The 66,731-nt window shown below is 44.1% G+C and overlaps 5 protein-coding genes and 2 long non-coding RNA genes across 8 annotated transcripts; 4 read left to right on the top strand and 3 right to left on the bottom strand.

Moving 5' to 3' along the window:
* The first annotated feature begins 19,525 nt into the window (after positions 1-19,525).
* LOC129599110 (transmembrane protein 151B-like) lies at positions 19,526-21,868 on the top strand. The gene is made up of 3 exons (XM_055497249.1): positions 19,526-19,680; positions 19,920-20,496; positions 20,906-21,868. Exons 2-3 carry the CDS (start codon positions 19,929-19,931, stop codon positions 21,430-21,432), a joined length of 1,095 nt encoding a protein of 364 aa, XP_055353224.1. The 5' UTR covers positions 19,526-19,680; positions 19,920-19,928; the 3' UTR covers positions 21,433-21,868.
* Positions 21,869-23,895: 2,027 nt separating this feature from the next.
* Positions 23,896-25,874, top strand: LOC129599134 (uncharacterized). The gene is made up of 2 exons (XM_055497275.1): positions 23,896-24,142; positions 25,051-25,874. Exons 1-2 carry the CDS (start codon positions 24,028-24,030, stop codon positions 25,545-25,547), a joined length of 612 nt encoding a protein of 203 aa, XP_055353250.1. The 5' UTR covers positions 23,896-24,027; the 3' UTR covers positions 25,548-25,874.
* Positions 25,875-30,402: 4,528 nt separating this feature from the next.
* On the top strand, positions 30,403-32,137 carry LOC129599130 (uncharacterized). Its single transcript, XM_055497271.1, has 4 exons — positions 30,403-30,707; positions 31,089-31,219; positions 31,321-31,405; positions 31,832-32,137. The coding sequence occupies exons 1-4, from the start codon at positions 30,403-30,405 to the stop codon at positions 32,100-32,102; spliced, it is 792 nt and encodes a 263-aa protein (XP_055353246.1). The 3' UTR covers positions 32,103-32,137.
* Positions 32,138-41,056: 8,919 nt separating this feature from the next.
* LOC129599138 (uncharacterized) lies at positions 41,057-41,770 on the bottom strand. The gene is made up of 3 exons (XR_008691881.1): positions 41,693-41,770; positions 41,357-41,452; positions 41,057-41,290 (listed from the first exon to the last, which is right to left on the bottom strand). It is a non-coding gene; the product is annotated as an uncharacterized LOC129599138 (long non-coding RNA).
* A 7,530-nt stretch (positions 41,771-49,300) lies between these two features.
* Positions 49,301-50,259, bottom strand: LOC129599135 (uncharacterized). 2 transcript variants are annotated; one of them, XR_008691880.1, is made up of 4 exons: positions 50,170-50,259; positions 49,730-49,888; positions 49,594-49,650; positions 49,301-49,511 (listed from the first exon to the last, which is right to left on the bottom strand). It is a non-coding gene; the product is annotated as an uncharacterized LOC129599135 (long non-coding RNA). The 2 variants fall into 2 exon arrangements; XR_008691879.1 differs by lacking the exon at positions 50,170-50,259 and having other exon boundaries at positions 49,730-49,929.
* A 57-nt stretch (positions 50,260-50,316) lies between these two features.
* On the bottom strand, positions 50,317-52,270 carry LOC129599131 (uncharacterized). The gene is made up of 5 exons (XM_055497272.1): positions 52,105-52,270; positions 51,546-51,939; positions 51,186-51,462; positions 50,897-51,112; positions 50,317-50,628 (listed from the first exon to the last, which is right to left on the bottom strand). Exons 1-5 carry the CDS (start codon positions 52,268-52,270, stop codon positions 50,317-50,319), a joined length of 1,365 nt encoding a protein of 454 aa, XP_055353247.1.
* A 2,895-nt stretch (positions 52,271-55,165) lies between these two features.
* On the top strand, positions 55,166-57,861 carry LOC129599132 (uncharacterized). Its single transcript, XM_055497273.1, is given in 8 exon segments — positions 55,166-55,453; positions 55,562-55,786; positions 55,981-56,189; positions 56,342-56,409; positions 56,468-56,656; positions 57,239-57,329; positions 57,400-57,536; positions 57,539-57,861. Coding segments are annotated over 8 exon segments (1,374 nt in total). The 5' UTR covers positions 55,166-55,321.
* Positions 57,862-66,731: the final 8,870 nt, after the last annotated feature.

Consider the following 66,731-nt stretch of genomic DNA (forward strand, 5'->3'; position numbering starts at 1 on the left):
TTCCATTTAATACGATGCGAATAAAGAGATCCAATTTATAAAAATACTATCATAGAACAGATCAACAGTTAAAAAGATCAACAAAAGTATTAATCAAAATGTAGACTAGGATCCTCCATTTCTGACTCGTAAAGGTCACAGGTCCTGTCCACCGTTTTCCGCACATTGGCCCATTCCGCTCCATTGAGCAATTCTGCGCATCCATAGTGCGACTTCATCACAATCCGCTTGAGAATCAGGTGCGTATCAAGTACGACTTAAGAATACTGCTTCATCTTTGGAATAAGGTGCGTATCAATTGTACGACTTCAAAATGAGATCCAATAAAGGTCATGGAGGGACGTCTTTAAGACAAGCATGATTTGCTTCCTCCCTGGTAAGGTCATCCTGTATGAAGATGATCTGTTGAGATGTGCGACTCGTTTCGGGTTAATGGTCCCAAAGGTCATGCAACTTGAATTCCATTCCGGTGACTCTTTTGGGCAATTGATGATCCCAAAGGTCATCCCACTCTTCAAAACTTCCATTAAAGGTCATGGAGGGACTTAGCCAATTTTCTGCGGCTTTCAAGCACTTCTTTGCTTGCCTCCCTGGTAAAGACTTGATTTGACCTTTCCGTCGCACATCCAACTTCAACATGCCTCGAGCGGCCAGAGTGCCGGCAAGTTTACCGTAGCATCTCTGATGGGGCCGGCTAGTTACCGCATTGAATTTACCCCATGAAATTTCCACCTCTAATCTTTTACTCTTGTTCGCCGCCTGTGGCCCATGTTAATACGAGAAATCCGGCTCGATTACCGTAGTTTTTCTCGTTCCGCTTTTGACACTGAATCGCTCAAAAAGAGTGCCGGCACAGTTTACCGTAACAACTCTAATGAGGCCGGCTAGTTGCCGCATTAATTTCAACCCTAATAGGTATTCCACATGATTTCTTTATCCCTTCGATTCTGTGCTATAAACGCTGAAAACAACAAGTACACGAACGCGGTTTCAGTAATATGTTACGTGACCTTTATACTTTACCATTGCGCTTAGTTAGGCTATACCGTACTGAACTGAGACTTTCGCATTCAATTCTTATTCCGATGACCTTTCGTTACTTTAACGTGATGACCTTTCCCGTGCCATTTTTCAGTTCAATCGTCTCATTCTAACACGGTGACCTTTCACGCTTTTGACGTTTTCACCAGTTCTCCAGCGATAACTAACATTCAACTGTTTCTGATCTGTTCGCCATTATTCGAGTACAAAGTTCTTCCAGTTCTAAGTTCACAGCCTTGTAATTCGAAAGGTCATGTCGTTCCATTTGTTCGACATATATTATCCAATGTCGCATCCGTTATGACCACGGTTTCTCCGTCGCTGAAGCCTCTTTCAACAGTGTAAACAACGATTTTTTTGAACCACCTGTCGCGCGGAGTCCGCTTCTGCATCTACTGCCGCTCTTTCCATGGGTGCACGACCTTTTCTTTCAAAGTCTCGTAACCTTTCGGTTGTTCCGTAGACACGAAACTCTCTTGACCTTTAGGTTGCGCTTCCTTCTCCACGGTTCCAGACGTCTGTTGACCTTTAGGCTGTTCGTCTTTTTCTGTGAAAGTCCCGTGACCTTGAGTCGGTCTGTCGCTTGACCTTTCACTTTGACACCTTATGGTTTTCGGTAATCCGGCTTCACAACCTCGTCTGATGACCTTTCATTTTTGCTGATCCAGATCTTTCGTAACCTTTTGGCTGTTCCATTTGGATTTCTGCCGGAGTCTCTTACCAATTCGATTGACCTTTCACTTCTCTCGTCTGATTCAGTCCGTGTCTGATGACCTTTCGACTGGAGGACCTTCCTGTTGACTTTTCATCCATGATGACCTTTCTGGTGTCCGTTTCGATGACCTTTTGACCTTTTAACAATTTTGAATGACTTTTCGTCAGAGTTTGGTGACCTTTACACTATCAACGAAAACGATAACGATTGGCTGGTGTACTTTGTATGACCTTTACACCTTCCGAACTTCTATTTTTAGTGCCATTGATCCCATTAATCATGTTTATGTGGGTTATTTGTTTTCGCGTCCTTTAGTTATCCGATCAAGGAGTTCTTTCTCGGCTGCATCCTCAGGTTCGCCTCTTTGAGTTAGCAGTTCCGTAGGAGTTGGTTTCTTCTTCTTCTGCTTGACCTTTCGCTCGTTGATTGCTTTCGCTATATCGCGGCCCAATTGTTCAGCTTTTGATTTGACCATCTCTATTTCCTCTTTTCTCTTCTCTATGAGGTCATTCTCATTATCAGTAGCAGTGCGTGGTTCGAAAAAGGGTTGTTGCAAATCCTTTTTGGAATTACGCTCTGGTACATTAGAGCCAGTAGCAGTGCGTGGTTCGAAAAAATTCGAGTCGCGCTCTGATATCTCTGCGCCAGTTCGCTTTTTCGAAAGGTCTTTTTTGTTCAGTTCAAAATCGTTTTGCGAAGTGCGTTGTGTTACTTCGGTTTCATCTCCGTTTGCTAGTGACCTTTCTGCCAAATTCCCAGCTTCTGCGTTCAACTTGATTGTAACTGCTGTTTCGAAATCCTTATCCTCTTTCCGCTTCCTTCCTTTCTTCTTCTTCGTTTTATCTCCGTTTAACCCATTCGTTTGACCTTCTCCCATTTCAGGTAGCGGAGGTGGTTCGAAAAATGGCTTCTGTTGTGTAACTGAGTCATTTTTCAGACCCCGCTCTGTCGTCATCTTTTCCGTTAGCTTTCTCAGTTTCGGATAGCAGAAATGGTTCGAAAAAAGATTTTTCCAAATCTTTTTGAGTACGCTCTGTTGCCTTTTCCTCATCTGGTAATGGAGGGTGCCATGGTTTCAACCGGTCGATCGAAACCACCTTTAAGTCTGCTTCCTTCTTCGGGTTCTGCTCAATGACCTCGGCTTCGTTTGGTCGCGGGAAACTGAGAATTTTCCACACTTTATCGTATTTCGACTTAAAGTCCGATTGGTTTTCTTTTTTCCCTTGTTTCGTATCCTTTGGTAGCCGTATCAATACGAAATCTCCCACTTTAAAGTTCGGCTCAGACTTCTTCTTGTTGTAAATCTCCGCGTTCTTCTCATAAGCGTCTTTAATATTACACCGTGCCACTTCTTCTGCAAAGGTCAAGTTCTTCTTCATGGTCTCCACCCATTCGTCTGGAGTCCCATAATCATCGGGTATATTCGTTTTTGTAACCACATCTTCCGGCATTGTCATTTCTCTGCCGTGTAGCATATAGTATGCTGAATATCCCGTTGTGGCGTGTACGACTCTGTTCATCGCTGAAATAACATATGGGAGGTACTTGTTAAACTTTCTTTCATTTCCCGCTTTCAGGTATTGCGCCAAGCCATCCGCAATTGTCTGCATCTGCCTTTCAACTTGGCCTTGACCTTCTGGGTGATATGCGGTTCCAAATGTGTGCTTAATCTTAAACACATTGGTGACCTTTGCCAATACTTCAGCTGTAAAGTGTCGTCCGCGATCCGTATGCAGGATGTGCGGTGCTCCGTGTACCAATATCACGTGCTTCACGAACACTTTAGCGAATTCTTTAGCCGTTGCTGTTTTCATCGGTACCGCGATCACGTATTTCGTCAGTTGGTCGATAAATACCGCTATGTACTTGTATCCACGTTTCTTCGTCGGTAGCAACGGTCCTTTCAGATCAGCGTACACTCGGAAGAACGGATGTCCGACCTTTATCTCTTGTAATTTTCCTGGCGGGCATTTCCTCGGTGTTTTACGAAACTGACATCCTTGGCAGGCGAGAATGTAATTCTTCACATCTGTACTCATCCTGTCCCAGTAATATCGTAGTCGAATTGCAGATAATGTCTTTTCGAATCCCAGATGTCCTGCCGCCTTCTCGTCGTGCAATGCGTGAATTATCGCTCTTCGCATGGACAACGGTACCACATATGACCTTTCTAGTTTGCCATTTTTATCCTTTACTCGGTATAATATACCGTTCCACAACTGGTAATGTACTTCAAATTTAGATCTTGTCTCCGCGTCTGGTAGATGTTCCAATTCATCTATGATCATTGCCAGATGGGGATCTTTTAACTGTTTATTCCGCAATTGCAAGTTTGAGTCATCAACCTCTTCTTCGTCACCTTGCAGGTTGACAATGCGGACTGTCGCTGTACTGAGTTCATTCCAGTCTTTGATGACCTTGCAGCGTGGTAACGGTTTGTACCTCTTTTCATTTGTTTTGGGAATCTCAGCAACTTAATCGGACACTCGTTCAACGCTTGTGTAACTTTGTCCGTTTCCCAAAGGTCATCTCCCTTTTCCGCTGCTTTATCAAGTCCAGTGACCTTTCCATTTTGCATTTTAGGTTCCGTGTCAAGTCCGGTGACCTTTAAGTCACTGACAGCGGGCAACCAGCTTTTCACTCGGTTCACTTGTGCTTCGTTTTCAGCCGACTCATTCGCCGTAGCTGAAGTGACCTTTAATCGTTTTTCTCGTTGTTCCACCATCTGTAGGAACAGCTGACCGATTTCGATTGCTGGTTCTTTCGTGTCAAATTCCTTCTTGTAATCCTCGAAGTTTGGAATCTCATCAAATTCTTCTTCTTGACACGTCGGGCCTTCGATCGGCGCTCTTGATAATGCATCCGCGTTGTCGCAGTATTTTCCCGGTTTGTATTCGATTTTGAACTGGTGACCTTGTAATGCCATTGCCCATCTCGTCAGACGCGGGTTCATCCCAACTTTATTCGTCTCTGACCTCAGCAAGTTTGTCAGCGCCTGATGATCCGTCCTTACGGTAAATTCGGCATAATCGATGTACGGCTTGAATTTCCTGACAGCGAACACTACTGCCAGACATTCCCATTCCGTTACGCCGTAATTTTTCTCGGCTCCATGCAAGACGCGGCTCGCATATGCGATTGGGTGTCCATCTTGTGACAGTACAGCTCCAATTCCTTCTTTGCTCGCGTCGCATTCGATGACGGTCGGTTTTGCTGGGTCAAATTTTGCCAATACTGGACCTTCACACAACAACTTTTTCAAGCTATTGAACTCTTCCTCATGTACTGCTGTCCAGTCTTTTTTTACGTGTTTATCTTGTCTCAGCAACTCATACAAGTGGCAAGTCTTCTGTGCGTATCCCATTATGAACTTGCGATAATAATTTGCCAGTCCAAGGAATGACCTTAACTGCCTTTCCGTTTGAGGTCGTTTGAATTCTGAGACCGCGGTGACCTTTTCCGGATCCATTCTGATTCCATCTTCGCTGAGTATGTGACCCAGGAATCCCATTTGTCTCATTCCAAATTCACACTTGGTTGGTTTAATCGTGAATCCCGCTTCAACCAGACTCATTAAGACATTTCGCAGATTCTGCATGAAGATCGCCCAAGTCTTTCCGGCGAAGATAACATCATCAATGTACCCGAAAACACATCCTTTTCTTTTCGCTTTTGAGAGTACTTTGTCCATGCACAACTGGAATGTTGCTGGTCCGTTGCACACTCCGAATGGCATTCGTTTAAACCGGTACATTCCATCTTGCGTTACAAAGGTCGTCTTGTTGATAGACGCCGGATCCATTGGGATCTGCCAGAATCCACTTTGTAAATCCATTTTTCCATAATATTTGTTGCCCGCACACGCATCGAGCAATTCATCTGGGTTCGGTAGCGGATAATTGTTCTTTCTCGTTAACTTATTAAGCATGATGTAATTGACACAAAATCTTGTTCCCATTGTTCCATCACCGTTTTTCTTTACTGCCAGCACGACTGGGAAACTCCACTCGGCGTCTGACGGCTCAATTACATCTTGTGCCAACATTTCTTCGATATGCTTCGTTATAAACTCACGGCCTGTCCAACTCGTTCTGGCCGGGTTACACTTAACTGGCTTTGCATCTCCCGTGTCAATTACGTGAGTGACCCCTTTTACATCTCCATACGGTTTCTTTGATGTGGGTAAGACTTTCCAGAATTCCCAAAACGCGTTGTACACGTCGTTTTTCTGCTCTTGGGTAAGGTCAGGCCCCAATTTCAAGTTTTCGATTATCTTTTTCAGTTCAGCTTTTGTTGTATCGTCCACCTCAGGGTCTTCGAGTACGTTTTTTACTGTCCCTGCGTTGACCTTTACATTCTCCATATGTTCATACGGTTCGACGTATCCGAGAAGCTGATTTTTCTTCACGATCCGATATTTGCTACTGTGATTCGCAATAACGATCTCGAAGTACTTTCCTCTGTGATCCGTCACTCCTGCCAACGGTTGCACCTCAGTTTCCACTTGTGGGACCGGTGTAAACATCAACTTGTTTTGAGCCGGTGCATATTTTCCCATCTTGACCTTTACACGTGTGCAGTTTGACGGTTTCAATTTGATTCGTTGGTCGCTGTAGACTTTGATCACGTCTTTCGACATTCTGGCTTTTTCCACTTTCAATCTTCTGACTTTAATATCCTTTTCTTTTTCTTCATCTACTTCGTCATCCTCATCCAAGTCCATTAAATCCTCTTGCTCCGAAAGGTCACTTACACCTGAATCTTCCGAAGTCGTTGAATTATCACTTGAACTCGTCCACTCGGAGTCGGAGTTACTGCTCTCATATTCTTGTGCAGTGGCTTGACCTTTGTCAGCCTTTTCGAGTGGACGCTCATCAACTCCTTCATCTTCTGATGAAAGGTCACTTTCGTTTTCTCGCGAATCGCTAAGTTTTTTCGTTTTCGAATTTTTGAGCAGGGGTTTGTCCCCTTCTTTTGCCTTTCGCCCATTTCGTGCGGCTACTCTCGGGTGACTCCTCGCTACTCGAATTCTCGTTGGTGACCTTTCTGATTGATCGGAGTTTGACCTTTCTTCGTCCGATTTTGACTTTTCCGATTCATTTATTTCTTCGGGGCTCGTTAATGGTTTTTCGGTCAACTCGACCGGCGGACATTCCTCACCGTTATCGAGTGACCTATCCCCGTTTTTTGCCTCAGTTACTGGGTTTTGCTGTTCCTTCGATATTCGTTCAACTTCTTCTTTAAACTTCTTCCACATTTCGCCTCTGTCCGTTAACATCTGTGCAATGTCGAAAGCCGATTTTGAACTTTCTTCTGTTTCATTCGATTGTCCTTCGGCTATCTCTTGAACTGGTTCCTCTTTCTCTGCTTCTTTGACAGTCCCTTTATTGGCTTCATCCTGTTGAACTGTTTCGTAACCTTTAGGTCGTTTAGGACCAACAAAGTTGCAGTTTGCCATCAGCTCTTCGGTGACCCATTCATCATTTGGAATCGTTTCATACATGCACCATGTATCACCGCCTCGTTCGGGGTAGTCCACTCCATCTGGATCTGGTGCAAAGGTCACCTTTTTCTTTTGCATTAATCCCGGTAACCTTCTTTTCCGGGTTACCTGTAGTTCTCGCATTTCTTTTACGTCAAATTTGGGGATTTCTTCCTCGAATTTCTTCCAGTATTTCTCAAATGCTTTTTCGTTTCCCTCTTTTAACGCGTTGTAGTACACTTCAAGTGATTCGTAGACAGGTGTACCAAGTCCTGCCGGAAGATGATCGTTCTCCTTCGCCTTTATACATGTGGTTCGCACGGAAGTCCCAGAAAAGGTCAACTCTCGCTTCTTCCCACATTTCTCCTTCTTCGGTCATCTCTTCTATCTCTCGTTCAAATCTCCTTTCTGTTGCTACCGGATCGAGAGGATCTTGGATTCCTTTCTCCACACGTTGCAACCAATGGTTTAGCCATCTGCCTCTTCCGATTATAAAACTTTCCACGCATGACAACCACGTTCGATATCTATTCCAATGATACCGTTCGATGTGTGGTTTCCACATTTCGTTTGTCCGCATGATGCTTTTCACTTCCTTTTGGGCATGACCTTTAAGGTCTGCTAATGCGGCATTACATCTTGGCCATTCTGAGAGGTCATCTTGGGAGGCATTTTCACAACATTCCACGCATTCCCATTGTGGTTGCACTCTGCACGGATCCTCAAAGTAACCGTGGTGACAACTCCCGGCTCGTTCTTCTGGAGTTAATGTCCTTTGACTCGCTTGAGGTTTAACATCTTCCCGTGTTGTGGCGTCTTGTTCACATTCGATTGGGGTCACGCTTTTATCCTCCGAGGATATTTCAATGACCTCTAGTTCTTTTTCTGTTCGGTGACCTTTCAACTGTTCGAGTGCCTTGTCGCGGATTTCGCTTGTAAACATCTGTTCCTCTTCAGCTATTCGTTTCAAAACTCGTAACCTTTCACTCTTTTTATCCTTCCCCACTTTAGCCGTCTTTATTTCCAGTGCCTCTGGTACTGGCCGTTCTGGTACTGGGATAGCTTTTCAACACCTTTTTCTGTGTCTCCTTGTTTATATTCATCTGTGATCATACTTCTCCCGTCCGAGAAATATGATCGCCTCATCCGTGTCTGGCGCGAGTGGTTCCTTTTTCCTTTCGTTGACTTTTGACATTTACGCTTTCGCTAATCTTCCGGTGCCTCTGGTACCGGGATTATCCGTTGGCTAATCTCGTTCTGCTGCACTCGTCATTCCCGGTGCCTCTGGTACTGGGATGACCTTTCTCTTCCCTTTTGTGTCAGCATTGTCCGATTTAACGTGTTTTCGATCTCCTGCTGAATCATTTGCAACTGCTCAAATGGTGACAATTCTTTTCGCGTCATCTTTTTCCTTTCGTTTCCCGGTGCCTCTGGTACTGGGATTATCGTTTTATTAACCATTTTAGCGTTTCCCGTCTGTTTTACAAGTTCGGTGACCTTTCCGACTTGAACTTTGGCGACTGGTTTTGGGTCATCTTCTTTCTCTTCTTCACCTTCGTTATCCATTAGTACAAATTTCTTTTCCAAGAAGTCAAATCCCAGTAAGACTTGTACGTCGTCACACTTCGGTCGGACGTAGAAGGAATGTTCGCTTGTCTTCTTTCGTAAGGTCACTGGTGCTACACAGTAATGCGTCACCAGGAATCCTGACGTTCCGCTAATTCCATTAATCTTCACTAATCTGTCAGGTGGCAATGGAAGCATGTGGAGTCCATTCTTTTCGCAAAACGGTTTGCTGATAAGCGACGTCTCAGCGCCGGTGTCCAACATTGCGTTGACCTTTATGTCTCCCACTTTCACTTCGTGTGTATACGCTTCAATTCTTTTGGGTAATTTTCCATTTTGAATCTTCAAGGTGTGAATCTTACATTTCACAGGGATAAGTGATACTGGTCCCGGATCCATATCGGAAAGCACTTGTCCTTTTGCTGGAGTGCTATGACCTTTCAGTATCTCGCTCAGCTTGTCAATCCTGTGTGGAACGTTAGTCCGAACATCGTAATATTTTCGCGGCTTTTCTTTATTTGTTCGCTTCTCTGTAGCCATTTTATCACCGATGACCTTTTCCACATTCTGCACTTGCTCATTTGCTTTTGTGCTATCCATGTGACCTTTAGTCACTTCATTTATCGTCTGATGGATCAGTTCCTCTTTGCGATTTTCATTTCGTTTATCTCTCAGCTTCTCAATGACTTCACTTGTTATTTGGTCAGCTCGCTTCAATTCGTCTTCTTCGCCATCTCTCATCTCCTCTGGTGACCTTTCATATGTGACCATATTATATCCCTTTTCGGTCATCCATTCAATCACCTTTGCAGACACTTCATTGTTCGTTCTCGTCGGGTCGATTTGTGAAGACATTCCGTCTGTTCGGGCTGGTGACTTGTCATTGGCATCCTTTTGCAGTGCCTCCGATAAGTCCCGTGACCTTTCAACTGCGCCACTCTGTTGCGTTTGCGTCATCTCTTTTGACCGTCTTTTTTGTTCATTTTGCGCTAAGTCCTGTGACCTTTCGTTGCGCTTCATGACAAATCCGCCGTTTGTCAGCTTTTGTATGGGGACTTTTTCTCCATAATTCGGCGGTTTATCCTGTGGCGGAGCATTACGTGAATAATTCCAGTCAGCGCATGTCTTCTTATATTCCTCTGCGTTGAATGCTGGGACTGGGTTCGGTGACCCTTGCGCTGGTTTCCCGGTAACCAACTCTTCTAGTCGCTTTCTTTCACATTGCGTTCGCAACTGTTGCATATCCCAGTAATCCTCTTGTGACATTCTTGCTTTCTGCTTTGCTTTCGGTGTCACAGGTATCCACATCCCGTGATTGCCATTCGGTCTGTAGGCCACTTTTTGCCAGATTTCCTTCCGTTGCAGCGTTATTGCATCTACAAGTGAGTCATCGGAGTTCTGTTGTGCCAATTCGCCATTCTTTTGCTGCGCTGTTCGCAGTGTCAAGTCTGTTTCTTGACCTTTTAACACGACGCTGTCGCCGTGACCTTTAGCATTCGCACTTGCTCCGCGACCTTTCACTTGAACTTTTCCAACGGAAGGTGACCTTTCATCTTTACTACTAACGGTGATATTCTGCTTAATCCATTCTTGCCTTGCCAGCTTCTCTTCTTCGTCTTCTGAACAATTCCAAAACTTTGGCTTTGGCTCCCCGTAACATCGCAACTTGGCTCCTTCGCCTTTTCGTTTTCTGCCAAAAATTTTCGAAATTTCGCGTGCTGTTCGTTTGCCTCTTGCGCAGTGTCGTTCTGCGGTTTCTTCTGATTCAGGAGCGCCTGTTGAATCTTTGCATTTCGTTGTGCGCGTCGTTGCGCTAGCACTTCTTCGCTGCAGTACGGTGACCTTTCATTTTGCTGCACTTTTTGCAGTGTCGCGCTACCGTCACGACAATTTCCACTCGCAGTACCATTCTGCGGTGACCTTTAGTCCCACTTGGACGTTTCCACTCGCAGTACCATTCTGCGGTGACCTTTCACTTTGTGACGGTATTCCTATAACCGTTCCATTTCCTTTTGCGATGACGGCATCCATATAGCCGTTTCTCTTTGCTGTGGCGGCATCCATCTAGCCGTTCTTGTGGTTGCGGCATCCATATAGCCGGTCCATTTTGCTTTTTCTGCTGACGGCATCCATATAGCCGTTGCAGTGGTCACATTCACTGCAGTACCATTCTGCAGTGGTGACCTTTCCTTTATCCGGTGGTTTATAGGGTCGGGTCGATCAGTAGGCTCACCGGTGCCTACTGATCTTGCCCGTTTCCTGAACCGGCGCCCCTCCTGTTGCGCGCCCTGCATTTCCCTTGCGCTTGCTCGTTCACCGAATACGCCTCCGTTTGCTGGCCACCACCCTGTTGGTAGTTTCCTTGGCCGCCGCCATTGTTCTGGCCTCCTCTGAAGTTTCCGCGGCCGAAGCCTCTGTTTCTTCCTCTGAAGCCGCCGCGGCCAGAAGCCACCACGGCCGTAGCCACCATTCTGGCCACCGCCATTTCCATTTCCATAGTTCCCGTTTCCATTCCCTTGTTGGTTTTGGAAGTTTGCTTTGTGCTGATACCATTGGGTGATGAGGTCATATCCGTTGCGACCGCTAGACGCCAACCACCAAGCCCGCGCAGTCGTTGCCACTCGTTGAAGGCAAACAGATTCGGGTTCTGTTCTGGTGATGTGTTAGCGAATTTGCACCCCTGTGTCTGATGATTGCCGTCCATACAGTACTGGCACATCTGAACGTTGTTCGCCACCCATCCGTCAATCATCTGGAACTTGAATTCGGTTCGTGACCCTTGATTTTGCTGACTATTGTTCTGGTTTCCTCTGTTTGGCTGAAAGTTGCCTTGACCTTGACCTTGATTCTGAAAGTTTCCTTGGCCTCCATTCCAGTTTCCATTTCCATATCCATTTCCACCGAAATTTCCATTACGCCCACCTTGTTGTGGTAACCCGACATTCATAGGGGCCACATTCTGTGGTGCCGGTGCAGCCACATTTGAGGTACTGGCCTCGCTTGAGCGGCCACCTGTACCGCCGCCGCTTGTATGGCTGCCCGTCTTGCGTCATAAAGGTGACCTCTTTGGTGACCTCTTGGGTTTGCTCTGCGGTAATCCGGTGGCTGCTGAACTGGTACCGCTGCCATTCTCTGTTGTGGCATATCTTCGACTTGACCGGTACGGATGGTCACGTATTCTTGGTTACGTTGACCTTTTAGGCGCTTTATATTTTCTTCTCCAGCTGACCAGTGTCGGAAAAATCTTTGATTTCGGTCGGTGTTCTGCATTGTTGCGTACGCAGTGCCTTATAAAGGTCACTGTCCACTCTACATCCTTCGATTAGGAAACCGACTGCTTGTTTTCAGTGATAATCCGCTTCGCCTTGTATTTCATGATCGCCTGATAAAACTGATCGAGCGATTCTTTTCCAAGGTCAAATTTCCTTGCCATGGCTTCTCGTAGTCCGAGGACTTCTTCATCACGGTCTCCATATTCATCTTTGAATTTGTCCATCCATTCCGTAATTTGTATTCTGTTTTTCCTCCTGGAGTGCGATCTCTCTCCTTCGAACCAGGTTTTCGCTGGTCCTTTTACTGCGCTGGCTATCTCAATCAGGATTTGGTCGTCGGTGAGATGATACGTTCGTTGGGTATCTCTGACCAGTTCTGTCAACCATTCACTGCGTCGCGACTGCCGTCAAAGGTCATGAGTGTGTTTTTCGAGCCATCGAGTTGAGTGCTTTTGTCAACTGCGCCGCTGTATCTTCTGCTCTCTGGTCTCCTCCTCTTTGCTACTTTCATCATTGTTTTGATTTCGTTTCGCCTTTCCATAACGGGATTTCCTAGGACGCTCCTGCCGGCTGGAGGGTCTGTCCCGTCGCCCTTCATCCGATGAACACGTTTGTTTCAAAGTGCGAGGGAAATTGTGAAGGGTCACCTCGACTCATATGCGGGTTGACTTTCCGAGGTGGCTCTTTGTCTTCTTTGCCCTTTTCTCCTTCTCGTTCCGCTTTTACGCTTCCTTTACCGGTACCAGTTCGTTTTGGCATCTCAAAGTGGAAGCTTTTGCCCGTGCCCGTTTCATGTGCCTTACTGTAACTGGGCGGGGGTGACTCCACTGTTGCTGTTCTGACTCCATATTGCAGCAGTTGTTCATCTTTGTGTTTATTCGACATGTTGAGCGCCTTATTTTCATCTTCAAGGCGACGGACTTTCAACTGGAATTCCTCTTTTTCCGTTTTCAAATTCTGATTCTCCTCGTTGACCTTTAGCATGTGCTGATGGAGTTGGAAGGTCTTCTCCTGGATGACCTTTTCAGTATCATTCTCCATCCTCTTAATGTGTTCATAACTGGGTCACATCCCTTTCCAACGTCGTGTATTCCTCAGCTGCCGCTTTCAGCTGGTTTTTTTGTACAGGTGACCTCATCTTCCCTCGTCATTGCCGTTTGGGTCATATTGATCAGCTCCGTGTTGAGTCTGATGATCTCCTGTGTTTTCTGATGTACCGTCTGTTGCCATTCTTTATCTTTCAGTTTCGAGCACCGTGACCTTTTCATCCAAAAGGTGTGCCTCATGTTCCCACCTCGCGCCTTGTTCTGCAATCGTCTTGGCGGCTTCCTTCAACTCTTTGATCTCATCGGTGACCTTTTGTTGTCCTCCTTCAACACCTTGTTCTCTTGCATCACCTGTCTTATTTCATTATTCAACCGTACACCTACGGTGGCTGTAAGATCTCGCAAGTCCTTTGCCACCTTAGCGGCTTCATCAGCCCTTCTCTGGTGATCGTATGACTCCTTCTGGAGGTCCCGATATTCTCGTCACGGAGCTTCAGGTCATTCCTGAGCTTGAAGACTTCAGTAGTGTTTGTCAACAACCGCTGAGTAGCATCGGCGAGTTTGGTTGCGTATTCATCTCTTTTCGTTTCAGCTTCAGTGACCTTTAGTTTCCAGTGAGTCGCATTCGTCCTTCAATTCTGCCAAGTGTCGTGACCTTTCCGCTGATTCTTCCGACATGCTCTCGTTAAGGTCACTGACTGCAAGATGACCTTCCATTTCTCTGTCATCTACCATTTCAGATACTCTTCAGTTCCCTTGCTTTCATATTTCACTTTCCATTCTTCTGCTGTACTCACAAGTGTCCCCGTTGTTGTTCCAACTCAAATAGCCGAGTCTCGAGCGATGTCAGTCTCTCTTGATATTCCTGTTTTCGTCTCGCCGTCTGGTCCTCCTTATTATGGAGTTCATCTTCCAGATCCTTCACGCGCCTCTTCAAGAGTTGACGTGGGGCTGTTCGGTGACGGCGGTCGTACATTGATGACCTTTCCGTTTGTGTCCGTTCGATGAGATGCTCTGGTATGTCCTTAAAAGTGTCATCCCTTCAGCGCGGTCAGCTTGCTTCATTGCGGATTGGAATGACATATTCATAGTCGTTTCATCATCCGTGAAATAGGACTCGTTTGATTCGTCTGAGACCATTGGAGTTGCCCAAAGGTCATCGCCTGTGGTTTTATCGATCAGTGAAAGGTCATCCAGTCCCAGTTCAACGAGTTCCTCTTCGGTGACCTTTGTCTTTTCCATTTCCATTTGAGCCAGGTTCACATTCTTATCCTGCTCATTCATTCCACTGGTGGTAGCATCCGACTGTGATGCTCCAACTGGTTCCGCTCCTCTTGCTGTGGGTTTATCCTCCCCGGTGACCTTTGTCTGGTTCATCGGATCACTTCCCGCTGTAGGCGCGGGAGTGTGTTTCTGGTCGTCACTGGAGCTTTCCTGATTGGCGACCGCCTCGAGCGCCTTCTGATAAGTGCTATCAGAGCCTCGTGAGTCCTTCTTTTCGAATGCCTTGGGCGCTCGAGTGTTCCGCTCATGTCCAACTGGACGCGAGTACGGGTACAAATCTTTTGTACGGATTTGGTGCACCTTGCTGTGAGCTGCGGGAGCTTTTGCTTCCCTGACTGCTGTTAGATGTCGGTTCCTCTTGGTCTTTATCCATGTTGATCGGATAACTTGGACGCTCCTGCCAATTGTTCTCACACACGTTATTGTATGGTTTATTCAATAATCCTAAAGGTCACTCTGTACCTCCGAAATTTTCTAAGTCCTTATTAAAGGTCACTTTTCGACTGAAAAATTCGACTAAGTCCCCGTTTAAAGGTCACTTTTGATAAAAAAGTTCGAGAGTTCTGCCCTAAAAGGTCACTTTCGGACAAAACTTCGAAACAGCTTTTACAGTTTGGGACACGTTAGCGAATGAAATCCTACAGCTGCTGATATCGCTGTACTACTATTCAGTTCAATTTCACTTCGGTAAAGGTCACCGTTTGTCAATTTCGAATCATAAAGGTCACTTAAATAGGTCAATCCGGTCAATTCCAAACTTTTTGGTAAAGGTCACTTTTCTAAGTCAAAGGTCAACTTCTGGTCCCAAAGGTCACTTTCTGACTCAACTCAACTCAAAAGGTCACTTTCCAGCTCAATTTCGAGTTAAAGGTCACTTTTCATCTCAATTATCTCATCTCAGATCAAATTTCCCATTACTGCTAAAGTTCAACGGAAAATCCCCATTCGGGTTGTTTACGTCGTTCTGATTGGTCAGCTAGTTCAAGTTATTCAGTTCAAATTTCGACCAATCACAGCTCAGATAACTGACCAATTACGTGGTTCCTCTTAAAATCTATATCTGCCTGACGTCACGGTCAACGGCCAGACATGCGCGTCGTGTGCAAAACTCCGCCTACATCTACGCTCAGCTCAGTACGGACCAATAAAATTGCCAATTTTACCAACTAGCCAATCCGTAATTAACAACGGTTTTCTACCTGTTAACGTCCGTCTGTTCCACGTCCGTCCGTTCCGCGGGAGGATGATCCAGATGATCAGATTCTTCTTCCAACTCCGTTCCCGCGTCGCCGCTGTTCCGTAGCGTGCCTCGCGCTATCAGTAGGCTACTGTGCCGGCTGTGCCGTAGCAACAGTAGTTTTACGCTCTACACCAGTTTGGTGGAGTCTGATCTGTCTTTTCCGTGCGCCCCTTTCGGCGTTTCGGCTCTTGTGGCCCACGGCAAGTTCGCTGAATCCTTGCCGAGTATCAACGACACCAGTGTAGGTCTTCGCTGAAGACTCTACACCGAGGAACATGACGACTGAACTCTTGTACTCTTTCACAGCTATGAAACAGCACGGTTCTTCGCTGAAGATACCGTACCGAAAACAAAGCTGGTAATCCACGTCAGATGAGGAATTCGCACCGCTTGTGGTGTTGCGCTTTGCTGTGGGATCGACCTGTGCCTTACTGGTCACGGTGAACACGTCAATTAACAGGCCAAATATGCCTGGCACGACTCAAATCAGTCAAATCAAATCAGAGAACCGCTGTCGGCTCTGCTACCATCTAATGCTAGATCCAGCAGTGATCCAGATACGGAGACCTAAACGGAATAGATCCCGTGGAAGCGAGCGATACGATATGGATCGCGAGCTATGCGGAAAACACAAACGTCGCACCGTAAATCGCTGACTTTTAATAATATTGAAAGTCTGTGCAACAGAAAATCAACAAGTGATCGGCGCAGCTCGATCGTAAAACGTAGAGCCAATTCAACAGCGTGCAACGCTGTGCAGCACGTGCTATGCCGCGCCCACTAATAAAGCGTAAGCCAATCAGAAGCGAGACACAACACAGACCGTAATCCAAAGGCGTAGCGCCTAGCGCACAGGCGTGAACGCTAGTGAGGCCTCGTCTCACAGGTATTAATGTGTTATATGCGAAAAAAAGCAAGAAAAGTAAAGAATTTGACCGAACAGAGCCAAGTCAATGCTACCGGAATCCGGTTAGCAAATTACGTTTTATCATGAAATTTTAATAAACGTTCGATCTACATACAGGGCACCGCATTTTGCATTTTCAGAGTTCGTGCCATTTGGTGGCACCTGCTGATATGACCTCCGGGGCAAGAGAAAGTACATTGTTATCAGCTGCCGCAAATCCATATCCGGGCCACGTCTTTTCCCAGGACCCACAAAGGTCTACAAATTTGCGTGGTGTATTGATCAAAGCATTGACCGAACAAACCAAAACTCTCTGCCTCACCGATTTCACCGCAGACACTAGTTTCGTGGTAATAACAGATTTGGTGGCACATTAATATGAAGAAGAAAATTCAGATATCTGTTATTCACGTTAAAATGGCATCTCCGAAGACGGCATCACCAGCTCCAGCCAGTGGTGCGATATCGGCAACGAGTGTATGAACAAGGTCCCAGATGTACCGATTTATGTCAACTGATCACAGTCTGCCAGCAGCTGCTTATCACTAACTACACCATCAACGACATTTCAGCTGAAATGGACAAAATTTTATGGGAGTTTATATCCCGCCGCAAGAAAACGTGTGCACGCGCGTTGCAGCACGCGAAGCACCGGTGTCGCAACGCACTACCTGAAATTTAGGGTGGCCATTCCGCGCTTGACCTTCTGCACTGGGGAGGCGAACGAGCAGATGGTTCAGCGACTCTTAAAAGCGGCAAATGATTCCTGTCCACCGATTACGAGTTGTTCCAGAAGGTCAAGCGCTTCATCAGTATTGGATACGGACGTTGGATTATCCTGTAAACTGGGAAGCCATCCGTTGTTGTCTCGCATTGTAAGTTTTGTTTTGAAAATTCGCTACGCATTTAGGAGCACTTTTGTTCAGAAACTGTTTGCTTTCCTCAGCATATCTGAATAAATTGAGTGCGGTTGTTTGTTCTCAGATATTCCGGCTTTGGATCCAGTGGCAATGCAACTTTTTGGAAGAACACTGACTTGCGAACTTTGGACTTAAGCTCTTTATCAAAGCTTGCTGCTTAGCAAGCATAGCTGCAACGTTTAATTGTTGATGAAATCCGTTAGTTTCGGTGTCTCTTTTTTACAGTATGGTAACAACCGCGAACATTACTCAAAAGGAGTAATGCGGCAGGTAAAGAAACGGGTACATAATTGTACATGCTCGTAATTGCATCTGTATTCTTTATAGACCCTTAATACAAAAAATCATGTCAATCATGTCAAATCATTGTGACAATTTTATCATTGTTGTAAATACCGAATACGTAGTACTTAATCTGCAATGCATTGCAATTCTTGGTTGGCGTAGTACACAGTACGCGGTACAAGGTATTCACAGCCAATCACAGGCGACAGCTGAGAGATGTCACTATAATGGATAAAATAAACAATGAACTACTAATAACACTAGTAATGGATAGTAACGACAGATAACCGTTATGGTCGAGTTGTGACCATAATGGATGGTCATGGGTTCAAAACGTACATAGCTAAAGCTGGCAAAAGCTAAAAAGCTTGCCATGAAGACGGCGCGTCGATACAGACAGAATAATCGTTAAGAAATGTCTTGACATCCTGAGGCATTTCCTGTCCCATAATCTGAAATTTTTCATCCTTTTTTAAGAACTGTCCTGACACAGCTACTTGGCCCCCAATACTACATGGCGCTTCCGGTGCGACCGTCCTGCCACGTTGCCGCTTCCGCATTGTCAATAGCCTGTTTCTTGCATACGGTAGAAGCTCCGTACATAGAACCGCACGGCGTCAGATAAGTAGTACGTTAGCAGGATGAAAACTGATTCAGATCTTTGTGCGGTTATACTTTGGTCACGTACAGCAACGAAAAAATTAATCGAGTCGAGTGCGCGCGACGGCGTGACCACCCTGCTAACGGTCGGCGGTCTGAGTGCTCAAAAATGATCCACGGGCAGCATAAGCTGACCTCCATTCACTGATGTGTCTGAGCCGTTGCAAGCATCCGCGTACGGCAGATAGTTTTTATGCGTCACCGCACGACGCTTGGTTACAGCTGCTAACGTCGCGAACGGACGTAAAACAACCCGGAACCAAAGGTTCCACATGGAACCGGAGCCGAAAGGGACATAAACCGTGCAATCTGAAATTCATTTTAATAGGCAATAGCCGTCAAAGTAACAAGTGCAAGCGCAGGCACACTACGTTACTGTTAAAATTTTAAACACTGAAAAAACAACCAAAATCTCTATCCACCCGTGGGTCAAATGGTAGCGTACTTCTGAAATAGGCTAATTACATGCATGTAACTGACAGTGCGGATAGCGGCATGGATGAAAATATCCCGTTTAAACTACAAGTACCCTCAGAGGTATTTTTCAGCTTACAAGAGTAAATACAAAATCTCCTCCTACATTTTCAAAATCATTCCAATTGATAGCTGTTAATTGGCAAATATTCCAGACACGAAATTGAAACTATTAAGTGTTAACATAATAACGCGTTGCGTTTAAACTGCCGTACGTGGTGTTAAAAGTCAAACGTGATAAAAGCTGGTACTAGGAGCCAGCGGTGGTGCAAAAGTGGCTACATACCCCTGCATTATATTATCACACACAGTTTCTGTAGCGTACATTTTAAGCTACCGGCTGCCTGTTCAACTGGCATGCGACTGATGCGAGCACAACATTGTGAACGTGGCGTGCCATAGTACCAGGCGAGACTGCCTGCCCGCAGCATGTGAACAGTACTTCCTGTCGCCAGACCGCTAGCATGTGCAGAGTTAAAGAGACGGCTGTATAACAACAGAACTCAGTGGAGCCAAAAGTGGTCGATATTTCCGTCTGTTATTATGACTCATCGCGTACTGCATGTACGCTCGCGCAGCAGCCAGTTCCTTGGTTTCTTAGGTTTGCTGCGCACACATACCAGCCGTGAAATGCCGGTGAAATGCTATTGCTTTACTCTTGTTATTACCTCGGCATATTCTCATCCCCTCATTTTATCTGAGCTTGCTATTTCAACCATTTAATTTAGTGCCTTTTTTATCTCTGCATTTTGTATTTTTATACAGCGTTTTCTTATACCAGAAAAGGGGTCAGTATAACTCTGTTTAACGTCAAACCCTTCCCAGCCTTTCGTGCATGTAAACGCTTCGTGGAAATGCTAGTCAGTACTGAGTACTCCCCATACGCTGTGTTAGTCAGCGCCGATTCCCTGAAAATTATAGTACGACTTCGCCATTTTGGCAGAAACGATTGCACATAAGCACGATAACATTAACGACGGTATAAAAAGCAACAAATCCATCTGAGCGCAATACACATTCCGAACAGGCAGTATTCATGCCGAATCCCAGCGCGCCCTCCGAAACGTCGATTACTGTTAACTCGTTCTTCGGCAATCCCGGCGATGACATTCCCCACCTGCATATGGAGATACCGCAAACCTCCACGGGGGCTTACCGCGACGATCCGCCCTCGTATAAGGAGGTCACGCACAACATGCCGCTGCTTGACGCGAATAGAGAAGAATTTTCCAAGGAACCCGCTAATCTCCCTCTGCCGCCATTGTACGAAGATCTTTTTGGGCCCGGGCAACCGTCAGCGTTTGTCCCTCCTGAAGGACGGGACTGGGAAGATCCCGGAGTGGCCTGTGACGAATTTTGTAACCCCATGAACTGCTGCCGCATGGTCGTGCAGTGCGGTATTATCATGGGGATCGTCTTCCTGGTTCTGGCAGGCACTACGCTGACCCATGAAACGTGGCCGCTTTGGGCCGGGGGCGTGCTGTTGGGAGTGTTCTATTTGTGGTACTTCATCGATACTTGCTGCTATAATTCCAATATGAAATTCCTCAGCAATGTCTTGTCGCTGGCGGAACTTGACCAACATGTGCAGAGCGTCCGATCAGGTACGATTTAATCAAATCGCCCGTAACCGATTTTTTTCTGTAACTAGCAATTAAATTTAAGTAAGCTGAAGCAGCAAATTTTCAATGGCACGAGCCGGGCTAAAACACTAAAATATTTAAAATATCGAGACGCAGAAAAATTAAAATTTACTGAATTTAGGACAGTATTCCCTTCTGCTTCATATGATTTCTGATACTCTGTACTGAGTAACCTGTATTCATGTAAAGCGTGCGCATGTAAGCGCAAATAAGATTTTCTAAATGAAGCTTAGAAAACCGGTTTACTTGTGTAACCGGAGTAAACGTCGGTTTTGCCGTTAAAAACTTCACCAATTTGCGATGGAACGTGTCCTTGATTAAACATGTCCTTAGACTATGGGTTGGATTCCAATTACTTTTGTGGTCGTAGCAAAGGCGGAGATTGCATGGCACATGGAATGCTACCACCACGAGACGCGCACACGCACGGTGACCACCGGTAGTGGAAGCAATCGCCACACCCGCACGGAAACATACACTGTCAAAGTGACTACTTGGAGGGGAGATAAACCTTTCGAGTACGCCTCGTGCGAAGAGGTCTCCAGTCCTCAACAACTGGATAATATCGAAGCTTTCAAGCAGACGCGAATTAAGTTCTCCAAGCAGTTCGTTATGGCCGACAGCGCAACACGAGCGGCTTTTGAAGGGCAGCGCGATGAGTTTGTCGCCGCCAACCGCCATCGGGACCGACAATACAGCTTGACTGAGTCGTTTGAGATTGCCGGGTTTGAGAAAGCCCTGATGGCTTCGACAACCGAGGAGAAGCCATTCTTTTTACAATGTCACTGGTATGTTCTAGCAGTCTTGCTGCTGCTGGAACTGCCGTTCAGTCTGATGATCAAGATGCAGTCACGGCGTATGGATTATGCGTACGTAAAAAAGCTCGGAATATGGTAGAAATAATAGAGTTTAAGTTGTTCTTCACTGATATTGAACATTGCTTAACCTTATTGAACATTATTGAACGGCACGGATGGCCACTGCTTCTTGCCCTAAGCCGGTCAGTGGAGAGTCGCCACTGGCGACGCATAAAAGCGGCAACTTCCCGTTGCGGATTTCCTCTCCCGCCCACTATTTGAATCAGAGGAGCTGGAGCAGCAGGCGTCCAGGATGGGACCGGATGTCAGATGGAAGGCGTAGTACATTTAGCTAGACGTTCTTTGTTGTTCGCTTTGTCTCGTGGCTTTCTGCCTGTTGTTTCCAGTGAATAAGGCATAGCTGCGTCATGCGTGTGTTCAGGCGGTGATTTGCGTTTGCTCTCACGCGCGTTGCTATTCAATGATGTTCGCTCCAGTGGGCAGAGTCGTCCACCAGGGAATTTTTTATAAAAATCCATCCCCCATGCACGTGTTTTGATTTGTTCTACACACCAGCAATTAGGAACAATAATGTAGATAACAAGTGCCTATGGAATAGTATGATTTGCGTACGAATTGCAATTGCAGTTGAACTGAGATTCGTTGTAGTGACTTGTACAGTTGTACTTGTATCGTATTCCTTCTGTAGCGAGTTTCTGAAATACCTAAACGTGTACTGTGCAGTTTGACCAAATTCGCAGGCAGGTAAAATCACATCAGTGTGGGTTATCTGCTCGCTGTACGACAAGGTTCGAAACACCTACCAGCGCTGGGTGGATACACCGGTGGATCTGAGGCAAGGAGCTACCGTTCGGCACTGGCTTAACCTGTACGCTATAATACATGCGCAGGAGCAAAGACGTTGCACCTGTGGCACTTACCCTGTATCATTACAAACGATTACACAGTAGTTTTCGAATTGAATTTACTCCTTAACACATTCTGAATCTGATGCAGCCATAAAAAAGTAAGAGCTGCGTAAATAACATTTGACCAAATTTCCCCAGCTGATCCGAATTTAAATAATATAAAACAAGAAAAACTGACTATTTATCATACTATTTTGATCCTAGGTACAAGGGATTCGGGGTGGGTGGATCTGTGAAATTGTGGGATGATGTTGATTGGAAGACTGTGGATATTTCCTCGTTAACTAAGCTGGCCGTACACTCTCTGGCTACTGATGAAAGCCATCCATTATATTTCTTTTTATATGCCGGAAAAAAGGCTGGTATTCAGTCTGCAGGGTTTTGGATGATATTTTTATACGTATGATCCCATCGACAATGAACACCATTGTGTTATGTTGTATGTGTTTTGTTATAGCCGACAGTGACAATTTAAAATAGCGAATAGTAACCAATAGGGAATAGAAATTAAACTACAGAGTAATTTTCATGGCATCTATCTGTTTCATATTACTGTAATTTTTTTTGTTTTGATTATGGATATGTGACCGCGCTTCCTGCTCTAAATTGGATGGCAAAAAGCTTATTAAAAAATTTCTCAGTTGTCCCAGAACCAGCGTATTTTTAATTATTGCCATCCAACAACATTCTGAATGTCTGACATCGCCAGGTAAAAAATTATTAGAAACCAGTCAAAACCGCAAAAAATTAAATTATCAACACTAACCTTGCTTTTGGCAGCAGAGCATAGGAATGCGTGTAGCCAGCGGGATACAGTTTCATTAGGCAAAAGAGCAGGCAGACTTTTAGTACTCGTACTGTATAATACTACAGAGTACTCTACTATACATGTACAAGGGTGTACAGAAACCATAGTTGTAACTATTATCGGTGCTGCACATCGCTGCGTATTATGTGCGACACTTGTTTTACATGTGCTAGATTCTTATGCTTGTATCACGGAGAAACTTTAGAAGATTCTAGTGTTAATTTGTATTTGCTGCAGTCTTTCGCGATCAGTGTCCAGTCAATGTGGTATTTACGAAACTTATGGTTGTCCATAGAGTCGGTCCAGATGACATACAGTAATCAAGCAGGTATCTGCACCAGCACTAATCTGTTGCTAGTTGCGTAATTGCTGTACTTCTGCTAATGCTTATACAACCTTGAGTATCGTATAAAGGCTTGCGATCCTTCTAAGCGATCCGTTACGAGCGAAGGTCGGCGTACTTTTACCAGTATCTGACACAGGTATACAAGCGTAGCAGCTACGATGGAGCCACTGCTAAAGAGGTTACCGATGTGCCCTGGCATCGGGACTACGAGTACGGAGTACCTGACTAACTCTAGACGTTTTATAGGCGCAATACAAAATGTCCAGATTGGTTTACGGTATTGTACATGTACTGTACATAGCAATGCTCCGGAAACAATAAAATACGTTAAACGGTAGGTAAGATCAATACGTTGCACTGCATCTGGTTTTTCAAGTACCGCCTCACTGTTAATGCTGAAGGCTGTCGATCAACAGCTCATATAGTTTTACAGCGTACAGTGGCGTGCTCTATGCAGTCTACGTAAAATATTCCTTTGGACGTTCCGGGCAACCTGTTCAGTTTCTGGTACAACAGCATTATTTGACATCGCCAGAAGGAGCTGCTACTCTAAAACAGAGCAACGTAAGAACCGGTTTACGCCCCGTTTTTGACTGCTAAACTGACCGTACGATGCAGAACCTACGGAATTTTCCTGAAGATGCCGGCAGTCTGCTGGCACTTAGCATTGTGCAAGTCCTGTTGGCAATTGCGGGATTCGCCGCAAATCTCTACAACTTTTTCTACGGTAAGAAAGGTTCTAATCTACTGTCACTATTTTATTTTCGGCAAGCTCTTCTAGCATTTCTCTGCACCAAAACTGGATATAACGTTATATCTAAGCAGCCGATAGCCCTCTAAAGCTTACATCCCCGACTTTCGTCTTAAATTTCAAGATATCCAAATAATTTATTTGCTTGATTTTCCTTTAACCATTAATACGGGGTTGGCCATACCGTTTTGGTTTATTTAGAAGCTTTGAAGAATAATGTAGTTATCGAACTTGTATGGGGTAAGCAGAGTGCCAAATATGGGTATATTCAGTTGGTGCTAATCTAATTTCCACTGACTTTGGCGCATAAACCGGCGTTACTCTTCGTGTCGGCTCTCTGTTCCACAGGATATGATGGTGGCGCTGGCGTTAAATATAACGTTGCTTTATTTCACGCCCTTGCGTTTGTAATGATGTCATCTATGAGTCGACTAGGTAGATACCTTAATCGATTATCCTCCAAGCAATCGATAGCACCCGTGGGTGTCAACAATTTCGATCTATTCTGCACCTGTATCCCAGGTGGTACAAGCCGACCTACAAATTTATAGGCTTAATTCGTAGCCTGGCTTGTACTGTATATCGAACGAAGAAGCAAACACTAGCTTTAAGGGCCCAACAATTCATAGCAGCCCAACAATTACTCGTAATACCAGCAGACAGCAGCTAATAACATACGGTATAATAGGACGTTTTTGTATCACAGAACATCGGGCAAGAATAAAAACGTTTCGACCTGATTCCAGAGGTAGATCCGAGAATTTTGCTGAGAAAATATACCACATTAACTTTCCGATTTATTGTATTTATACCAAAAAATTGTTGCATTTGTAAATAACTTCCAGATTTGAATCTATGTACACCTGTATATGATTTGCTTTCAGGACTTCTGTTTTCTGCCCACATTTTTCCGGTGATGCAAACGCTGGCCTTCGTCTTCTTTACGATCCCATTGTATGGGATGCAGCTGTTATGGGGTGTCGGCTCGGTGGTGGCATGTGTGCGAGTGTTTTGTGGCAACAGAAATTTAATGTTCGTCGGAGAAGATCGGGAGATTAGTAATTGCGTTGGCCGAGCCTGTGTCGTGTACCTGTTCCTCATGGTTATTGTATGGTTCTTCGCGGTCGCTTCTGGCGCCCAGCCCTTCGTTGCTTCGCTTGGCATGTGGGGCTCAGTCCACCACGCGTTCCAGACCGATCTTACCGGACATCTGGTCATGCTGGGAATGGTTCTCGCGCTAATTGCCGGTATAGTCGTGGAAGAGCTTGTCATCTCGCGAAGTGTTTCCGTCGGAAACGATCTCATCTACATCGATAATAATCACAAGCTTCTTGCCCGAGTCGAAGAACAAACCGGGTCACCGCCACCGGAGACCGTCTAAATGGGGACCGCGATCCAGAACCAAGGTGCCCATTAAGCCGTTATTTGGAGCCATGGTTCCACCGCTGAGTTTGCCGTTGATAACCCTAAGAAGGAATATTTTACGATATTACTGCTTGCACTGTACTATGAACATTTCAGCTTTAAAATGCGAGAATAGAATGCACCAGGCGTTTCCATTCAGTACATAATTGTGCACAACATCAATATAACCACATCGCCTTTTAATTACGCCTTTTGTTTTCCGTAAATTTAATTTTGTTGTTTGCGATTTGGCTTTTCATTCCTACGGTTGGTAGTTTAATAATTTATTATGACCAGCGTTATACAGTACATAATTTATTCGGATTTTGAAGGAAATGCTTCTGTAGCGTTACTGATGTTTAACTGCGCTGTTGTATTTTGTGAGATAAAAATATGCTTGAGCGGTATACATACTTGAACATCCATAAGCAAATTTTATATTTGTTATGATCCGCAATATAATATGCCACGCTTCAGATACTATCTTAGTAGAATTTCCGGTACCTTTTAACAATCACTTGCTGGTAAATGGTAGTAGAAGTAGCTAACCCGTTCTTACCGGACTGAAGTCGTTAGACCAACGACACCAACCCATCCGACGATAATTGGTGTACTTGAAGAACTTCTCCTTAATTTGGTTTTCAAAAATTGTGCCTGCAAGCTTTTCAGCTATGTAAATTAATTGCCCACAAAGAAAGAATGGAAGTAATCATGACTTTAAATTACGGTAGGGTCCGCTAACAATGTAAGCTGTTTATCGCTTCGACTGCCGCATAACAAGTTTAATTGGGTATGACACCGCAATGACTCGGCTCCTCTGCAGCAGTAGCGAAGCACATTGGTGCAAAGCGTTATGCATTCACATTTAAGTCGGAATAGTTGTTGAAATCGGTAATTGTAGTACAGTGCTTGTACTTCGGCAAAACGAAAGGTCACCTTCAAACCGCTTGTCTGGAAACGTTATCGGCTGAAAAAAAAACCATACTCCTAGTGCAAAGTCGTAGCTTTTTATCAATGATGAGGGCGGCGTTCCGTCTGTTTTTATTTCGATGAGTTCGCCGCATACATATATCCGCTGATCCAAGGCAAACGCGCAAGCATCTCGCCTTTTTTCAAAAGCGGTCCCATTGTTTCCCAAGTTTAAGTTTACATTCTCAAACGCCAGCATGTTTTCAAGGAACCTTAAGGGGAACAGCCCCCGAAAACGTAAATATCGTTGTTAAAGGCAAGCATGGCGAACTGAACTCGAATGCCGGGTAAATCTGGGAGGCTGCTCCATTCGGCGGTCATAGTATCAAAACATTCTACAAACATCGCATTCACAGCTGTGTCGCTAGTTGGCATCATAATATAAATTATCTTGTCGCCCAGCTGCACGCCGTCCAAAATCTGAAATCTTCCGAAATATAAAAATCGATGGCGGTCTGCCAAAAAAAAGACTACTTATGGTTTTATTGATGCTTGTACGCGTATGACTATGAGTAAAGTGCATGTCACAACGGACATACGAAGCGCGGATGTAAAAACACATTCACCGTTCACGAACCTATTCGGCACATCTAAACTGATAATAGTCGAAGGTGACGATGTATATAAAAGCAGCAAATGCTCATTACCATCCGTAAAAAAATCTTGTTATACATTGTAACGGCGTGGTTAAGCCTTTTGTCCTGTGAAAAATAAGGAACACGAAGACACGTTTGTTCGGCCAAATCCCACACTGCTGTTTCGAAGAAACTAGCGTTATCCAGATGGCCTCTACGTTCGGTCTGGCACAATACAGCGCTACTATTTAAAGCTGTAAATTTGAGCAAGTGCTGATTTTCTGCGAACTGCACCGGAAGCGGAAATGTTCTTATCGTATTAGTAAAAGGGGGAAATGTTTGTGCGTGATGATAAGTAACAGACGATGTAGTACGAGTAAAACCATCACTCGTGAAAACAGATTTTTGATGCAGCAACAACACAACTTGCTTGAAGTTCGCGTTTTCCGCTTTCGACAGCAGATGTTGCACTTGATCTGCTGAGATCCTGTCTTCGCGTGAATTCGAAGACAACGTTCAGTGCACTTGGCCAGATTTGGGTGAGTCAGAACCGGTATAAGAGGGGCGGAACCCTCGGCGACCAAGGTCATATACCGATTATAATTCATTTTGTTATCTTCCGCCTCGATTATTGTCATCCCTTTATACAAACATTAATCGTGACGACTGCTTATGAAATACGACAACTTCAGTATCATACATCCCAAGCTCCATATGTCTATTTTTCTTCCAGGGTTGTTCTGTTTAGCACCACTATCGTTCAGCGAAACAAAAGAATGCAGCATCTCAGGCGCCATATACCCAATAGTGCCTCGAAGATGGGTGAGATCTCAGATCTCAAGAACACGTACTTCGGTCCTGCATTTGCACTAAATCATCCATGTCACACAGAATTAATCTTTCATCGCCACCATGTATGGTCCGTATAAGACGTTTCCTGGTTTCAGATCTCCATGAATAAAAGCTCTGTTATGTAAATAGCTTAGTCCGTCGGCAATATCTTTTGCGTAACGCTTTACTACCGAATAATCGAGACGGTTTCCAGCTTGTTGCAGCTCTTTCATTCTAGTTCCAAGGTCTCCATTTAAGAAAGAAATTAGCCATTTCTTCCCCTACATCCAAACATCACAATAAATAGGTTAACCTTACCAGATCAAAATTCCATCATGAGCTCCACCAAAAAAGTAACCGTTACGTTACGCAATTCCATCTCCACCGAAAAAAGTCTCCCTGCATGTGGCGTGATAATTGTAATTTTAAAATATCCTACCAGGTATTCAGTATTAAAATCCAGCAGTAACTTCAGCTTGTCCTGCATTCGGTTAAACATTTCTTTATCATCCCAGTGGCCTTTCTTGTCTAGCTGAATGGCCTTTACTGCCACTTCGGTTTCCGCGATGTGATCCCCGCAGTCGGTAACAGCTGCAGTGTAGACAATCCCAAAAGAGGCCCTCCCAATACAATGTGCATTGTTGTAGCGATATCGACAAGTACAGTACTTCTAAGCTCAACCACGGTTCCCTCAGGCTCCATTTCGCAACGAAAAGTTTTACCTTCGTGTAATGATTAGCTAGCAACCGAAACCCTTACTCAAAAAAATAATGCGAGCTTATTATATTCTCTTGATAAGCAATCATACGTTCGAACTGCAAATCATTTTGTCTTGCATTATGCATTACATTCAGTGTAAAATACTACAAAGGTGCAGTACAAACTTGAAAATTACAGTTAACACAAAACCGTAACGAGTAACGACCCGTCGGCATCGATATGTTGATAGCAGACTTGGCCCATTTTCGCTTTTCCCACTTTCACCCCACCCCCACCTTCACAGTTTTATTCCCAGCCCAGCCCACCTCCGGCTACTCAAATTTTCAGCCCATCTCACCTTTTGGACCTCATTTCCATCCCCATTTTTTACAGGCTCAGCGTCGTTAATTTCGCAAGTTTTTCCGCATACCATAGAGTTGCTGGGCGAAAAAAAATTTTGGTTCCCAAGAAAATATGTTTACTTATTGATAAAATCCGCGCGGAGCCTCTGAAAATTTCAGTTTTGGAGCTCAGATGGTGCATTTTACATGCTCTAGCCTGAAAAACAGATGAAAATATCAACATTTTTTTATTTTTATTTGTTTTCTGGATCCCATCCAACTTTCAACAATCCCAGCCCATCTCACCTCATCTGCGGCTCTTTCCCACCTCATCCTCATTTCACCCAAAGGTGAGATGGGCTGGGAAAAATGGGAAAAAATTTCACCTCCACCAAAAGATGGGCCAAGTCTGGAACTTGATAGCTAATACTAGTAATTATCAGCAAAACGCCGCTTATCGTTCGGTACTGTTATGAAATTATAACATTAGCACATGCCTACTATCAGTGAACATTAATTTTAATAATCGCGTTGATATCTGAAGTTACCTGGGTTTTGCTATCTGCAAACATGTCGTATACCACTTTACCAAGCACTGTGTGCTGTGGCACTTTGGGCGCTCTGAAATACCTGTTGACAGCTTGCTGTTGACACTCAATTCAATCAAAATGGAGCAACTAAAATGTTGGAGTATGCGAGCACACGTTTAGTGATTGTTAATTTTTAAATTGGTTAAAAACAATTTGCCTGTTCTATTGGTGTCGCGACAAAAATGACCTTGACTCTTGGCCCCACATCTGCCTTCTGGGCACACGTCATAATTTCTAAACTCGATAATCATTCATTTTTTTGCAAAGAAAAGCGCAACACCTTTCTGATTGTGAGAAATCGAAAGCCAACCTGTTCGTTAAAATTTTTCTGGCTGTCATGGGTAAAAAGCTGCGCTTCCATGTTGGCACTATTGAATCGGCGGTGAAAACGCGGGATGATCACGAGTACCGGTAGCTGGCCAGATGCCGGTATAACTGCAAAGTGAATCGGGGGTCCTTAGAATTTTTCGATTTTTTCTTCGTAACAATTAAGCAGGCAGCGCTTCTCTGTCGCACCAGTGAGCATCATAATGATTGTTTAATAACTTAAATAACCCTACTCTAGCAACGGCTGGGAGTAAAATTTAAAAGCTGTGACAGCTCTTTTCCGGTATGTCCGGTATGAACTGAGCAAAGTGCGGCTTGACAAGTTCGGTTAAGCCAAGGCTGCCACTGCTAAGCCTCTACCAGAAGCGTTGATGCCCTTCGCACTTCACTTTTCTTGCTTGCCGCATCTCTTCGTTATTTTTATTTCTTCTTTTCGCTTTATAAGATCTCCGAAAAGGTACTTTAGGCATCTGATGGTATTTTAATCCATTCGCTTTACTATGGATCCGCTGGGTGAGTATCCTTTTGAGAACTCGTTAGACAGCGACGGAGTGCTGAACAATGGAAACATTGTGTTAGTTCTGCAACACAACGGAGAATGGTGGCTGGGATACGTTCAGGATGTCGATGGTGAAAATCTGTTCGTGAATTTCGGCTCCACAACTTCTCCCGCCTGCTGGATGCATTCGCGTCAGGTTTGGCCACATCCCCTTATGGACAAGAGCACATATTCCATTGACAAAGAAATCAAGGAGAACGGCAGTTTTATGGTGCGGGTAGCCTTGCGACGGGAGGACCATGGACCGTACATATTTCGGCCAGCAAGCCTTATTTTGCCAACGGTGAGCAAAGGTCTGCTTTATGTCAGACTGGATGACATGGTTCCATCTCTTTGCATGGCTGTGCGTCTGTGGCAGATTACCCATTATTACAACCTCAGTCAACCTCTGCCGCTTGCTAAATTCAATTCAAACGGCTTGTATTGCCGCAAGTATGTAGTCCCCATAAAGGACGCACGGCTTAAGCCATTGGATGTTGACAGCATGAGAAAGTGTGTCGCACGTGCTGGATCATCGTCAACACGTTATGGGATAAAAAGTCCCATCACACACCGTTTCTTCGTTAGGTTGGGCAACGATCAGCTAACATTTGTTAGTGTGCAATGTGAAGCGGACTATGCGCATAGATGGGCGGTTTGGGATGAGGAGCTCTTGGCTACGGCGTGTGAAGAATATTATTTGCCTGGCAAGCTATTACTTTCGAGTGACGTGCTATTTTTCGAGCAGTCTTCCACCGAAGGATCTGTCTGCGACGAAGGTCGGTTATTTTTAAGTAGACTTGAAATCTTTCAAAGTTTTGCAAGCCTTGCCAACATTTAAATTTTGAGTAAATCAGAAATGTAAATGCACCGGTTGCAGATTGTGGGATTTTCGATTTATCGTTGGACGTATTAGCCGAGATTCTGTATAGTACCGACTTGCACACTCAAGCGAGGCTAGTGCGGTGAGTGGGATTTCCCAGTGCCTGTATCGCTTGGGAAAACAGGGCGGAAAAAGCACTTCAGTATGCATGCATTTTCGAAAGTACTGTAGCTTCCAAAGCTGCACTACGCTACCATTGTAAAGCTCCTTTCTGTACTTGTCGAAATCGCCAGGACTGAACCATCAACGATGCGCGTATGAGTATGTACTTATTCGATATGTCTGCAGGGAATTCTCTTAAGTCATAATAATTAATTTAAAAGAAGTAAGGCACTGAACTAATACAACTGTATACCAATTTCAAAAGTCTTTAATAACTGATATAAAATTTGGACATAAACGAGCAACTCAGTTGGGATGGCACATTGGCAGTGTATCCTCGCGGCTCGCGCAAAATAATTTGGACAGAATATTTTTCAACCTAGTCCTCATAGCTTGTTAACTGTAGGGTCTGTCCACAGTGGTGGGAGATCTTGGCTGACCATGAAGGGAAACGGCACATCACCGTGGACATTCGCAGGTTCATCCCATGGTCGCACACCAGTATGTACCGCTTGGCCTGGTGTATGGATCACAAGTTGACACGGCAAACGGAAACCGTCACCTTAATCGATCTTTCGATGCCACGCGACCTGGTGGCGGGCGAACTCTTTCTCCACTTGCAGCTGCGGTACGCTCATGTCCGCTGGATGAAAGTGCAATATCGGATTCCGGAATAAGGCAGCTTACCTCTCTGTGAACAGAAATAACTGCGTCTGCGATCGATTTAGATGTTTTTGTGTCTGGTGTGAGTGCGGCTGTAGCCATACTATAAGATTTTTCTGATTTAAAGATTTTGCTAATATTTAGCCTATTACTGACGGCGTAGCAACCGTTGATTGTCTGGAGACTGGAAGATGTAATATGCGCGTTGTGTTAACAGAGTCATTGTTCTTGTGGTCATGAGTGACCGACTCATGACCTATTCTAGTACTGTTGGCTCCAAGTGATCCGATTTTTGCTTTGTTCTGCAGTTCGTTTTCGGCTGGTAACCGAATGCAAGTAAATGATTATAAGTTTTTCGCTGTGCTGTTAAATTTTTAGAACAATTGTCCCAAAACTCAACAGACTAAAACTTCGATAACAATAAGTACAGATACACGTAAACCTGGTTTTTCAAACAAGGCACGTTGCATTGTTTATATTTTGCAGTTAGTAGCCGCCAAAAACTCTTGATGCCCTTTAGCGCAATTTAACTTACCTTGTTGTTCTCCACTCGCAAGCGTTGTATTTACGCGGGAATGTTCATTTCGGAAATTGTACAACCATATTATTTTGTACTTTGGTAAAAGAAATCTTAATCAAGCCACTTATCAAAAAATGTTCATGGTTGAAATATCGATTTTTCTAATTCAAATTTCAGCATCGTAGTTTTCCATCTGTGACGAAGGCGAAAAACCGTCGATGAGGTCACAGCATACAAAAATGCGCTGGTCCAAGACAATCGCGCACGCATATCTTCTGTTCTCCAAAAGTTCTTCTGTTCTCAGTTCTTCCCAAATTTTAGTTGACGCAAACATGTTTTCACGGAGTCTTGAGGCGAATAGCCGTCAAGCACATACACATGTATGTCGTCTTTAAAGGCTAGCATGGCGAATTGACTTCAAGGTCCAGGTAAACCGGGGAGGAAACTCCTTTTTCCGGTCACGGTGTCAAAACATACCACGTGCATCGCCTTTATAGCTGTCCTGCTGCACCGTTGCACCCACTGACATGACAAGGCTTGGTAGTAATTTTAAGATCTGATTTTTACTAAAACGTGTTTTGTAATAACTAACTAGTGGTGGTTGTTAACCACATCACTGCATAGCGCGAGCTACAGTACCACTGGGTCATGGTACTGAATGTGTGGAATCGGAAAAGTGTGCCGTGACGCTCTTCGTTGCGTCAGACAAACTTTTTATTCTTGAGGATCAGTTAATAGTAGCATCTCGCTGCGCTCGATACAAATTAAAAGATTGCATAATTAGTTAGGTAGCCTTTCCGGTGGATTGTACGAGTATCGTTCTGTTCACTCGATATTTTTCGACTTAAACAGTACTATTCTGTGGCACAACAAAATTAATTAGGTCGGGTATACGCGCAAGAGAATTCATATTGTCTCCAGCACAAGCTACACCATTGCTGCGCTGGTGCAGCCTGCGCCACACCTGCTGCCATGCTGGTCTACAAACATTCATTGACCTTAGCGACTTGGCTTTCATACTGGACGTAGTATAATATTCCCTCCAATCGGTGCGCACCTCGGGATTCTGCTTTCCAAACTTTCTGCGCATTTCGAAAATTTCGGAGCCGTGAAATATCTCAGGTTATGTTTAAAGATTATCGTTATTCGATTAATTAGCGAAGAAGAAGTGATCGCTTCCCGGACGCAAAGTCGCATAATGATCTAGCGCTTGAACCCCCATTCAGCATGTCCACTGTACCGCTTAATTTCCTGTAGTTTGAGGGTGGTTTTCCGTCCCGAGTGTTCATGCTCAGTTGGTCCGAGACTGATAGTAACTTATGCACATCTGCACTCTGTTGCTATAGGCTTCGGCTGATCACGCCATTGTCCTTTCGCTCCAATTACAGTACTGCTGCATTACTTTTATCATGATGACCATGTAAACACGGATTCGCCCGACCTGTTTTTGAGTGTTTTATTGTGACCGAAGAAGCATAAATCAGGAAACGGATGCATTAAATAATTTAGTCTTTGACTTGCGGTAATATATCAAGGACTTCAGTGCCGCATCCGTTAGTAACTTGCCCATTTACTGATTAAATAAGCACGGCAGAACGAGTAGCCTCGCAGATGAAGGATTCAATGCCGATTTTATCATAACCGATTTCAACCACCTAAGTCCATAATTTAGCGTTAATATACTACTCTCACCAGCCAGGATCAGAACTTAATCTGCCATTCCGCAGATAGCACACAGTAGTGCATTATCCCAACCGCTAAATTTCCCTTAATTTTCTCCTTTTATCTGGCCCTTCTACCTATGGAGTACACAATTATGGCGGTTTATCTCTTTCGAGAACCCAAACGGAGCGAACGTGAGCTGAATCACGGAAACACGGTGTTGGTGCAGCGTATGGCCGGCGTTTGGTGGCAGGAATATATCCAAGACATCACCGATACTGGCGACTAAATGTTCATTTACTTCGATTCAGCAACGGTCAGTGCTGCCTGGATTCATGCCCGTCACATCTGGGCCCACCCGCTGTTGGACATGGATATCGTGACCCTTCACGATCAAATAGAAGAGAAAGGAGATTTGACCGTGCAGGTTGCGCTACGGAATGAAGTAAACGGACCAAACGTCTTTCGCCCGGCACAACTCCTTGTGGCTTCCTATTGCTCCTGGAGTTCTTACGCTAGACTGGATGGTGAACTGCGCCACAGCACCTCCCCGTCCACAAATGGCAGGTTGCCGCCGAAGCGGCTTTTCAAGGACCTCCTCTGTTGAACAAAAAGTTCACCAGACTACATTATCGCAAGCTTGTCGTACCGGTTAAGGACCCGCATTCCATCAAGGCTCTGGATGTAAAAGCCCTTTAGCGCTGTTTCTATCATGCTGCCGCTCTGTTCAAACCCGATAGAGAGCTCCCGGGCACCATTCCTCTCGTCAACAAGAATATCGCCGATCGGATGTTCGTATCAGTCGGAAATGCCTCGCTAAGCTTTGTATGCGCTCAACGCGATGCCAGACGTCCAATGGACGCTGCCATCTGGAATCACCGGTGTTTAATGCAGGCCTGGCAGAACTGTCGTATCGAACAATCTTTCGTCGAGAAGATGCCACTTCTGAAAAAATCTACAGAAAAGATCGGTGATCGTGGTTCCGACAGTAGGAAGTTCCATTGTGTGCAAACCCTCCAAAAGCAAAAAGGGGTGTTTTTATGAATATTTGCTATTTTGGCCATACTCCATATTCTTTGCCGAACATTAGTCTAATAATTCTGTCAAAGCATACTTTTTGCATTCGGTTTGGGTATGTACATCCAGTTCCAACAGAATTCCGTTCAGGACCGGATAATCCAACTCCCAGATCCTCCCATCTGCAAACAGCAGCTTTTTCATTAGTCCTTCATTAATATAACTCATTGCATGATAATACACGAATTAAAGAGATACAAAAACGAAACACCAACCAAATAAAACAAATCTACTTCATATACAACGCAATAAACTCGAAAAACAATGGCAGTTTCTTGGCTTACCGGCATTATACGGTGCTTCCAAATATGTCATCATCGATGCAGACACTGCATTACCGGGACAGTTTGCACCCTTGGAGCACGACGCTGTGTACAGGCTGGCCTGGTGTATCAGTGACGCTGTGATGTGTACACCAAAACTCTGACTATCAGACAGGCCATCACAACAAAGCCCTCTGGAGTATTTGTATCGGTATTAAAGGATTTACTAAGGGCCAAGAAGGTGCTCATGGATCTGATTATCATCCAAAACGGAACCAGTCGAGCAGGAGTTATCGGCGTTAACAACGGCCTGTCTGTTTTCGATCTCCCCACAGAATGGAAGTGTCAAGATATCGCCGAGCTGATCATCATTTGCCATAAATTGTTACTAAAGAATTACACTATAGATAATGTTGCTGCTGGTATGAGGTGGATTTTACATAAAGGTGACGTGCATAGATGCTAGTACGTACGTTCTTACCTATAATTACTGTACCCCTTCACCTACGTCACTGCGGTTGTTCAGTTACTGCTATCTGTGATTCGCCTGTTCTCATCTTGATAGCGATATATCTCTTGCTCCTAGAAGTCTATATAAGATCGTGCTTCCTGTGATAACGGCATCAGTCTCGATCACTCTAGACTGGCAACTTACTTTTAACTTCCCTTGTGTTGTGCATATGATTGTGCGTTAGCGAAGTAAAGCATCTTCTGTGGTTATCGACGTTCGTAATTAGCTTCGGATTATAGCGTGGTAAACACGGTATGCTCGTGCTTCGTCCGACCCGCATGTGTATCGACCAGGAGTTAGAAGTATATCTCAGCACAATTGCTTAGGGATTTCTGAAGGTTCGTGTTCCTGATTATTCCATCCGTTCTTACTGTAACAATTGATTTGGGAGTTGTTCTACCCACTGAGCAAGGCAGGGATAGTGACTACGACAATCCCGTCCGGAGAGTCGTTAGTCAATCCGTACTTCTTAGTACCGTTGGCAGTCACATAATACGACATGGCGCCCAACGATGGTTCGTAATTTTCCCGATGTTACAGTAAAATTGTGGATGGAAATTTGATGGTATTTGCGTGTGTCAGTGTGTTGTGGTCCGTAGAAAGGCGTCGAACCGAAAGGTACGCCGAAGGTGGCTGAGCTTCCTCGCCAAGGGTTTTATTTTAAAGCGAGCTTCCTCGCTAAATGGGTGTGCTTCCACACCCAATAAATTTAATAATTGAATTCGGACCGAAATTCGCGCAGTAATCAGTAGTCGAAACCTTAAAGGTCGGCTACGGTGTTTTGCGGAAAGCAGATAAAAGTGGGTAATTTCCGGGTTGTCTGCGCAAAGCAGTGACCGCGGTGAATAAAGTGTAATCAGCAGCGTCAGCGTGCCTGGCTTGCAGTCAGACAGTGGCTGTAGATAAAATCAGGGCTTAAGCCATTGTCAGTGGCAAGCCTAGATAAAATCTTCAGCAGTGCAGAACAAAAGGCAAGCTGAAATCGGTAGCCAAATCAGTAGTCAGTGATAGCTGGCTGCGAAAACGTAAACAAACCAGGTAGTCGGTGACTGACCTGAACCCGTAGGAAGTAAAATTTAACAGTGGAATAAACCGCAAAGGTTATCCGCAGTAAATAATCATAGGAATACGGCAATAAGTGCTGTTTGGTGTTTCAAACCTAAAAGGTGAAACACTGGACAGTTAAACTGTAGCACAATCGCTGCTGTGTGTTGTAAGCGTGTTTGGGCACAATAGCCGAAGATACGTATTGTAGTTGACTTGGGTAGATTAACCGCAAAGGTTAACTACCAAATAACAGCTACATAATGTCGGATAAAATAAATGAAAATAATACAACGCAGTTGGTCACAATTGACCCGAAGCGTGTGATATTAGGTCCATGTGAGGCAATATCACAACAGAAAAAATTTAAATTTAATGCGGAAGTAATTCCTTTGGGACTGATGTACGAGGCGTTGGGAGTTGAACCTCCCAGCCAGCCAAAAGCTTTTTGCGGACAAACCTGGATTGACTACCAGGAAATCGGACAGTTTTCAAACCCGAAACCTAGAGCACCGTTCTACTACCGTGGTTGGGTAGAATCAGAACAGTGTATACCGGAAACATATCTGGATGTTTCCGAAGAAGAGTTTAACGAAGCGGTTAAACGGGCAAATCAACAATTGCCTGAGTGTAAAAAGAAAATGGAAGAGCGAAGAGCAGTAGTATCTGCTAGCGGGCAGCCGCAGCTTCCAGAACCGACTCGTCAGTCGGAAAGTACACAGAACTTGTCGAATGTAAACGCACAGACAGAGGCGACTGGAAGTAAGTCAGTACAGGAAGCTGACATCCCGGTTGAGCAGCTAATTCAGGTAGATGATCAGCGTGAAGTGGTATCAGAAGGCGCAAAGCCAATAGATTTTTCGAAAATTACAAGAGAATCGACGGCACAGTCGCCGATATCCGATGAAGAAAACTTCCTGTCAGCGGCCGTTTCACCGGAACGCAATCAGATGAATTTTGAACTTGATCAGTCGTTCAACGAAGATCTGGCTATAAGCGGCAATATTACGGCAGAGTCGGAAGTGATGGTAGTTCATCCTTCGCAGTCGTATTTGAGGAAAATTCTGGCAGAAACAGATTTCGCTCCTCCCGATAACGCTTTTATGGAAAAAGTGGTGCAGGTTGATAAAGCACTTGAGGCGACAAAAGCGGATAATGATGTTGCCCTTGTAGCACGGCAGTCAACCGGCACGGTGTTTAAGAGTATTCGCAAACTGATCGGCTCTTTTAACAGCAGTGTTCAGTCCATGGGTCAGATTCGGCAGTTGAATACTGATCTGGAAAAAGAACAAGAAGATAAAAATTTTTTTCGTGCAAAGTACAACGAAACGCGCGTTAAGCTTAACGAAGCGGGCGAAGAAATATTTCGTTTAAATGAAAAAGTTCGGTCAAACGAAAGAAATTTATTGAATCACCGGGATAACATGAATGAATTAAAGGGTGAGCTGGATGAAATTTATAAGGAACGAGACCTGTTGAGAGATGTAAATCGCAGACTCGAAACTTACCTGGAAGACGCCAGGGGAGAACTGGAAGAGTTTCGAAACTCCGAGCTGGCACAGTCTCGGGATACCCAGTCCAGCGCGGCTTTAAAAACTGAAGTATCGTCATTAAAGGATCAACTCGATCAGGTTCAGGACGAACTAAAAAATGAAAAATACAATCATGCGAAAACGACGAAAAATTATAATGATATGGCTGTGCAGCGTAAGAAATTTTGGGATGAGCTGCAGGAATTAAAGCAGAAATTTGTACCAGAATCGGAACGGGTATCCAAACTGGAAGAAGAGTTAGCGATTTGTCGCTCCCAAAATGATTTTATGCATCAATCAGCGCGTACAGTGTTGTCAACAACCTGTAAAGATAATGAAGAAGCATTACAAGCACAAATAGCACAGTTGAAAGTTGATTACGCGAACGAAAAACAAGCGAAGGAGAAAGCGCAGAAAGACTATACTACTGCTAAAAATAAGAAATGCACAGCGTGCGATACGGCAAATACGGCTAAGGAAAAAGCGCAAGCTGCTGCTTATGAAAAACAGGAAGAAGTCACTCAGTTGAGGAGAGAAAATAATCAGCTGAACACGGCTCTGCGCGAAAGTGATCAAACGGTTAAAAATATGCAGACAGAATTTGCTGGTTTTCAACAGGAATTAATGCACTACAGAAATCAGAATGTACGTTACGCGGTGATCAAGCCGTTTACCAACCGGAAGTACCTGTCGGGACGGGTGAAGTCAGAGTACCTCCGCGTATGTCGCAATACGACGGGCAGAATTTTGGTCCTTCCGGACTGAATATATCCCAGCCGTATCAACAGGTGCGCCCCCCACCGGGTTCAATAATACTAGATAACAGTTCCGGTGCTCCGCTTGTTCCGGTGCATCTGCAGTCGCAGCCACAGGCTCCCATGCGTCCGATTTCCGCTGCACAAAACGAATCACGCGTTGAGAACCGGCACAGTGCATGTGGTAACGTGCATTCACAGCAGAATGCTCCGCCTGAAAATGTTGACAATAATGGTAATGTTCATCCAGGCGTGGTCGCTCATGGTGCAGTCTCACCTCGTGGTGGAAGTCCCGCTTTGTCAGTGTGTTCCAGTGCTTCCCTAGAATCGGCAGTACAGTTGTTAGTGGAGCAAAATAAAATAGCAACGGAACAGAACAAAGCACAAATCGAAAATCAAAGTAAAATGCTGGAGTTGTTAATTGCTCAAACTAAAAACTCTTCAAGAAGAACTGAAAAACTAATGCATTTACAGCCGTATGAAAATGCAAAGAAATCTGGTCCGATTGACCAATGGCTTAATAACGTCGATATGTGTATTCTGTCGAATGACTGGGATGATGAGAGGACGTGCAGAGCGGTAGCCGCTTCTCTCAGAAATAATGCTGCGATCTGGTTTAAAAAATTGTTTGAAGATAACCCAAACGAACAATGGATTACCTTCTTCCGTCCCAAACTGTTGAAACATTTTAATTCAGCTGTCACACCTGCTGAATTACGTCGTGAGATGAACGCCCGTATTTTCCGTACAGATGACACAGTTGCATCGTACACAGACAGCTTTCTGCACTGGTTTGAGGTACTGCAGATGTCTGAAGAAGAGCGTGTGGGTATCCTTTTGGATGGCCTAAAACAAAACAAAGAAAGCTGGTTTACGCAGCTGTACCCGCAGAATGTTAAAACTGTGGACGATATAACAGAACGGTTACAAAAATTAGAGACAATGGAAGTGTCTCTGAATTCCGAGAAAAGGACTGTTGCGCCTAACGCTGCGCAGAGAAATGGTGATTCGCGTAATTCAGGATATCGCGGGAATTTTAATAATAATAATAGTAATAATGGAAATTACCAGCAGCGTCAGTCAAATAGGAATTATGATCACGCGCCGCAGTTTCCTTACCAGAATGGTCATGGTGCGATGTATCAGCTAGCAACGCCGCAGATTGGTCAGTATTCGCAGTGGCAAACGCAGTACGGACAGTGTGATCCATTTAATTACCGCCCGAGCAATAATAATAACAATAATAATCGCGGAAATAATTTTTACCGTGGGAATAACAGCGGTGGTTTTCGACAGTCGTATCACGGAAACAATAATGTCAATCAAAACTCGCAGAATCCCGGTGCACCTGTAAACAACCAGTCGGCTTTTGATGAACGTAGAATTAATAAAGATAAATGGTATACGTGTCACGGAATTGAGATTTGTTACCGCTGTCACGGTTTGCATCCGGCAGGTGGCTGCCGCAATGAGCTTGTTCTTCCCCGGTTGTATGAGCCTACGCCGCAGGTATTGGCACGGTGCAACGCTTCGCTGTCGCAACAGCAAGTAGCTCCGTCACCGGCACAGTGCAACATAATGGAGATCATGAAAATGGAGGTTTTTCCTGCTTCTAATGTAGAAACGTCTCCTGCTAAAAAGAATTGTTCATTCAGTAGCAGTCAAGTTTGTGGGGGTAGTGTCCACCCACAAAAGAATAAGAATATTGAGCAGTCAAGTTTGTGGGGGTGCGGTAAAACAGTTGCCTGTGCGTGATGTGAAACCCGATAGTCCGGATGTCAGTCGTACAGCTACAGGATCCAGTCAAGTTTGTGGGGGTAAAGCTACGGCGATTCCGCCTAGACAAACAGTGAAATTACCTGCACAATGCATGGTAATCGGAAATAAAACAATTAACGTTGTACCTGTACCGGCCGATCATAGAAATGTTGACAACGTGCACGAGCGTCCGAAATCACCGCGGTATGTTCGCAGTCCAAATTCTTTTTCCCGGATGAAACCTAAAGAAAGTCTGTCAGAGGAGAACAAATGCGCGACCACGCAGGACTTTTTTGATTTGCAGTTCTGGAGGAATATACAGAAGCAGTGTGTAGATAGTAAATGCTGGTATCGGGATCTTAAAAATCAGAAAAGATTGCATCCGATCTTTCTACCGCAGGGAATTGATCAGCTTGTTTTTAGTGAAGGACTTGTGTGCCGAAAACCAGACCACAATGGCAAATCACCGAAAATCTACGTACCTTGTCAGTGGCGTAAAGAGTTGATTACGCGCTTTCACGAGCTAATTGTGCACAATCAAGTGTACGGTGCTAGCGTTGAACTGTCTCCATTTTTAGTGCAGCGGTTTTACTGGCCAAATATGAGTATTGACATAGATGAGTTCGAAAGTAAATGTACGCAATGTCAACCAAATGGCAACGTTGTGCGAAAATGTAATGCGGCCGTCATAGCGGGAGAGTGCGCTGCACCGCTTTCACAGGCTGCTGATGTTGAGCCTAAAAGTTGTCAGCAGCCAGTCTGCAAAAAGCGAAAAATTTAATTTTAATGCGTTTGCTAGGTGATGTCAGTTCCCAGTAAAATATCTGCAAATAAACGTGCAGATATGTTAATCGTTTGTGCTGTTTTTAATTTAAACGAAAAATGTTGAAATTTTAATGTTAATAATAATTTTGTAGTGGCAGAACTTCGCAACACTGCAATATCCTGAATGTATCCCAGCATAGGTTTTTAAAATTTTAAAAGTAAAAGGCTTACCTGTTGTTCAAATTAAATCCGAAAACGGAAGGCTTGGTTGTAAAGTCGTCAACAAGCGCAGAAAAGCAATGTTGGCCAGCAGATGTAGTGGAAGCGTAACACAGCAGTATAACCTAGCGTGTATGTACAGTACAGTATATTGCAAAATGTTTAAAATCTTACCTTTGGACGGATGTAGGAAAAGCAGTACGGTAAGATATCAGGAAAGCATTGTTGCAAAAAGCTTCCACAAAACGAGGGTTTTGATCGTCCGTACGAAAAGTGGTTGCGAGGTACCCGATAGCGCAGCAACAGAACAACGACAGACAGCATCAGCAGTACTGTGTAGTGGGTTCCCGATACGCACCACACAGCAGTCCCGAAGATGTCTTTCCTTCGCAGCAGATTCCAAGCAGACCAGAAGAGTAAACCATTTTCGATGTTCCAGATAATATAGTGCAATTTTGAACGCACTTTTCGTAAAAATTAATATTTTAAAACTGAAAGAACGCTGTCAAACTCAGACTGTTTGGGAAAAGGAAAAATGGAAAAGTGTGCGTTGAAAGCCTGCAGATTTCGCAACCGGAAGTGCTGTGTTCCGTGTAGCTGCCATACTGTGCGGTTGCACTTTCGTTCTTGGCCGTGTTGCAAATCACACTGAATTTTCGCTTTTTCTGTTCGTTTTTGTTTTGCTTCTTCCCTTTGGACTTCGGACGCCTCCTGGATCCTGGATCTCCCGCCATTCCAATCACCGTGGACCTCCGGATGCCAGCGAGCGCCAAAGATCCCACCAAGTCACATTTCATTCGGATCAGGCGTACAGTCATTATGGGCACCGGACGGACACGTGTGGATTGCGCGGAGATGGATCAGGATGGAGCGTCGCACAATCACAGGATGGAACGGATGGATTTGTTTGCGTTTGCGGGAGCAAAAAACCGTTTGTGGGGGTGACGTGTATAGATGCTAGTACGTACGTTCTTACCTATAATTACTGTACCCCTTCACCTACGTCACTGCGGTTGTTCAGTTACTGCTATCTGTGATTCGCCTGTTCTCATCTTGATAGCGATATATCTCTTGCTCCTAGAAGTCTATATAAGATCGTGCTTCCTGTGATAACGGCATCAGTCTCGATCACTCTAGACTGGCAACTTTTAACTTCCCTTGTGTTGTGCATATGATTGTGCGTTAGCGAAGTAAAGCATCTTCTGTGGTTATCGACGTTCGTAATTAGCTTCGGATTATAGCGTGGTAAACACGGTATGCTCGTGCTTCGTCCGACCCGCATGTGTATCGACCAGGAGTTAGAAGTATATCTCAGCACAATTGCTTAGGGATTTCTGAAGGTTCGTGTTCCTGATTATTCCATCCGTTCTTACTGTAACAATTGATTTGGGAGTTGTTCTACCCACTGAGCAAGGCAGGGAAGTGGTTAGTCTCTTACACTAAACCGTACAGAGTTTCTTCACACGACAATATCGCCAGCGGAGTTCGCTTGGGCGCCGGCTATAATGTGGACGAGGCTGGAGCACGTACTTCTGGAGCCAAAACGCCCAGTTCCTGACCAAACAGAATCTGTAGCATGGGCATCAGTTGCTGGTGACCAGTAACCACGACGTTTGCGTTGAGCGCATGTCCGCGGCCGTTGATTTGTGGATCGTGCCATCAAGGCGGAAGACGAGGGCGCGTACGTTTTTGCGTATCTTGGTAAATGTCCTCAGAGCAGCGAGAAAGATCCAGTCGGGTGTTAACTGCGGGCTGGACCAGCATACCGCGTTACCGTTTTACCTTAGGGTCAATCTGCAGCGCAGATTGAAGTTTGTTTGATTCACGCCTCAATATGCTCCTGGGTCATTTGCGTATGATACAAAACATAATACTGTTGATATGCAAAAAAAAGATTGTATAAGATTAACATAGGTATAAGCATTTTCTTCTATTGTACGTACGTATTAATCGTTAATACAATTAGAATATTAATTTTCGATTATTGCTACATTAATTAACCTTGTAATTACTAACTTTTTGTAATTTCTTTCTATGATAATGCTTGGCTACTTGGCTCGTTTACAGTGAACTCTTTGGCGCAGGGTCCGTTCGTAACTCCAACCGACTCTCCTGATAGTGCAGCGAGTACAGTGAAACCTCATAGTACGTACGCCCCGAAGAAACGTACACCCCTTTATTACGCACGAAATTTTCCGAACGGTGGTGTGCGTATTTCAGAGGTTTCACTGTATGCTGAAGGCGGATGTGAAGTAAGGGGGGTACGGCAACGAGTCTGGGTGAGAAATGACACAACGCCGTTAAATGTACCTGCCTTGCAACGGCAACTGTGCCTGTCCGTCATAGAATGTCATCTTTGCTGAATTCTTGAAACACCGATAGCTTTGCTTGGCCAAAGCTGGTAAATTCCAAAGAACGGCTGTGTTCCGCTGCTGCGCGCAGTGCTTTGTGTGAACTGAATTTGAGCTGAATAGTCCAAGAGCATTCTCCCAAAAAAATTTTTATCCGAGTTTTCTGTTTCTGTCTGCATTCAAACCGTTGGAAATGCTATTTGCGCGGGTACGCTATTTCCTCAAACCGATGATTATGCGCAAAAAACGTTTTTTCGCCAGTGTACACATTCCTAGTGATTTGGCTTCACAGGGGTGTAAAGCATTCGAAAGAGCGATCGCAGCGCGCGAATGCGAAATTTTAATAGTTAATTCTGCCAGCTAGGCTGTTCTACAATAAATCGAAAGCAAACAGAGTTGTACTTAGTATGTCAAACAGCGCTGAAGTTACAGTCTGTATTTGGCTGGCAAGTAACTTGAGATGTTCGAGGAATATGAGCCCCTCGATACTGCTGCATTTGCAGATTACCTCCAGGTTTTGCTCAGTGACCAATGGGAAGGGAGAGAAAACACATCAGGGAAACCTTCCAGCTGGGTTCGAGATACAAAAGCTATAATGATCTTTGTACGACCGTTTGATCGATTGCCGTGGCAAGTGTGCCGCAGCAAAGCAGGATACTAACGCGATACTGTGTACGATTTCCGGTGAAAGCCGTGCAAAGTCTCATGTTTCCTGACTGTTACTGGTAACACAGGGTATGTTGCAGAGTATGCTGCAGGGTATGTCACACAGGGTATTTTCGATTTCCCGGCCCGTTGCTTCCCAGCGAACCTCCCCTTCCGCATGGATTGACTGTCGCGAGCGCCATGACAGGCCAACCTTGCTCTGAAAACCAATACAACATTTCTTTGCAGTTCAGACCAATCACTTGTATACTGCGCCGACAACGGCTGTCCTGGAGCGCTCTTTAATGTCAAGAAGTCCATCCGCGTGACCGGTATGCTGATATAGGAATCGTCACGAAATCGTCATGACCCGCAACGTTCACCGGATGATCATACCCGGTCGCGGCCCGCGGGGAGATCCTCCATTTGCCGAGCGCGCTGATGCGAGCGATTCGGTTCATTCCGATGTCATCGGCTGGATGTGTTATCGGCTAATCGGGCTGACCATAACGCCTTGTGTCCCGTAGCATGTCACGGCCGAAGCTCCCGCTGCCAGGCCGCTGTCCCGTCTGGTGGCGCTAATATTGGAGGTCGACCAAAATCTGGTAGTTAAAAAGCAGCATTTTCCCGGGATGCAACACATTCGAATGATCCATATGTCAGCCTGCACGATCGCTTTACTGGAGCAAAACAGATTCAACGGTCTGCCGCGACTGAACAATCTGATATTGGGGTGTGGGCTAAGGCGGGGTTTCCAGATACTACGTAACCAGCCGATTCAAAGGCAGACATTTTAACTAAAGCAGGCTGAAGTGTACATCGTACGTCGGAATACGATTTTAATGGGCAATAGCCGCTAAGGTAACAAAGATCGCAAGCGCCGGTGCACTACATGAAAGTTAAAATTTAAACATTAAAAAAAACAACCAAAATCTCTATCTTGTCTTGGGTTAAAAGGCAACGTGCTCAAAACAGCCGTGGCATTTCCTTTAACAACGGCCAGGCTGAAACGCTGCTTAAGGAAAGCAGTAGAACGCGCTTCTCCAGTTAAGTCTCGAATTTTGCGGCCCATGAAATGCAACAGTTCACTGAAAGCGGGGCCAAATACTCCCAACGTCTCTATCACTAAAGAATAAAAAAAGTTTCCATTTTCCATAAACGAATATGTCAGGCGTTTGGAATTTTCTGCAAGCTGAGCAACTTGTCCAGGTTTCTTGTAGCTGCCGGTGACATGCGAGTCTGCGACCGTACACCAACTGGTTACATCCCACACCAGTGGTTTCCCTTGGCGGACAGGAATCAGCGTCATGCCATCGGGCCTTTTCCCGTTCACACTCGATAAGCCGGTCGGTTCCAGTTGACAAGGAAAACCGGCGCTCTAACAACAATTCTTGGTAATACTATTCATTTCTTTATGCCGCGCCCATCGTCCTTTGGTTGACTTATTACAGGATAACCCGTGGTGGCCGTTAGTGTCTACTTGCTTACCACATGCGATACAGTTGTGCGCCACCACCACTGGTAGTCCAAACCGCAACGCAACACCGATTCTGACATCATCATCTCTGAGGAAAGTTCCAAGACATGGAGCGGGCAACGCATTCAACCAAGCTCCAGAGTCCCTGTTAAATGCAGCCAACAAGACCGCCCTGCCACGGTCGTTTCCAAATAGGCGCGCACCCCGTGAATAATAGCTTCGGCTCCGCCTTTGATTCCAAAACCAAGCTGTACTTTGTTACATAGTTCCTTCATCTTCTCAGTGCACCGTTGACTAACCACTTTCGATATCAGACGTCTGAGAGTTTCTCCAACTGCGATGGGACGTATGCCGCCGTCCTTTTTAGCTAGTGGGATTAGGTTGGCGCCGAAGAAAAAGGGTATGATATCTTCGGGGTAGAGCCCGGCACGAGCAGCAAAAGTGCTGCTCGGTTCGCTCGTTTTCACTTGCCTAAACTTTCCGCTCGTTCAGCTCGCTCGTTTTTCAATTTTACTTTGTTGTCGCTCGCTCGACTCGATCGTATTCTTATTTTTGCAAATCGGCTCGCTCGTGAGCGGAGATAATTTAACGTTTCAAATTTTTTTGCGCGAATTAGATATTCCAAAATTTTAGTCTCCCCAAAAAGCAAAAACTTAGGCAAAGATGGGCATATAAAATAACTTCTCTTCCACATTGGCAATTCGTTTTTTATAGCTTCGTTTTTTCGCTAAAATTTGAACTGATTCCCGTTTCCTTGTGTGTTTTGAAATGCAATAAAAATGTCTGAAATGTTCACCACAGCTATAAAAGAATTAAGAAACCGGTTCAATAATGTCTTTGTTGGTTACGGATTATCGTTACTTCGTCCCGAGACTCCTGACTCCCGAGCCCAACATGTCGAGGAAAAGTTTAGTAAACTAGTTCGCGCGAAGCGCGAAGGTGACGGTGATTTACGACCCTTTTCAGCTTGGTCAAGCTAATTTTTACGCAGGAACTCTTTCAGTTCGCATAAAGTCAGCCTGTAAGCTCGTGATCGCTCGCACCCGGCGATCCCGCTCGCTCCGCTCGCTCGCATATTTTTTCCTGTTGCTCGGCTCGTTTATAAATTTGCAAAACAGCGCCTGCTCGCTCGAAGTAACCGAGCGCTCGCGAGCCGAGCCGAGCTGCTCAGCTCGTGCCGGGCTCTACTTCGGGGACCACGTTATGTAGTACATGGTTCACGAAATCGAGAGTTTAACCCGTTTAGGGTAACTAAGACATTGCTTCCCTGTACCTTCCCTTAAAAGCGAAAACAAAGATTTCGAATATTTAGACGCTGCAACAGCCTGTGATACCAATGGACCATATGGAACTCTATTGGAACTTATTGGAACTGTTGGAACTACTGTACATCGTTTAATTGCGAACTAACGTGACACCAGTGGAACCTATGGAACTCTATTGGAACTTATTGGAACTGTTGGAACTACTTTTACACCGTTCAATTGCGACCTGGTGTGACACCAGTGGAACCTATGGAACTCTATTGGAACTTATTGGAACTGTTGGAACTACTTTTACACCGTTCAATTGCGATCTGGTGTGAAACCAGTGGAACCTATGGAACTCTATTGGAACTTATTGGAACTGTTGGAACTACTTTTACACCGTTCAGTTGCGACCTGGTGTGACACCAGTGGAACCTATGGAACTCTATTGGAACTTATTGGAACTGTTGGAACTACTTTTACACCGTTCAATTGCGATCTGGTGTGAAACCAGTGGAACCTATGGAACTCTATTGGAACTTATTGGAACTGTTGGAACTACTGTACATTGTTCAATTGCGCCCTGGTGTGACACCAGTGGAACCTATGGAACTCTATTGGAACTTATTGGAACTGTTGGAACTACTTTACACCGTTCAATTGCGACCTGGTGTGACACCAGTGGAACCTATGGAACTCTATTGGAACTTATTGGAACTGATGGAACTACTGTACATCGTTTAATTGCGCCCTGATGTGACACCTGTGAAACCAATGGAACTCTATTGGAACTTATTGGAACTGATGGAACTACTGTACATCGTTTAATTGCGACCTAATGTGACACCAGTGGAACCTATGGAACTCTATTGGAACTTATTGGAACTGTTGGAACTACTGTACATCGTTTAATTCCGACCTGATTTAACATCACTGGAACCTATGGAACCCGTTGGAACTGTTAAAATTTCTGAAACTAACAGCACTGCGCCCTTTTGTGATACCAAGGGGAAGCATCGAATGCTGTTAGAACTCATTGAAAATAATATCAGTATTTACTAGGTTTCTAATTATGTTTCTAATATTTTAGTAGCTAACGCTACTAGAAAATACCGGTGATGCTCAAGCTGATATCATTAGGAAAGGTTTTACGACGTTTTATGCCTAATTAAATCGGTAAAATGGGAAAATACAGAAGCACTGCAGAAAATCAAATCTATAATTTAGAGCATTTTAGCTAAGCATATGAAGAGCTAACTGCAAAAATCGATATTTCATAATTAATCGATAATTAATCGATAATTATTAGTAATTAGTTTTTATCGCTTAGAACAGTACGGACATTTCCAAGGTTTCTGTTTTGGTGGTGGTTTTCCTGATCGGGTAACACGAGGTGACACATACGATGCGCACATATGATGGAACGCATGTTGGCAGACTGTGCAGCGCAACCACGGTTTATCTTTGTTGTCCGGAATAAGAGCCGCATGACACTTCCCGCATTTTATGATCTTGTTGGATTCGCTTACATTGGTGTCGTCTTGGCTGAGTTTTCCGAAACGATGATGAATGGCACGTTTTGTAGCTTCGGGATCATCTTCATTAAACTTCCGTGAGTTTCAGGTCGAAGGTTTATAGTTCTGTACAGTTTGCTTCACTAGCAAGTCATTACGATTCACCTTCAGAAACAACGGAAGCGGAAAATGATCGAATTTTGTTTCCTGTGTGGCCTCTATCTGCAGCGTAACGTAACATTATAAAATTTCGAAGAAACTTAAATACAAGCTCGATTTATAGTTTCTAGTTAAACTCTACCTTTTACAGTCATTTTCTTTGGAGTGCTGCTAGATAGTGGTGAGAAGTCACTGTCGTTAGCTGGAAGTGACTGATCCATGTTAGCATTTTGCGTTCCAGATTCAGTAGCTTCCATGGCGCTGCTTTTGCGCTTTCCCATGCCGCTGGACGTTTGCGAAGCTAAATCCACAATTAAAAGTACAAGGAGGATTGGTGTTGAGTCGGCAACGAATTTATCGCTTAAAGTTAGACTGATCTCCCAATCGACTGGAGTCTTATTAAGCCGTCAACCGTGGATGGTTGCCTTTCCTAGCATGCGCAACCGCCAACCGAGGTATGATGGTAGCCAGGTAGCGTCATGTAATATACTGCAGCTGGCATATTACGGAGCTGTTGATTAGTGCAGCCAATTACGGTTGACGGCCAAGACAGCCTCCAGTGGATTGGGTGTTCATACTAACTTTAGGCGATAAATTCGCTGCAGACTCAACACCAAGGTGGAGCTGCTGTATCGCAACGAGATTCGCTTCGAATTCAGGACAAGGCCTAAGTGTACACCGGTCTTACCATCCAAATGTGGCCTCGCTTTACATGTTGCAGCAGCAGGATTACCGGCCAAGCTCACCTCGGGCGCTTCGTCTAGAAACTTGCAAAGCACCGACGATACCATCAATCTTTGCAAGTTGCTCTGAAGTAAAGTGCTCGCGTGGCAAAATTAAGCAACGCCTCCGCACACCCTTCAGATTCACTTGGTGCTGCTTGTCTGCCCAAGCAATCTGGCCAATGCACCAGCGATTTTGTTGCAACGGGTCCTCTTTTGTTGCATCAAGGAACAAGTCCTTCCGAACAGCCAAACAAAGCACGTCTTCCGCAATATCTTCAAACTTCACCGAGAGAACGTTCTTAAAAAACGTATTCATCTGAAAGAATATATCGTCAAATTTGTATAATGAATTCGAGAACTAGATAATTAATTTTGTTGTACTGTAGTACATAAAGGGCGTTTTATTAGGCATTGCCATCTAAATATAACAAAGTGCAAAGCGTAAGTACACTACTTTACCGTACAGACTAAATCACATTTGTAGTATTTAGATAAGATTTTTTAGCCTGGTGTCAGTTTCGATAATTTGTGTCACATGTTCTGTGAGCAGTTTACTTGACGAAATACATCGTTGAGCAACTTACCTTTTCGGCATGAGTTGTCTTGCGTAGTGCTTCTATCAGTTGAGCAAAACTTTCTTTGGCCAAGCAGTTGCTTCGGTCGGGAAGTAAAGATAGCGTTGTACGCGCGGTCAAACCATTGCGCGGTAAAGTTTGATATGGCGCGGCTTTTGAAATATGCCGTAGCAGGCACTGGAGAGCTTCTTCTTGGTCGTACTCGCAAGCAACTTTACGGGCAATCTGCAGAAATATTTAGGAAAAACATAATGGATGCAGAGTCATCTAGCGCTATGGAAATAACGTTGTATAGTACCATATCCCCAACAGACGACAGTATAGAGTATAAGGTTGCAATTCGGTGAGTGCAGCTAACCATCCCCGCTGATAATAGTTTTGGTTTGATGATTTCGTATTTGTCATTAACCGCATTAGTCAGTTCACGGCATCCTTCTTCGCCAAAATGAAGCAGTTTCCGAACATCTTTGGATGCACGTTGCTGCGCTTGCTCCAGAAGTGTGAAAACAGTGTTATCGATGTCGGTTATCTCGTTATCCATGGTCAAAATAGCTACCCGACTCAATGTCCGCATTCTGTAAAAATCTCAGGTTTTCGTGCGTGATGGCACAATCAAATAGATTACAGAGCTTAAAGAGCGAAATTTATTGAGACTGACTTGTCTTTAGTTGCGGCAGCGATATCATCCAGGCCATCGGAATTCATGGTAAGCGCACAAGACGAAGTAGGATGCACACCACCGCTGTTTTTGTTGCGATAGTTTAGATATAGTTTTCTTTCGTACACGCATCCAAATATACGTGGCATTAGCTTAGGAAATGGATTATCGTGGATTATTAAAGGAACGTGCAATTTTGTCCAGCGATCAAGGCCTGCGGAATCAGTTATTTCTCCTAAATTGCAAATGTCTTCCATATTTGTCCCGAAAATTGACACGCTCAGATTCAGAAGGAGCGTTTTCCACGTGTCTGGGAGTCCGACTACGATCAAGCTTGGCAAACCTTTGAAGTGCCTGATCAGGACTCCGTAAAACATGCTGATCCAAGAATGTGCTAAAAATTATTTCCAATATTCAAACTTATACAAGTTCAATTTAAAAGTATTTCTGTTTTTTAGACAACCAATACAAATGATTAAAGTAAATTCTGGTGGACGCGATATCAGTTGATATGGTTACAATAATATCTTTTTATAACAGTGATAAATATTTCACTCACCACACATTAGTACGAAGGTGTAGTAGACATCTAATGGCAAATGTTGTCTTATAATGGCAAACAGTCTGGCCTTCTTTTTTCCTTGATAGACCTCGACAGTGCGGGAATTAAAACGGATGACAAAGGTGTCCACATATGCACATTTATCGGTGTCGGCTAACACCATTCCACCCTCAAAGGGACGAAAATTATGTCCGGACCAAAACGAAAGTAACACCGTCTTCTTGCAGTCCCAGGTGCGAAACCGCTTGCCGCTTTAGCGGAATTTCTTTGTCTTCGCATTTCCTGTAAGAAATGAAAAACATGCATACATGTGCGTTGCGTCCTCACAATTGGGTGCTTCATTGCGTCCAGTCCTTACATGTATACTAGTACTTCTGTGTAGCTACATAATAACATCACAAAAGCACTTGATCCATTATTATTAGTATACTTTCTGTTGTGTTTTTTTATATACAGCTTTCTTATGTAGTTTTTCAATATATTTTACGTACTCAATATACCGTTGGTGATACCACTCCCTAACTTGGCGAGAACCTTGTTGCTCATGTTGGAAAACGCGGACGAGCCGCCTTTGATATGCAGATCCGAGGAGAAATCTTTAAAATTGTTGCACGACTTGCTACGAATGTAAACCTTCTTACAAACCAGAATTGGCCGATATACACAAAATATAAGTACCTGATCGTCTAAAGCTTATAAAGGCCATTTAGGTTCGCCGCCGTTATCGTTACAGTATCAGTTTTAAAAGTCTGAGGGTTACGGTACGAGCTGCGCTATTCTTGTATGTAAACCGAGTTGCAAGTTATAGGGCGAGTTTAAGCTACCGTAGAATCGTAGATACCATACAATAGTGCATATAATATAATAAATAAATCTGTACCTCGTGCAGCTGTCGTCCTGCAGTTCAAACAGCGTTCCAGATTCTGTTGTTTTTCCTTCCACTTCTGCAATGGGCGTTAACACAAATGCCATAATCCAGTCGTCCACTGCTCGTTTTTCCTTCTTTTTAAAATAATAGGTACTAGTGCCCTGCAACGGAGTACAAAATTGCGTCCAGTCCGATCCGAACTTACAAAATTTTATCCGAACCCAGTCCGACTCCGAATTCTAAAAATCGTACTCCGACCAATCCGATCCGAAAATATTTTTGGCCAATCCGAACCCACTCCGATCCAATCCAAAAAATTTTCCGAAAGAATATTGCTTAATTTTATTACACATCCCCAGATTAAAAAAAATTTAATGCCGAAGCAGTTAAAATTTTAATGCCGAAGTACCGTAACATGGCATTCAAAAAAATTTTAGCCATGTTGTCGGTAGCCAAAAGACTTCAGAATTCACAGGTACAAGTTTCTTGGGCATAATAAAGGTTAAGCTAGAGGATTTATATATACAAGATTTTTTAGGTGAATTTAGTTTTTTAGCACTACAGTGTTGAAGCAATTGGAGAGGTTAGTTATCTATCCTCACTGTCAGATATCTGTATCAGATCTTTTTGTTGTATACGCTTCAGGCCACGGATTACCCACGTATTAGTTAGGTTCAAAAATAGGGACAGAAATTTAGAGGGATGGATGTTTCTAAACGTCCGGAACTAAAAATAAATGGTAGTTTCGTGCATTCCTTAGTGTAAGTTTATATTATTATATATAATGTTAGTATATATAATTAGAATATATTATTATTGTTATCTTAATCTCAAGTATTAATCGAATTACAAGTGCTGCAAATAAAAACGGGAAGTCGGTGCCTAGCGAAACTGACTGAGCTGCACAACACATGTGGTCCGTTTAAACTTTAACCGTACTGTAATAGTTATACTAAAATTATTTGATAAGACAATAACAAATAACGACATCATAACAATCGTAAAACACTCAAAATAATAAAAAGTGTCAGGAGAATTAATAAAAGGAAGTAAAAGAGAATTAACAACAGTCAACTAAACAAAAGCAGGTACTTCGATGAAAATTAATTAAACGCAAATGGAAGTATCGCGCGAAGCGCGAAGCTGACGAAAATTTTTGTTTTGAAGGCCGGTGAAATTTAATAAAAATTAATTAATAAAATTTATTTAATTACGGATTATTCGGAGTCTTGATTGCATCCGAACCCGATCCGATTAGGTGCACATAAACTCCGAAACCACTCCGACTCCGAATTTTCCAGATTGAAATCCGTCCAATCCGGTCCGAAAATCGGAGTGGGTTCGGAGTGGATCGGATTTCCCAGTCCGTTGCAGGGCTCTAATAGGTACGACCATCCTTCTCTTTAAACCGGTATTCAGCTGCCGTGAACTGTAATAAAGCGCTACTCTATAATCGGCTAAATTCCTGCAGTTATTAGTAGACTGTGCACAAACACGCATAAGCTACTTACACAAAACGAATCTGAAGCCGATTGGTTAGACATTAGAAAGTATCTGTAAGCCTGTTCACAGGATGCAAAAGCCAAATTACAAATGCCAGCAACTTCCTTAATTATTTAATTAGAATGCGTTTGTCAAAAAACTTGCTGTTTCCAAAGGATTACAATTTACGGCTCATTTTTATTGGCACGTTCCCACAAAAAAAATTCAGGGTTGGATACAGTTTACTGTGTTTCAGCCTGGTTATTTGTACAAGAAGTACGGTTAATCACTTTAATGACAAATTATATGTTGACTAAGCTGGTACTGCATTGATTACAGTAATAGTATTACGTATACCTAATCTAATAAACGATCTATGGGTGCATACTGCCTTTGTAGCTGTGATTTCATGGCCAGTCGATGAGTTTGGCGCTCGCTGTGCAGTGAAAGTGCAGTCAGCCTTCCCCTCCCCAATGATGATTGGACTTTTGGGTGAAGTACTGACTAAAAGGTGAGCACAATTCTCCACATAGGGCTGTTTATGTGGGCAACAGTGTGGCACAGGTCGCTGCTGGAATATATAGTCTGTCCTTTAGTGCTCTTTATACAGCAGTATCACATGAGCAGCTACTTATACAGCACTATAACTTGAGCAGTTCAACAGTTTCTGTCCGACGTTTAATAAGTCCTCAAGAGCTTTATCGGTAAAATCAGGAAAATTACGTGACCTTAATTTATGCAGTGTGTCTCGAACGTTTTGCTATGGAAAAAAATTATTTTGACAGTAATGGTATTTACTGTTTAATCAGAACGTACAAGTGCATTTGATAGATATGAACTGCTTCTGTAGATAAAGTGAAAATCATGACATACGAAGAGCAGAACGGTTCTTTAAGATTATTCCTCAGCAAGTATTCACTGGACGAAATCCTGAAGTTGTGCACCGTTTGCACAGCAAACCGATCACTGGACATTATGGATACGGTTCTTTTGGAAGTATGCCAAAATGTGTGATGTATCTACATATTTTTTGAAATATTAGTTAGCTATTGCTTTTAATTAACTACTGCAATATCATTGTAATAAATGATATACTGCATGTAGGAACTTGCACACCGTGTACAGCTGGCACCTGATCGGCTTAGAGATATGTATATCCACGTGATGAACGAAGCGCCGTCTCTCCTTGATTTGATTTCGCCATCGGATCCAAGGAGTATCGTTGTAATTACTCCTCCAGTGAAAACGTGCACGGAAGGCTGCGTGTACCAGAGGGGCTCTAAAACAGGTCTACCTTTGGAACTCGGTCTTCATAATAAGCCAGCTTGGGTAAATATATACCTTTACGTAGTCACAGTTACTAACAACTCGTTAGTTATATTTCTTGTTCAGTGAACTGTCTACTGTCTTGAGTACACACACTTTTACGTTAATTTCAATCGGTATTTATTAGTTATTATTAACTGCTTTGAAATACAACTGAATATTGCGGCAAAAATACAGTACCCGAAGCATTTTTTCAGGGCACACTGCACGACATTAACGGAATGAGCCGATCTTTCGTTCGCCTATCGTATAGATGTCCAACCTGCCGTAGTATATACAAGTACGACATGTTTCAATCCAAAAAGGATGGCAAATACCGCTTTTACGAGCACGAACGAACGCATGTGCGCGTGACCCAGACAACTTATTGGTCTAGAACGTTATGCAAATTCTTAGTAGAAAGCGTGTAAGTGCTCTAATTAAATACCTTATAAATAAATCACATTTATCTTAACAAAACTAAAATTAACTGATTACACGGGAAATAGTGCTCTTTTCTCTTCTTTGCTACACAACTGCCAAGTAAAGCCAACTTTGTTTTACAACTTCCTTTTCAAGATTGCATTGCAAAGCGTCTTTCAACGGGTTCTGCGAAACGTACCTCGAGACATACGGAAAAGCTGCCGGTAAAATTTTCCCAAACCATTGGCTTTTTTCACTTGAAAACTTTTATCTACTTTGTAGGATTTGATGTACAGAACGTGTCCGAAGCGTTTTTCCGCTATGAAACGGAAAATGAAGTTCGGGAGAATAATTTGCTTTATTTCGGGTTCTCTTCGGACAAGGACGTTGAGCAAGCTTTTCCTGAACTCGACAAACTTCGATGCGAGCGTCTATACCCTCATGTCTGCCATCCGGCGTGCGCTTCCAGAGGTTGCGGAGTGTTGTTCTCGGTTGACGGCATCTGGAAAGCTCACTTCCAGCACTGTGCTTTTGTTCAGCAGGCAAGTGACTTTTAGCAGGAATCAAAAGATCGTGTTGCTCAGCATGTATACAATTAAGTCACAGCGACCATGACAGGACCACCAGAGCGTAGAATAACCTAATAAAGAGAATACCTTATCTATTAAAAGTTTTTAGAATACCGTTGCAAACGTTCAGCTGGTAAACTTTCCAAATATTTGTCCAGAAGAACCGTTGTCTAAACGTGGCGAAATGTATTGCGGGCCACATTCTCTTCCTGCACAACTGGCGAATATTCCAACAAACAAAAGAAAGGTCACGCTGCAACATGCTGCAGCTAGCGCATTTCATCTTCAAGGTAAACTTTCTGTATTGGTGCAAGAATCGTACTTTTATCCGATTATTCTTGCAGCGTCTGACCGGGTTTTGAGAAACTTTTGCGCTGATGAAGTGACGCTTCCCGGCGAAACAGTGGAAGTAGAAATCATGAACGAAATCTCAATGCCGGAAAACAATGATTCAGCAAGTGAACTGGTTTGCACAAAAACCTAGGTGAACCAAAAATGCAGCCAGTTCGGTCACGAGGATACATATTTGTGGTGCGAGCGGGTGGTCACATCGACATGTTCTCTCCTATATATAAGTGCGTATTTACCTATATGTGATTCGGCAGTTAGTGACACATGTACCGAACCATTGCTTTCCTGTTACAGGTCTGAGTCTCCATCCCAGGTATTCCTTATACTGATTTCTTGGATGTATCAGGTCTTACAAACAGTTCCCTCATGCGACTGGCCAAAACTTTTTTTGGCATATGATAACATGTGCAATCTGGAGCGACTGAAAGCCACGCTTCAAAACTTTCGCTACCACCGCCATATGACGAGCTTTGGACCAAGGGGATGACGAAAGTAATCGACGGCTTCCACTTGGGCAACCACAAAGGCCATAAATGCCACACAAAGTACAATCCAGACCAAATCCGGGCGGCCTATCCCAACCTGCTCAGTGCTAATACACAGAGTTGTGAGCAGACATTCCGTTGGCTGGGAGCATTCCAGCATGCTATGTTCAAAATGACTAAGTACCGTCAACTCTTCTTTCTACACAGGATCGCTAAGCGCAGAAACTTGTATCTGGAAAAAGTTGCAGCCAGTACGCGCTCTGACTCATGAACATTCAGCAGATGATGATATTACTTATAATATGTATTTTCAGCTTTTCAAAGCATCAAACTGCTACAAAGTTTAAACTGCTCACTGCTGCTACTAATGAGGTAATAAAATTACGATCAGTATTCGCAAACGATGTCTCATGTCCTCAGTTTCTGTGAGCTATAGTACGCCTCACTAACATTATTTTCGAAAATACTTCTAACTACAGCAATTTTTGAAGTAACTTTTAGTTCAACAGGTTTCAACAGCAACAGGTAAAGATAGCATAAGAGCCCGAAGGCATATTTGCAGTGTTTCCTTCGGTTCCAACGGGTTCCAAAAAAAGTTTCACAGGCTTAACTGGTGTCACATCAGGTAGCAATTAAACGATGTACAGTAGTTCCAACAGTTCCAATAAGTTCCAATAGAGTTCCATAGGTTCCACTGGTGTCACACCAGGTCGCAATTAAACGATGTACAGTAGTTCCATCAGTTCCAGTAAGTTCCAATAGAGTTCCGTAGGTTCCACTGGCGTCACAAAATGTCGCAATTAAACGGTATACAGTAGTTCCATCAGTTCCAATAAGTTCCAATAGAGTTCCATTGGTTTCACAGGTGTCACATCAGGGCGCAATTAAACGATGTACAGTAGTTCCATCAGTTCCAATAAGTTCCAATACAGTTCCATAGGTTCCACAGGTGCCAAACGAGGGCGCTCTGAGATAGGGCGCTAATCGAACCCACAGTAGTTTCTTTGGGTTCGATTAGCGTAACCCTTGTTACACTATTCTCGCCAAAGAACGATGTACGAATATTTGCAGCAGCGGAACTTATGGAACCAATGGAACTACCGGAACTAATGGAACTTTAATGGAACCCCCTTCTTACCCTAAACGGGTTAATCTATGACGAAATCAGTCAATGTGGAACATAATTCACTCTCCTCTGCTCCAGGCCCACATAGTAAATCTTTAAGATGTTGCGGCCGTAGGTCTGAGCAACCACCAGCAGAACCGGAAGGAAAGCTGAGAACGGCTTTCAAAACTTCGGCAGGTGTGACTAGGGGAGGCTTAAGCGACTGTTCGGGCGGCGGTGGATAATCACTGTCCTGTGGTTCCGGTGGATGCTTACTGCGTAGGGACTCAACAGTATCCGCGTTCATAGGTGCAAGTGCATCCTCGCCCATGATCACACCAACAGCCCGTCGAACATTATTGTCCTGTAACAGGGACGTCACCAAGGCGGCCTGTCGTTCTTCGTGCAGCTCTCTTTTACGGGTTATGTCGCTGCTACTACGTGTACGGGGAGGATGATGATGACGGGACAGATCAGCCAGATTCCTGCGGATTATTGTAGACAGCAATTCCTTTCGGACTGATTTCGTGGCCGGCAAAGACAGAGCTCTTGAGCCAAACAGCAACACATCTACCCATGACGCCGATGAGTTTTCACGTACACATTGACGGAGTATTTGGGTAAGGCTCTGTGCGCAGGGACGTCGGACTGTCTCCGGCACTCTTTTTGGGAGGTTATAATGCGTCCCGGTGAGGAGAAACTGAAGGGGGTGCTGATCAGAACGGGGCTGCGTAGCGGCAGGGGGCTTTTGGGCTTCGACTTTCTTGCAACAGGCCTTGACATGGTTGGCGAACCCTGCGCCTTTGGTGAATAAATGCAAGCAGAACTGACATTGCTGATCTTTCACCATTTCAGCGACATCCAGAGGCTGTAAAAATGTGAAAAGCCGAGATAAAGGTTCTTCAAGAACTATGACATCGACCAGCAGAGAAACGACATACCCGATTACCTGGGGTTCACAAAAGTTCCCCCCAAGTAGTGTCGTGCAAGGCCCCATAAACATCGTCGTTGTAGATTGGTGCATCCGAAACATCGTCGTTGTAGATTGGTGCATCTTCATTTAATTAATTGATTTTAGATATCCTCAGACTTGTTTTGCCACTGGAATCCAATCGTACAATACTTTTCTTCGGCTTGGCGGAGAATTTCTTGAGCCAACTCCATGTAATCCGCGAAGTTCAAAATAATTTTGCGGATGTAATTAATTAAACGTAATTAAACAATCGTATTAGGTGACATTTGTGGCATTTGCCACTTCCGTCGTCGACGTAATACCTTGCATAACCAATGTCACGGTGGTCACTAACAACGGAAAGGACACCATGAACACTGGAGTAACGGATATAAATGTCTGTAAAGGACCATCCGTCTCCATAAGACCATGACAAACGGGCACGTTGCGTCTGTGGCGAATATAACAAAGGAAACTATATTTTCAATCAAAGCCAGTTCTGTAAACGCAGAATAATATATGGAAGGTGTAAAAATGTAAAATAAAAATCTTCCCGAAACAATGTGAAAAAATGTTCCCTATCGTTATAGGCTGGGATTTCTTCTATACGGTTATACCGTCGTTTTGGATTTCTTCGAGATATACTACGTTATACTAAGCTGTCAGAAAATGTTAATATCATTCGGTAAGTACTTTTTCATATTTGTGAATTTTTTCAGTTTTTACATGCATTGCATGGAGCTTAGAAATATCAGCTTATTTGTTCGGTAAGCTCAGTATTTCACAAGGAACAGTATAATGATTAACAAGAAGTTTTCTCCGCGGTTGGTTGGTGTTTGTATAGCACCGCTGTCAATTGCTGCGAGAGGGAGAAAAGCCAGTACTTCGATACTGAAGTCAATAATAAATTATTCACAGAGTGCGATCGTTTCGGGGCAGAGATGCAAAGAAGAAATATTTACAAAGGAAGATTGCGTTAATATTTCCGCTGAATACATGCCACCTGTTGGCATACTTGATTAAGAATTCAAGCTGTATGCCATTGTTCCTTGTTTGCCGTCGACTACGCTGTCTGATTCACATTGTAAAAAAACTGCCCACTGTGTAGGATTCTCTTAACGCTCTTTTCCCGATCGACCAGCACTGTACGAACTTTAATTCCCTTTCACCTACGACAGCAATGATTTAGGAAGCGGTGCAAAGAATTTACTGACTGTTTACGCGTCTCGAATATTGTGGACTAGCAAATGTAAGTGCTATAATTCTGCGGATTACTCCAGTAATTAATCACCCATGGATTCAAAAACGTATCTTGCATCCATACGGCCGCAGCGCAATCGCTTACCGGCCTGGACAAAATCCTCTTATTTTCCTTATGACGGTTTTGGCACTCTTACATGCCGCCGTCTTGTATTTGACCTATAAATACAAACTTTGTATTATAGGTCAAATAGAAGACGGCGCCAACATGTTACCGGCGTCCCTTATTAAGCCTCATGGCTGCGGTCACCGCAATAGGAAATAAGACGAACACTATGTTGGTAGCCTGGCTACCAACAGTGCTTGTTGTAATTCTTATTCCGGTGCTTATTATCGGAACGGCCTTGCACAGCGACGGTCAAACAGTGCGCACTTCTGCACTGGCGTGGGACAACATGACACATAATTCCTGTTGCATGCCACGGGAATTACTGTATGTATCAAGTTGTCCCACGTCGGTGCCATGATGCCGTCGCTTCCGCAGCATATTCATTGCGGGATCTCAGCGATCCGCCGAGTGTGCTCCCCGCGCTAGTGTCAGCAGCATCGCTTCCACCTTGGGAACAACAGTCCGCTAATACCAATGTCGTTCAATGCTGGAACGATTACTGCGCACAGTCGCCCTATGACTGCCTCGATTAGGTATGAGAAATACCACGTCAGCTGCGTAAAGGTTGATACCCACCGTTTCCATCGGTAAAAGCCAACTTAAATCACTGTAATTCCAGGGGATATTTTTTTCCTTGCTTTTTACCATCTAACCAAAGCGCCTCTGACGTAGAAGCGAAAGAAATAGGGCACGATTTAACACGAACTCTCATGATGCAGCAAAAAAAGGTAAAAGTTTAATTCAAATTCTTTTTGACCCAAATGATAAACAGTGGATAACTGCAAAGGAAAATTAAATAAAAGCTACATTTATTTTCATTTTTAATAAATTTAGTTCCACTTAATAGCTATCAAATTTTTTTTAAATACTTTTCAATTTTTTTTGTTATCAAATTCTATTCAAAAATACCGAAATTTATTTGGAGTTTTAATCCATGTTAAGCGGCTAATTGTTTTGAAGATAACTAGTTAATTTATTGGCTCAAATTTCCGGAAACGGCTGGAAAACACGCTGTTTGACCAATTGCCGCGCCATTCACTGTGCGTCTATGCACGCTGTTTTATTAGTGTTGAGCGCAATCTTTAAATGCAAAGTAATAATGCCTCGCACGGTTTACGGTATTTAAAAATCTCAAATTTCAAAAGTTGCAAAAAGCATCCAAAATCATTACTTCTATAGATCGCTCGGCGTCGTCAGAGCAGGAGGATAATTCATTGGAACGACAGACTGTACATTGCCAGTTGCTGGAGGATTTGGTCCTCTTGGACGCAGGCTGTTATTTGGGACGGGGTTGGAGTATGTGCGTCTAGAGCATGAACGCCGAGCAACTGGTCAAACTGTACATGCAGGATGGGCAGCTGTTGTTGGTGACCATTGACCACAGTTTTGCCGTTGAGCGGCTCTGCTCAGCCGGTGAGTTGTGGATCCGGGCCATCAAAACGGAAGACGGCTGTGCGTATCTCGGTAAATGTCACCACCACAGCGCGGACGATCCTGTCGGGTATCGATTGCGGTTTGGACCAGCGTTCCGCGTCACCTTTTTAGCCAATGGTTAGTCTGCAACGCTGAATGAATTTTGTTAGACTCAGATCTCAGTATACTCGTTAGGGATGCTGTATAACAGAAAATCAAATCCGAAAGGTAGATACATGAAAATGTAAATGACGAATAGATAAATTCTCTATTTTGTTAATATATCATTAAGATATGTACTATCAGTATAAGTATTTTTTTATTACTTTTGCGCTTATGTTAAAATAAAAATTGTTTAATTTATTCTTATAATAATTACCGAACATTCAGACCACTTGCAGTAAATTTTGTCGCGCAGGGACTGTTTGTAAATCCTACCGACTATCCCAAGAGCGCAGCAAATATGTATACGGATGGCGAGAGTGATTTTATATGGGTACGGAAATTATTACGAGTGAGAAACGGAACAACGCCGCTGCATGTGCCCGCCCTGTAACGGCGTACTAATTCAAGCAAACAGAAGAAAGCAGATCCATAATGAAACCTTTGTATACATATCTATTTGTCTTTAAACGTTTGGAAATGTTATTTCTCGGGTTGTTACTTTTCACAACTGGATATTGCGCGCATAAAATGTTTTCCCGCCAGCTTAATCACTACTATCGATTCTGCTACGCTCCGGCGCAAAACTTGCAAAAAAATGCTGGGAGTGTGCGAATGCGGTAGTTTACTAATACAGTAGGTACTAGGTAATTATGTTAGCTAAGTTGTTCAAGTTCCAGTAATACGCCGAATCCAAACAGCCTCCTCTCTAGCAATTCAAACACGGCTTGAAGTGGCGGTCTGTATTTCGCCGCCCAGTAACTTGAGCTGTTCGAGGAAAATGAGCCCCTCGCTATTGCTGCATTTACGTGTTACCACCTGGTTTTGCGCAATGATCAAATAGGAACAGAAAGGGAGAGCACTGCTGCACACTCACCAGGGTTATCTTCCAGTTGCGTTAGGGAAACAGCAGATGCCATCCTACTTGTAAAAGCGCTTGATTGATCGCCGGTAAGAGTACCGTACATGTACTGCGGTACGACAAGATACTTACACTAAACTATGCGTGATTTCTGGTGAGAGCAGCGCAGAGTGTCATAATTTCCCGACTAGTGATGACACAGGCGTGTTGTACAAACTGTTTTGCTTCGGAGAACCTAATTCCCACACAGTGGTGTCTTCTTGGTGCGAGAAGGACCGCGGGTTTCAGTTTACTAAGATACAGACTCTCGCCTGATGGTGGATTTTTTATTTTGTTTTTCCTGTTTTGCGAAGCCAATCTGTTGTATTGACGTGTACTGGCGTCCCTTAGTACACATCGGACTACTACTTTACTACTTCTACCCCAAGGCTTAGGCTTAGGCCTTACTACAACGACTACTTGAGTCATGACCCCGAGTTCGAGTCGACGCTTCTAGGAAATGTCCAGCAGAGAACTTTGACCGCGACTTGCCATTTCGACGTGACCGCGTGTCCATGACGTAGCTTTACCTATTGTTCTAGAGTACGAGCTGACCCTTTTCTCTGATTAGTTAATGCTGTGTTGATGCTGTCTTTGATTAGTCCACGTGTCAGTGATTGTAGAGTATTGGCTAGATTTTAAATCCCTATTGTTCTCAGAACCGTACCTGCGAGTACGAAGAGTCGCACCTGCGCGTGCCCAAGACTATATAAGGCGCCTGTCGCCCACACAAATGTCAAGAGTTCTTTTCCAACAAAGTAGTGACTTGTTCACGACCTGATTAACTTCAGACTTTGCCCTGGGATACTCTTTCCACAAGTGAGGACATTTGCTAACTGACCTCTTGGTGACCTTTCACTTATGTCACGGGATTTCCCTCTACTTCGTCAACGTGCATTATCATTTTCGGATAGTCTCGTGGCGTAACAGGTTACCCACTAGCTCCCACTTGCATCCCGTGACCTTTGGTCTCCTCTCATTCTTCGATCTTCATGCCCAGTAGCGCCTGGTTGATGGATAGTTTCTCACACGCTTCGGCTACCATCTAGCGTAGGACAGGTAACGTATAACTCCTTCTTCGTGTCTTTCAGCAGGGATTCCGGGTTCCAGTCTCCTTCTTCGCACATCATCAATCCTACTTCATCTTCTATCCAAGGACTTTCTGTCTCCATGAAATACATAATAAGTTGAGATAAGAGTAGCTCTACAGACTGGTCGTGGTCTGGGAAGTGGTATCAGAAGTGGCGACAGCCTCACAAGATCTGGCAACAGCTTTTCATTCTACTTCTATATTGCACGACAGTATATATTAATGTACAGTCTACGTACTTTTTGATTATGTGCTCCCTCTTTCATGACGTTATGTTTAACTAGTTTGTTTTTCACCGATCTTATTGTCCAGTGCTATGTAGCGGGCGCAAGAAGACATTACATAAGTTTCTCGCTGTTAATAATCCTCCAACGGCTTCAATATACATCTTAAGCGCGGAATCGGCCTTGCAGCGACAACTTTATGAATTATTGCTTTCCATGTTTTCGTAAGCAAATAGTGCATGTTGGTTGTGTGACTGCGTCATCGCTCCAGGTGTCCACCATTATACCGGTACAATGATTACCATGCAAACAGACACGGCTGACAGCACTCACAGCAGTACGGCGCGAAACTGGTACGTCTTCTGTCGGGCATCGTCAAGAAAAAGTTCAAGCTACAACCTGGAAAGGGCACAGCGAGCAGTAGCAACGAAATCGACAGGGAAGATGCAGCAGAGTGCGCGGGATTCATTGGGGGGAAGCTGTATCTCGTGTTCTACTTTTTGGCGCCATTAGCGTTGATTTTGCAAGCCGGAGGGATCATCAATACAACTAGTGAACTATGTTAGTTCATAATAACAAAAATTAATTCCTTTTGCATGAATTTGCATTAACGTAATACGGCAGCCGCGAGTAAATTTTTGTATTTCTTGGTGCTTATATTTACGCTAATGTTCTTATTTCTTTGGTTCACAAACACTGGGGAGGATGTTCAAAGTCTGGTGGCTCCACTACAGTTATGTTGTACCCACAGATGATTTGCGGATAATCGAAAAATTTTTCGTCTTGATTCGTCGTCTTTTTGAATCTGCCAAATGTGGTGCGATCATTCTTTTACAACATTAATTTAGGGAACGGTTGCAATATAAGAATATTGTATGAACACCGTACCTCTGCTGGTTGTATTTCACCGCTGTTAATGTTAAGGTGAACCCAATAAAAACGGATGGATTTCCTTTGCCGGAGGCACGATATCCGCTGACCAGAACGCCCGCACCTTCCAGCCGTCGGCGAAACTCCTGAACGCTACCGACGAACACCAACTGACCAATCGTATCAATCGTAACGATTCGCTGGAGACTGTCATAAGAAAACGGTGTTTTCAGATGCAGTGCGGTGAGCTTCTTAATCGTGATTTAAGTGCACCGTTTTCACTATTTTGTTTTCCAGATAATTATAACAACATGCCACGACTGGGCTAGTTCCGCGTTTGAATAATACGAACTGGAGCGCACCGGCGCCGTGGTTGCGTGCGATTCGGGCGCTAATTGTCGGGGCACTGGCGATTTCCGGGATGTTTATGGAACTAATGGCATTTCCGGCGATTTCCGGGAAGTTTCTGGAACTAACTCGACAGCATTCTACTGTGCTTGACAACTTATCCTGTATACTGTAGGTATGTAATTGTGCTGCACTGCTTCGCGGAGCCTTGTTTATCGGCAGTAAACGTGGTTTCCAGATGTTACTTTGTTAGTTAGAATAATTGCTGTGTAACTTGGTATAATATGACATGTATGTGTAAGCCGTTATAAAACCGATGGGGCATTTTCTTGACAAAACCGTCAGTGAGAAGCGAAACTTCTACTTATACAAATATGGAAAGGCAGGTTGTATAGGAATAGCATGAATAGTCACACTCGACGATTAAGCATTCGCTAAACGTTGAGTTTCGTTATCTCATCCGCGCGCTGGCAGCAAAATGGAAACATCTTATAATTATCGTAACAACATCTGTTCGCAGTTTGCAAGCAGCGAAAGTGGGTCGTCTCTTGCGGTTGGTGAAAAGAATAAGCTTTGAATAGGTGAACTGCCAGCGAATACGGGATGTTGAGTGTAATGCTAGGGCCACACTTCAAGTGCGAAGGCCTTCGCACAGTGCGAAGACGAAAAGTGCTAATAAGTGTGAGCGCAAAATGTTCTAAGGGATC

The sequence above is a fragment of the Paramacrobiotus metropolitanus genome, unplaced genomic scaffold, assembly GCF_019649055.1.
Source record: "Paramacrobiotus metropolitanus isolate TYO unplaced genomic scaffold, Prichtersi_v1.0 Parri_scaffold0000138, whole genome shotgun sequence".
Lineage (NCBI taxonomy): Eukaryota > Metazoa > Tardigrada > Eutardigrada > Parachela > Macrobiotidae > Paramacrobiotus > Paramacrobiotus metropolitanus.

Bases quoted from the DNA above. Each gene is read 5' to 3' on its own strand.
- LOC129599110 (XM_055497249.1), top strand. From the start codon at position 19,929: ATGCCGAATCCCAGCGCGCCCTCCGAAACGTCGATTACTGTTAACTCG. The intron at 20,497-20,905 runs GTACGATTTAAT...TTGTGGTCGTAG, and splicing joins TGTGCAGAGCGTCCGATCAG to CAAAGGCGGAGATTGCATGG.
- LOC129599134 (XM_055497275.1), top strand. From the start codon at position 24,028: ATGCAGAACCTACGGAATTTTCCTGAAGATGCCGGCAGTCTGCTGGCA. The intron at 24,143-25,050 runs GTAAGAAAGGTT...ATTTGCTTTCAG, and splicing joins TCTCTACAACTTTTTCTACG to GACTTCTGTTTTCTGCCCAC.
- LOC129599130 (XM_055497271.1), top strand. From the start codon at position 30,403: ATGGATCCGCTGGGTGAGTATCCTTTTGAGAACTCGTTAGACAGCGAC. The intron at 30,708-31,088 runs GTACATATTTCG...CTATGCGCATAG, and splicing joins CGACGGGAGGACCATGGACC to ATGGGCGGTTTGGGATGAGG. The intron at 31,220-31,320 runs GTCGGTTATTTT...CACCGGTTGCAG, and splicing joins AGGATCTGTCTGCGACGAAG to ATTGTGGGATTTTCGATTTA.
- LOC129599131 (XM_055497272.1), bottom strand. From the start codon at position 52,270: ATGGTGTTAGCCGACACCGATAAATGTGCATATGTGGACACCTTTGTC. The intron at 51,463-51,545 runs GTCAGTCTCAAT...AGATTTTTACAG, and splicing joins GCTGCCGCAACTAAAGACAA to AATGCGGACATTGAGTCGGG. The intron at 50,629-50,896 runs GTAAGTTGCTCA...ATATTCTTTCAG, and splicing joins AGACAACTCATGCCGAAAAG to ATGAATACGTTTTTTAAGAA.